This window comes from Abrus precatorius, unplaced genomic scaffold, assembly GCF_003935025.1.
Source record: "Abrus precatorius isolate BTA unplaced genomic scaffold, Abrus_2018 Scaffold5, whole genome shotgun sequence".
In the NCBI taxonomy this organism is placed as follows: domain Eukaryota; kingdom Viridiplantae; phylum Streptophyta; class Magnoliopsida; order Fabales; family Fabaceae; genus Abrus; species Abrus precatorius.
The window spans coordinates 6,472,235-6,544,323 of record NW_020874395.1 but is presented as its reverse complement, the minus strand read 5'-3'; the positions used below and the strand labels follow the sequence as shown (position 1 = coordinate 6,544,323).

Sequence of the window (72,089 nt, the reverse complement as noted above, 5' to 3'; positions counted from 1 at the left end):
TACTTGTATACTCACTATATGAAAAGAAAATACATAGAAAGTGATTTCATGTTGTCATGGACAGCAATTCAAATTTCTCTAACAAGCATGGCTTTACAAAGTTAAATGCATTTGGAGAAGTTCATAATTGCTCTCGAAATGTCACTTAGAGAGTAATTATCATAATTACTTTCTAATGCTTCAACACATGAATCACTGTTATGAAAAGTTAAATCACCATCATTCAACTTTGAAACCATAATGACAATTACAATGCAAACTTTTATCATCATTGTGTATCCTAGTAACTTAAAGCGCTACATATTAATAGTGTTGTCAAAAGGGACCAAAGCCTTGAGGCCAACCCTACCCAACCTTAGAATAATTAATTAAGCTCTATTATAATATTAGCTAAAACAATTTAATTTGGTCCTAATTTATTTAGCCCATAACATATGGGTCAGGGTAAGGATACCCATGGGTTGGCCCTAACCCAGGAAACACTCCTAAATTTTGTTCAGCAAACCCTAATCCTAATTTTCTCAATATTCTTAACTCTCGTAGCACAAACACCCTAACTCCCTTCATCAGAATTAGCCTAGTCATAGCCCTAACCTTATCCCTTCCCTAAGCTCCGATGTACTCCACAGTGACTGATTGAGCAAAAAACAAGAGAAATATCTAAAGCAATTGGAGCTGCTACTTCTTCCTCGCTAGTTGGTGACTTGGCCATACTAGTGGCTGCAATGGCTTCAGGGATTATTCGTGTGACTTGTTCCTATTGACTTTTCTGAAATCCTCTGCCATTTGCAGTAAAAACCTTCATTTGAGCTATCTGGAAAGCTTGTGGCTGAAACAAATTGAGTCAAAGGTGAGATTGATTATTTTTTATTTGTAGAACTATGAACTATCTATTTGATTTGTAAATGAGTTTATCTTTCATTTTTAATTGTATGTTGAATAGTATTTCATTTTTAGGTGTTACTTTGTTATTCAATGAACCACTAAAGGCTCAAAAACCTGATATTAAATGGAGGCTTTACATTTTCAAGGCTAGTGAAGTGCTAAATGGTTAGTCTTTAAAACATCTGCTCATAAAAAATCTGATTCACAATTATTTTTTTCACTTTTCATAATCAATCCCTCCCAAGACTAGGAATTTTTTCTTGTTTTGCATAAGCAAAAGTATAATTACTTAGAATAAGCTCTAATTACTTAGTCCTCACCATTTGGATTTATTCTTGTTCTATCATGAGTACCATAGATTTTTCTTTGCAAGATAGTTGAGTTTCTAATACCTTAGACATTGGGTTGACTTTTTGTAATATGCCTGGATTCCTTTTCTACTTCTTTGTTTAACTATATTCATGTCTAATGTTTTTCGTTTGTGTGTACATTTTCCTTCTTTTTCTCATAATTTTTGAACAGTTGATTTTGAGCAATATGTTAGATATGCTTTGTCTATTTTACGCTTTCAATCTTTTCCTTTTCAAGAAGATTGCACTATGTATTCAGTTCTACTTTTTCTGTGCCAATTGGTGGCGGATTTTTTTTATATTTTGCTTAGTTTTCAAGCTTCTCTCCACAACATCAAGTGTGAATCTCCATGTATATCTCATTGCATTTAATGCTTTCTATGACAATTTTGTGAATGGAGAAATTCTTAGGCATTTTTAACCTTTCTTCTCTATCGCTAACTTTACTGAATAGATAATAGTGAAGGCTTTTTTTATTTTTGGGAGATATATAGAGACTAGAGAAGGATAAAGAGATAGATCTTTCTCTGGGTTACTTCATTTTTCACCCTTTTGGATAAAGAGACATCACCACTTGCTACCAAGGTTAGTAGAAAGTGATTTACATTTTATGTTTTATACACCAAATCATTTTTTCTTAAAATTGTTAATATATAGTTTAGAGATTACAAAGATTATCGAATACGTAGAAAAAAAATGTGAATATATATTATTCTGACATTATTAATGTCATTCAATTAGTAAAGATGTAAAAGTTCTAAGTTAAGTAGTCTCAGCTCTATTCATAAGATTTTATAAAATATACACTTCTAGAAATAGCTATTTACTGTTTATTTGGTCTTAAGTTATACATTGCCATTTTAGTAATGTCCTGCATTGAAATTTTTGTTGATTGGATATTGACAAAGGCTTTTTCATTATATCAAAGTAATGTCCTGCATTGAATTGGGCAAGAATTGGGGAGTAAATGTAAGTTTTCTAATAACTCACTTTCGTCAACTTCAACGCATGTTTAGGTTTTGAAGGATCCAAATAGGCCATTTTGGTCAACATAAAACATGCTTCAATAATTCAATTCAATTCAAAGTGGACTTCTCGCCTAGTTTTTATTTGGAGAGATATAGATTTAGCAAAATTTAGTAATTTCATAAAATAATAATCTACTGATATAGTTTTTATAGTAGATTTTGTTTTAATACATTTATCAAATAATACTTAAATGTGTTTGATCTAATTTTTATCTTATGTTTGTTTTAATGCGTAAGAACTATAAATTATATTATGGATTCTATGAATAAGACTGTGAATATAGATGATGAAGTTGTTTCTGAAACTCTTCCTCTATTATCTAGAAGTGTTAAGACACCTAAGAAACACCTTTCAAATGTTTGAAAATATTTTACTAAAACTGATGTAGATAAGGGTGGAGTTGAAAGAGTTGTGTGCAAATATTATGGCCATGATTATGTTATTGGAAAAAATCACAAGACAAAAAATCATTATGGAACTTCATATTTAAGTCGACATATTTCAATTTGTAAAAACATTCAAAGTTCAAGTGTAGATGCAATTCCTACTCAAGAAGTAAATTTTGGTGTGAGAAAGATTAACCAAAAGACTCAACGTAACATTCTTGCACAAACCATAATCAAACACGATCTTCCTTTCAACTTTGCAAAGTATGACATGATCAGAGAGTGGATCAATTATGTGAATATTAATGTTGTAATGATGTTCAAAAAATTTACATGAGAGAGAAGGAAAAACTCAAAGAAGTCGCGTGTAATATTCCTAATAGAGTATGTCTTACCTCTGATGTTTGGACAACAGCTACAAGTGAGAGTTATATTTGCTTCACTGTTCATTTTGTTGATAAAAATTGGAGATTAATAGGTAAGATTCTTAATTTTTTTCGAATGAAACCACCTTACACTGGAGTTGAATTAGAAGCCACTTTATTTGATTGTATTACCTTAAATAATGCTTCTGTCAATGACAATATGCAAGATATTTTAAAAAATCATCTTCGTGTGCAAAATAATTTGTTGTATGATGGAGAATTTATTCATGTGTATTGTTCTGCTCATATACTCAATTTGATTGTACAAGAAGGTCTAAAAGTAACTAATGAAACACTCTTTAAAATTAGAGAGCGTTAAGTATGTGAGAGGATCTGATAGAAGAATGGTTAAATTTCAAGATTGTGTGCAAGATGCTGGAATAGACACAATAATTGGGTTAAGATTATATGTTTCTACTAGGTGAAATTTGACATACTTAATGCTTGAGAGTGTAATCAAGTATGAAAAAGCTTTTGATATTCTTCAAGTGGTTGATAGAAATTATAAATATTGTCCATCATATGAGAAATGGAGGAAAGGAGAGAAATTATAAGAATTTTTAGAGTCATTTTATGAGACTACAAATATAATTTCTGGTTCTTGTTATCCAACTTCAAACTTATATTTTATGCAAGTTTGGAAGATTGAATGCTTGCTGAATGAATATTTATTGAACGAGGATGATGTTATAAAGGATATGGCTGCAAGAATGAAAGGAAAATTTGAAAAGTATTGGAAGAATTATTGTGTGTTGTTAGCTTTTGGAGCTATTCTTGACCCTCGTTCGAAACTTTATTTTTTAAGATTTTGCTACACCAAACTTGACCATTTAACCTCTCACAAGAAGATCAATAATGTGAAGGATAAGTTTGATAAAGTTTATGGAGAATATACAAACAATTTTAATGCTACAAGTGGCTCTCAACCTTCCAATGAATCCAATTTATTGTCAAAGTCACATGGAGATGGAAATAGGTCAAAGAAATCAAGATTGTTCAATGTATGTTCTTTTATGTCATTTTAATGCTCAGTGTTATCTTTTTTTATCTGTGCTGAAAAGACAAATGAGCTCTTAAAATTGGTTTTGTTTGCACTTAGACTGACTTTCTTTTGTTATAAATGATTTTATTTAAATTTAGATTGTTTATAGAAATTATGTTATTGCACTAATGTTGAATTACTTACAAAATATTTGGTTGTATCTTGCATGTTTAATTGTTAATAGAAATTCTCAAGGTTGCTTCTTAAGATAGTGTAGATATTGTTTTGGCGTGATTGATAGTTAGGAACAAAATTAAAATTACGATAGAAATTTGTAATTGGTGGAATTTTTTAGCCTTTGAAGCCCTAACTTTAACCCTAACTTTGTGGGCTTTTTGGCCCATAGAGATTTTGATTTATTGGACTTTTTAGGCCACAAGACTTTTTGGCCCTAACCCACTTGGGCTAAGGTTAGGGTTGGACTAGTTGGACTTTTTGACATCTCTACATATTGTGACTCAATCCTAAACACACACTTGTACTTCACTATCACATTACTTCTCACCACCACATACCTTTTCTTGTATCATTGCCAACAACACTACAACCATCATCATTACACTTCTCACAAACTCAACTTCGTCATCACTGCTATGCCCATATCCATTACTAGTTCTCTACCACTTTGTTTGAATCAAATAACTTTCATTAAGCCTTCATTATGCCAAATGTCAATTATTGTGCCACCATAAACTTCACGCTTCTAATTGTGAGTTAAGTGATGTTTCACCCTTATGTGTTTTTTAAGTTAGAAGCTACTTAGACAAATTTAATATTTTTATTTTATAAGAGCATTTCATACATAAACATAAACTGCTTTTTAAATTATTTTAAAAAATAATTATCAAGAAAACTATTATAAAAGTAAATTTTAAAGAACAGCTGTACAACTACTCTCTAAAATTATTTTAAAGAATGGTTATGTGTATTTAAAAATAAAAATTAAAGAGCAATTTTATTATTTTATTTTATAAATAACTGTTTTGATAAATATAAAATGATATAATGACTCTTGCTTTAAAATGTTATAAGATATTCAAATATTTATTTTAAACAATATAAATATATTAAAATTGTAAAAAAAAACAGTATTTTAATAGATCTATCAGCATAAATTAATTATTTTAAAGCTTTTTAAAAAAATTAATCAATCGAACAAAATATATTAATAAATTTGTATTATTAACATTTCTTTAGGTGATAAACATGGATCCGAGAGAGGCATCACTTTTATCATGATGATAATTTTCTTGTAGTTGCCAGCGCGAAAACCGGGGGCAAATTGGGTCCACAACCTTCTATCGTTTAGCGAACCAGCCTTCAAATCTTTAAGCTAAAGAATCGTAACTCATCACGTGGAAAGGGCCAAAGGCAATATAATGAAAATTTATTTATTTATTTTACATATTAAAGTGGTTTTTTATCCATTTTAATTTTTAAAAATATCTTTGAGATGTCTAAATATAATTAATAGAATTAAAAATTAAATACAATTATATGTAATATCACATATAATATAATTTTAAGATTTTTAACATCAATGAACTTTTGGTCGAAATATCAGAAGCGATACGCACCTTACTTTGATGTACGTATGAACAATGTGTATCAGAGAAAGATGCTTCACGCTTCTCTAGTGCTCTCTCTTGTGACACAGAAATCAACGGCGTTTGAAAGTGAGATTGGGAATATCAATTTGAAATCACCCAAGTCCTCAGGTCAACTTAGCCAGAGTTTTTCTTTCTTCGTTAAATAAAAAATGTTTACTGTAATTCACTCTAACTTTCATATCTACCTTTATTTAATCGATTCAATATTATAAATTCTATCTTTATGAGTGTGAAATGATTTTGCATTAAGCTATGATTTTGTAAATATATTTTATATAATGTACATTTTTTTCCTAAATTATAAGTATTTTTTTGAGATAATTTTACTTGAATTGAAAACATTTATATCATGGGGTGGTCAACTCTCGGTATAAAGATTTTTTTTATACATAAAAAATAAACATGACACCTTATTTAAATGAATTAAGCATGTATAACTTAAACAAATTACCATCGAGATATATGATATGATTATGTGATAAAAAATTATTAAAATAATGTAAAAGTGACGTTGACTTAGATCAGTACATGTAAAATAATTTCCATACATTATCTGCGAAATATAATAATTTGTTGTACTAATAAAATACATTAATTCTTGAGTTTTATATTTATTTCTTCAATTTAATTATTTCTTTGTTATATTATTATTTTTAAATCTTGCTTATGTTATAAATTTAAATCAATTATTGGGAACCTTAAATGTACCAAACTAAGATTTTAAAATATAATTAAGGAGAAATAGCTACTTCATGGAATATCATATGCAATGCACAATCATATATTAAATTTTTACTCAATTAAACATACATCAAATTCTGTTGGATATATTTATAATTTAAATTTTAAATATACATACCATTGAGCATATGTATCAATTAGTATAAATTATTTCATATCAATCTAACGTCTTAAGTTTCAGTTTCATTATTAAATACTTGAAAAATTTTAACGCGGATAATAATTTCACTCTGTTCAAAATAATTGTGCCATACATGTATTTTATATATTTTTTTTTCCTTTTACGTATATACTCAAGTAATAGATCTTTACGGAGGAATCATCAAATTTAATACATTATTAAATTAGTTATTCAAATTATAAATAAAAAATATTAGAAAATAAAAATTGTTCTTAGTGTTTATAAAAATTTATTATATTAGCCTTTTATATATTTTATTATTTTTTGTAAAAAATTATTTTTTACTAAATTAATTTTAAAAAAATTTAAAATTATTATATTAATATTTAAAAATGATTAAAATATTAAAAAATTAACTTGATAATAAACTTAATTATGTTAATAAGTTGTCCACCTAATATGCCGTTGTTTTATATAAAAAGAAAGTAAAGAAACCTCATATTTATTAGATAAAATATTAATGCACCGTTAATTAAATCTTCAGTTATAATAATATAGCCTGTTCTAATCATCCGCCTCCGTGATGTTAGGCTGATGTCACGTGTTCTTGCAGTCATGAATGAAAGTTTCATTAGTTTAGTTTTTCATAAACAATTTATTTTATTTTAAAATAACCACTTTGAAATTATTAATTTACTTATTTTATTTACATAAAATATTTTTTAATGAGAGTAAATTGATATATATTTTATATAAAAATAAATTTGGTTTCAGTTTATTGTGACACAATTCTCCTTTCGACTATTTAAATTTTGAAAGTTATTAATTTGTATGTTTAATTTTAAAAATTAAATTTCAAAATTTAGATTTTTAATCATTTTAAAATCTACTAATAATTTATATTAAAATTGTAATCGTAACTATCTTCTGAAAAACATTTCGTATTTATTAACAAACAAACACACTTTTTTCTCTATATAAATTTTATAAAAATAAACCAAACTTCATACGCTTTCTAATATTACTTTTTCTCTAAAACCTTGAATAAACATATTCTGAATTAGGAATTAGGAAAATTAAATGTTATTAGTCTAGCCTTTTGAATGTCCTTTTCTTTAAATGTTTATTCAATTATGCATTATATAATGAAACTTGTATATGACATCACGTGGTTGAATGATGATGCAAAGTGAAATAGAAAATAGTCAACATTTTTGGGTACAAATATGCCAAATATTTACATTATTAATTATCTTTGGGTGTCACAAAGGGGAAGCTCGGGCCCTCCATCTACTAATGGGAATTGTGCTCATGTGCTGTGTCATAGGCTACATTCATGGACGCATTTATCTATTTTTAGGTGAACATAACTTATTTTTTTCAATTTTGAAAAAGTTGCATTGCTTCTAAATTTAGATTTTTAAATCACTCAAAACGAGCAACTATTCTAGCTTAATAATATTTAAATAATCAAATTTTCTTTTTACCTCTTATAATAGCTTTAGATCGAACAAAACATGTTATCTAAAAGAAATTAACTTTTTAAGATGCAGCAGCTAAGTAAGCATGATATGATTATCACTAGGTAATAAGAAACACCTCATCTTAAATCGTACAAAGCAACGTTACATAGATCCATTTTCTCTTTAATTTAATTACTAACAACTCATTTGATTTAGCACCACGAGCCATCCATGATTAAGTTAAGCATGGTGGTTAATTAAGAAGAACTTAATAGATAAGTTCGATGAAGGACAACTTTCGGTGTTACCGACATATCCTGCTTTGAGATAAGGTTGGAATTTTCTGTGCAACGTTCATTTTCTTGTATTTTTTTCACGTTTTTTTCTCTAACGTTCATTTTATATTTATATATTACTTAATTTTTTATTTATTTTATTTTCTTCATGCATTTCAATCTTTTACCAAATTTGAAAAATAAAATAAAAAATCCTGTGAATGCTCGTGTCAAGCGACCTTGACACCCACCCACCAACCCCGTCACTGTTGGGGAGCATTAGGAAAAGGTTTGCAGGTTTTAAGCCTTTATGAAGCAAAAGCTTGATGCATGATTGCATTGATGTCTTTTAATATTTCATTACCATATGGTATATAATTGGCACGAAGTAACCTGGAAGCCTTGATGGGAGCCAATTCTTTTGGTATAATTTGATTTCTCTCATTTCTTTTCATGATACCTCAGTACCAAGTCGTACAGATTATCTTGTGTGTATGACCCCACTATGAGGAGGATTAAATGTCCATAAAATATTCATTTGGGACTTGCTTCCTTCTAGAAGTTTACCAATTAAAAATGAGATTCAACACATTTTACACGGTACACTATTTTGGATCCTTTGGAGCAAAATAAAGATAAAAAAAACATGCATGAACTTAGATCCATTCAAATAATAACTCAATATATGGTATTTAAAATTTTAATAAAAAATGCAAAAGACCAATTCCCACGGGGAGAAATAAAAGATACAAGTTATTAAGATTAACTAATGGAATTTTTTTCTTAATTTTAATACTATTGATGATATTATCTCTTTCATAAATAAAAATTAACATATAAATTACATCTAATGTTATTTCATTAAGTTGAAGGAGGATAAGTTTAATTAAGTTTAAATGTGACGTGAATTTAATAAATAATTATACATTTATATGACTGAATTTGAGCTTTTAAAGTCAAGATTTATTTTAAATATTATACTAAAAGGAAGGATATTAGAAAACAATTTTGCATTACTCTACACTAAAAATAAAATTTGAGAGTAGTTTTATGTTAAAGAGCAGTTTGAATTATTCCAATAAAAAGTGTTATGCAAGTATGTTTCTATTAAGAAAGAGATTTTATAACTACTCGCATAAGTTACTTTGAAGAGCAGTTTCACATGATAACTACTCTCCCAAAATATACTATAGAAACTTGTTGATAAGATACTTAATATTAAAAGTAAGTTCACAAATTAAAGAGTGTAATATAAACTCTCCTTTAATGACATTCATCTCTATTAAAAATAAATTATAAGCAAATAGTATTTCTGAAAGACTAAAGAATGAAGACAATGGTAGAGAGTGGTGAGATCAATGACAATGACACAAGACAAAGTAAGAACAATAACCAAAATCCTCAAAGGCGAGCGAGAGGAATAAAAGGTTTTAGAGTTTAACTGTTGAAATTAATTAACTAAGAACTGCTCTCTAAAGATCAACAAGAAAAATGACTACACGTGAAACTGTTCTATAAAATAAAGACTTTATAAATCAATTATATCTTAATCACTATCCAAGTTAAGTTTAAATATTGATTCTCTATTAACCACTCTTCAAATATTTTTTAGAGAGTAATTATGTATAACTACTTTGAAAGTTAGTGTACCATAAGATGTAATATTTTTCTGGAGAATGGTCCGAAGAACTCTAATAAGTATCATTATGTAAAGTTGAATACACTTTGGAGAGCAATTTATAACTACTCTCGAAGTGCTCCTTACTAATTATAAATTTTAAATGCAAATTAATTTGTAAATTTTTTCTTTCAAATGAAAATTGATTCTTTATAGTGTTTAAACTTAAGTTTGTATGATGCGTTAAACAAACAATCCTCGTTTAAATGAATGAAAAATATTGTTACTTAATAAATTGAAAAGGAAATTGAAGTAAAGAAAGGTTTCACTATGAAGAGAGAGAAGTAAGAAAGGTACCTAGAGTGTTGAAGGGGCACTAACCTAGTTGGCATGAAAGTGACAAGATTTTCATCTTTATAATGGTGATTTGAAGAGTTAGATCTAGTAATGGAGAGAGATGAAGGTAATGAGAGATATGATAATAAAGATAAAGAGATTTATAATGTTATAAGTTGATTGATGCTTACTTGTGTGCGTTTATAAATTAAAAGTTATTAAAGTATTTTAAAATTTTATTTTTTTGAGAGATATTAACCTAACGCTATCTAAAAGTGATTTTAGAAAATGGTTGCTATATAAATATTCTCTAAAAATGACTTTAAAGAATGATTATATTGTAACAGCTCATTAAAGTGAATATTAGAGAGCAATTGTATTATAATTTTTCTCTTTAGATATCAATTATATACAAAATTACTCAACAAGTAAACATTAGAAACAATTATATTATTATGTACTATAAGTAAATGTTTCAAAAAGTTTAAAATGGTGTAGCGAAGAGAGTAAATTAAAAAATTTCAAAACCATTTTAATAAATAATTTTAGAAGACTTAGATTAAAGATAAAGCTAAATGAGATTTTAGCTAGTTGTATTAAAAATAATAAGTTCAATTTTTGTACTTAAGATTTGTAATTGTATATATTATATTTTTTATTTATTTAAAATTATTATTAAAATTTGTTTCCTTTGTCAGATGAAAATTCTATTGTGATATTAGGATTGTTTTATATTAGAATTTTCTATTTACTAATATTATTTTTTATTATTAAAATTTATTTTCTATTACTTTTTTATAATTTTTTTCTATAAATTGAAAGTTACATAATTCAAAAAGAAAAAGTTAAGTTGAATGAAATTAAAATTGTCTCTAAATGATTGAAAACGTCCTTTTTGCTCTTCAACAAAGAACTCATTCAATTTTACTAAGGCACTTTGTGATGATCAATTTATGTTTTATAACTTGCATTCTAATATCTTCTCTTGATTATGGCACCAATATCCTTTCTTTTAACCTACATATTTAGTTATTATGAAAACTAAAATAAAAACTTCATTAATTTAAATAATAAGATTTTATATATAGAGAATATATATATATATAAAGAAATTAAATTATACTGATATAAACTATATTTACTCTTACATTATTTAATAACATTTTATTAGATAATTTATTTTTAAAAAAATAATATTTTAATTAAAAGTTCTAATTACATAAATTATATATATATAATTTAATATTAATTTAAAATTATTTAGTACATTATTCATGTGCACTAAATTTTGAAGTATATATGTTTAAAAAATATGAAAATAAAGATCTTTTAATTACATTCTTATAATTATTCAATTTTGACAGAATTTGACATAAATAATCTAAGTAATATATAATTATAATTCAATAATTAAATCAATAAAAAATATATTATGTATAAAATTATTTACAGTATAAATATGAGTCCTTATGTAAAACAATCAAAAGATATATATTTTCATGTATCTCAATAATATATATATATATATATATATATATATATATATATATATAATTGATAGAAGTCAATCAATTTTAAAATTTTGTTTGTATAAAATTTTCACAAATAAATAAATCATCATGTGTTCATAACTTGAATTTACAGTTAGATTGAAAGATAAAATTTCAAATTATATATATTTTGAATTATTGTTTTAAACAAATTATTTTTTAGTAAAATAAATTTTTAACTAACACTAGATATAAATTAAAAATTAAATAATTAACTGTTAAATAATACACATAAACTTTGAATCATCATTTACAATAGTTTTATCCAAATATTTCAAGTTTTAATTGGAAACTCAATCAATATAATTACACTCAAACTAATTGATCCTAACAGAGCAGTTCCTTTTCTTACCCGTGTGAGTATAATCTTAGATCAAATTCGTCTTCGTTAAATTCTTCTTTTACCTAAAAATGTTTGAAAGAGTGAATTTCCTTTGCCTATTAAATTTTCATTTTAATAAAATAATCTCAGTACACAAAAAATATTTTCTAGTACATTACGCGTCAAATTAAAATTTATTTATAAAATAATTCTAAATCAAACAAAGAACATTCACATAAGTCATTCATCATTCAATCAAATAACATCCATTTCTCCTTTATTCAACATAATCAATTTCTCATTTTATCAACACGATCATTCAGTTTTTCAACTCATCTCACTTTAATCATTTTAATTTTAAAATATTTATCAAATAAAAGTAATCTAGGTACTCACAACCTCCCAAATTGCTGCCAACATAATCTTCCTAATTATGATGGACTTACGTCAGCATAGATAATTATTGTCTGCCACAACACACAAATACAACGTATGATTTATTAGGCATTCCTAGCAAAGATGTAGTCAGGAGATCAGTTAGGAAATAAGTATGAGGCCTTCTGAATGCTTTCACTACCATTTGTGTAGACATAAGATATTAGTATTCATCACCCTTATTTCTTACAAATTTTTCAAATCGTCTCCAAACTTTATACCTCCAGTGTATCTCTAAACTATCATACGGTAACTCAACTGTGGCATATCACAATCATATTATTCCAATACATATGTTACAATCACATTAATCAATATATTATAACATATATGTTATAATCTCACCCATCGATGTATTACAACACAAATACTACAATCGCATCAATTTGTGTCTTTGTGACACATTAGTTACTTCATTTTCTCCTTTTCTTGCACTTTCTCAACATTTTTCACATATTACACCTTTCATTAGAATTTTGAGTTTTTCATCAATTTCTACTAATAACATATTTTTCTTCATATCTTTTACCTTATTCATTTCATTGACTCATGTCCAAAGTACATGCATTCATACTCCATCCAATTCATTCATATGTAATACAATATCTTTTATCATTCAAAAACAGCTAAACCAATTATATCAATTTCATTCAACAATAAACTTCTCAATCAAATATACAATTATAAAACAGGAAAACAGATTATCACAAGAACAATACAATGCGTCAAAGGTCGAACACCTCCGAACTCAGATCAGTCATGTAGTTCATAAATAATTTTTTGAAGATCACACTCTCTCGGTATTAATAAAAATTGTTTATCCTAAGTTTAATCTTTTCCTAACTTACTTGTTATTTTCAATAATAATTCACACTCTGAAATTTTTATGCATAATTATCAATAATAAAGTTGTGAAAGTTTTCAAAAATGAGTTTTCTTCACAATTCTTACTATGAAATTTTACTCATGTAGTAATAAAGATACATATAGGCTTTACATATCCATAAACCCAATTTTTATATTATATTTTCAAGTAAAGTGTTTCAGATTTACCTTTCAAAATAGGTATTTCAAATTTTTCAAGTTGAATATTCAAATGAAACTTAGGGTTTAAGGTTAGCTTCCCTACCTGGAAATAGATTCCTAAAGCTAAGTTCTTCATGAACTCTAGAGAAAAGCTCCATGTTTTGACCGAAAATACTACTCAAAGACTATAGTTCTTCCTAAAATGGCAGGGTAAAGTACTATTATAAAGAGAGGAAACAGAGAAATAGAAACAAGATTCAAGAACTGAGCTCCAAAAACTTACTTAGATTCGAGTGAAATAGATGTTGAAGCTTATACTCGAGATAACTTTTGAGTTATAAGAGGCTTTCTCTGGGAAGGGAGAGGGAGAGGATGAAGAGAATCGAGAATGAGAAGTGGTTTTAGAGAAAAATAAATTTTCTCAATGTAAACTCTCTTAAATACCCTTTAAATTTGGACATTCTCGCTTGAGCTAGCAAGCTCTTACTTGAACAAAATTATTCTCGCGTGAGTGAGCTCATTCTCGCTTAAGCGAAAAAATCAGATAATAGTTTTTTTTTTAACCTCTTTCTGATATTCTTACTTGGGAAAAGGTATCCTCATTGAGCGATAATGGTTCCAGAAAGTTTCCAGATTTTCCTGCAAAGCCACATAGACGAGACTTTTTCTCGCCTACGCAAGGAGACAGTTGGGACGACCTGATTCTCTCTAGCTTAAGCAAGAATGCTTCTGAAAGCTCAATTTTAAAAATATATGTATTGCTTGAGTGAGAAATTCTACACAAAAATTTCTGTTTCTTAAAACAAGAAAAATAAAAATAAAGGTGCTATAAATAAAATAGCAAATATTCTTTTACTAACTCAAAATTTTGTAAACATGATTTATAAGATTTATTAAGCAATGTAAGAGTGAGTGAAACTTTATATATTTATATATATATAAATAAGTAATTTCATAACTATTAACTAATTTTTTATGTGATCATATAATTATTTATTACTTTTTAATTTAACTATTTATATATAATTTAAATTTATAGTCCTTTACAATTTTTCTTATTATACATGTTTCCTACTTTACATATTTATATACTAAAATAATTTATGAACTCGAGCAACTTGGGGCCTGGCCTGGCTGGCCATGACAATACCTTGCAGTAATAAACTAATAGAAGAAAATTAATTGGGGATTCAGCTGGTGGAAAGCCCGAAGATAGGCCCATTACCACGTAAATATTTCAAATACAGAGCCACAGCATAATTAGATTCTCAAATTAAAGGTGAGGGCCCATAAAGACTGGATTTATTTTCATGTATAGGGTTATAAAATATATTCTGACCCAAAAAAAATACTGACAAGAAAAGTTATAAAGCACATACACCCTCCTAAATGAGCCAGTGACACCTACATGAGCAACAAACACACGTTTATATATATATATATTTATATATAACACCCCACAAGGGTGCTAAACTCCTACCTACCAACGTACCCATTACTCTGGAATGGGGAACACCTAACACCTGGTATAATGTTCAGTTCTTATTTTGGCTAGCCTCCTTATTCCTTAAGGATAGTTTGTTTAATCCACTGTCACCTTATAACAAGCATCAATTATTGGAGCCTAGTACTATAACACAACCCCACACGGAGAGCCAAATTCAGCATTGTACTTGTATCTCACTACACTTTGTTTATATATATAATGAATGAATCTAACAAACAGGTGTCCTGGATTTTTGAATCATGTTGTGAAAGCTTGGAAAAATTGCAAATCTTTTAATTAGATCAATGTTATAACTAATATGGGGAGGACACGATTGAGCATTCGACCTTTTCTTTTTGTATATTAGAATTGAAAGATTTGGCATCTTGGCCAAATTTTGTTGGTAATTAATCAATGGTTGGGGCTCTACATCATTAGTTGAATTGGACTGCAATGGACTACTAAACATTATGTGTCTCCCATAAGTATCACATGTTCGAATAAAAGTGGAAACAAGTTTGTGTGTCAATATTTCATATGTTTATTCAAAAGTGATATGATCTATAATAGTATGATTTGAATAGGTGTTATTGCTAATGTGATCGTATATTTACCATTTGCCTCGTTTTTCAAAAATTAAAAGCATTATTATACGTCTGGTAATTTCCTGCTAGAAAAACGAAGAATAAAAGTGGGAATAATATAGTAACGAATCAACAAGTTCAAATTTGCATATCATTACACAAAAAGTAAGCATGTCATTTCAGAAGCCTGCGAATATATATGATACCGAAAACACGTATTTCAAGCTTAGTTGATATTTTCCAATCTCTAACCTAATTTTGCTCCATCACTCTGCGCTTTTTGACAAGTATAAGTTGGTACAATCTAGCTTGTTAAAACAGAAAAGGATTACTATCTGTCGATTGGAAAGTCTAATAATTTTACAGGAGTGTAGTGCATCAAAGCTTGTCTTCACAAACTAATGTCAGTCATACATGATACATGCATTGATTGGAAAATTCGTTATCTATGACGAGTTTAGTTGATGTGATCTGTTATAGATGATATATGCATTGATTCCAATTAATGCATGAAAATGATCACAAAAGTTGGATTAGCAATATTTTTCCTGTTTAGTCACCAAGTTAAATACTCAGATTTCAAAATTTTAAGTTTTGTTTTTAAATTAGCAAAGAAAAATAACATAAAAAGAGGGTAGGAGTATACCCATCTACATATAAAGTTTGCCTTACAAACTATTCAAACAAATCTTTGGTTCTTATATTCTCCAGGAAAAAAAAATCAACAACTATTAAAGTTGGCTTTAATAATTCAATTCCGTAGTCTAATCTTAATTAAACCCACAACTTTTTTCAAACTAAAAATTTTCATTTTAAACATGATTTCATTTCTGTTTATAAATGTAATGTATACAGTCACAAAAGAAACACAAAACTAAGCCTTTTTAAAAAAGTTGCCATCTACTGTAATACTTGCATCTTAAAAAAATAAAAATTACTTGTGCTAATTTTTGTTACAAAATTATTTTATTTTATTTTACTAAAATTTCTTTATTAAAAAAGTTGCATTGTAATCGTCAATAAAACGTTTGAGATATTAATAACATTAAGGTATCATTAGAAAACAAAATATTCTCTTATTTTTTAAACTATTAAATATTTAAAATTAAATAAACTAAAAAATTTGAGTAACAAATAATTTTAAATGGATTTAATACTTGTGTAATTAATTAGTTGGTCTATGATACAACTTTACAGATTTACACCTCAAAGAAGTTACCATATTGTACAAATTACCATTTAAAAAAAAAAAGACTTAATCTTGTAATTGAGTTTCCAGCATATATCGAAGTGCTGGTGTCCTTTTGCCAATATTTAATTTCATTATTCTAGCCTTGCTCTTCTATATAAGGACCTATACCCTAAATCCATTGCATCTCACCAAGTTTTGCTCATCTATAGTCACTTACTATTGTCTTCCAATCCCTTATCATATCCCTCTCCATATAAACTCACTTTGATAGGATGGAGAAGAAAGCCCTTCTCAAATTTCTGATTGTTCTTCTGTGTCTTTCCTATGCTATATATGCTGCTGCTGTTCCTGCAACTAGTAAGTTTCTCGGTTTTGACCCTTTAGGGTTTTGATGCAACCTTTTTGGTTTGTTTATGCTTTATATAAAGAATTTAAGGATGTTATCCTGTGTTTATATAGGAAGCCTCATGACCACGAAAGTGGATCCATTAGCGTTAGACGATCAAGCTAAGGTGATCTTTCTCTCTGTCTTTATGCCCTTCCCTTCTTTTGTTTTTTAGTTTCTTTTTTAAGGTACAGATATATGTATTATTCTTAATTTCTCTTCACTTATATGCTATAAATCTTTAATAAGAAAATAAAGGAAAAATAACCTCGAAAGGACACGTTTATATGACGCCCTTCAAACCTGGCAGAATAAATTTTCTCTTCGTTGATAAATTTTTAAAATTGCACGGAACTAAACGTATCTTCAAAGATGTCTATTCTTTTTTATAAATCAATAAATTATTGAAAAGGAGTACAAGGGTTTCTCCAACCCTATATTACTGTTTGTATGAAGCTCGCTTCAAATATAATTAAAAAATGTTTACACCTAAGAACTTGTTATCATTCATCAAGATTAATTCAAGGTTTTATGTTCCCCTAAAATAACCAAAAGATCAAAATAGTTATGATCTCCATGAATTTGCAGGAAAATTTGGTTATGAACATAAGGAACACTGAGGAGATGAGAAGCATGAAGGAAGGACTTGAAGACAGAAGAATGATTATGGATATTACAGATTACCCCCCAACAGGACCAAATCATTCCCACAACCCAAAATCCCCAGGAAAACCATAACTCCTATTGTACCAAGTTGAGAATCAAGGGCTTCAATGTGTGAAGACTAAAGTGTTACTTATAATATAGTAGTTTGGATTGTCCTGGCTTGCCATATCGAATGTGTTAGTGTGTCAGCGTGGTTTGTAATCTATCCTTGTTAAGTTACTCTATCATTAGGTGCCTTGGCTTAGCACACTTGTATTGTAAGGGTTTAGTGCTTTAACATAAAATATTGTACGTTTATTGTATCTGGGGTACTGTTTGTAACCTTGATTTTCATTCTGATATGTGAATTAATTTTGTTACTTTAGATCAACCTATTACTCTAACGTGATACTAATATATTTCATAGTTAAATAAGAGGGAGTGTTTGCGTTAAATGAATGCAAAACAAACGGATAGTTAGGGCTAGAGGAAGACTTTCATCTCAACTCTGTTGCATTTTACTATGTTTCATTTAGTTAGGCTGAGATGTCAATACTAGGATTCAATCGTTATTTTCCAGTTCACACACAAAATGCCCGGGCGCATGAGACAAGATTAAGTGATATATATATATATATATATATATATATATATATATATATATATATATATATATATATATATATATATGAGTCTAAATACTTCATTTTATTTATATTTAATGAGATAATTTATTAATTTATTTACCATTAGATGTAAATTAAATAAAAAAATTTATATTGAATGTATGGATTTTTAAACTTACACTTATGAGCGAAATTAAGTTATTTCAGCAATAATTTTGATAAGAATTACTTTATTAATAATTTTTTGATAAATATTAAATTTAAGTTACTGATATTTTAAACTTTTTATTAAAAATTAATATAGTTAATTTAATTATTAATTCATCTTATATTATGATGATAATAATAATATATATAATTTTATATAATTCAAATATTTAAAGATATATATATATATATATATATATATTCAAACAATATTTATTTATAAATTTGATTTAATTTATGAGATACTTAAATTTGATAATTTGATTGATAAAATTTGTTTAATAAAAAGTTATCAAAATTATTCTTTTATTAATAATACAAACAAAGAAAAGAGTTTTCTTTCTCTTAATTTCCATTTTGGTTCTACTATTATTTTACTGTTGGACCAATGCCAACGGACGTTCACCTAAGGAAGGAAATTTTTAACTTTCTCCAACGTTGTATTGAGAAGTCAAATATCACATTTGTATCTGTCTTTCAGTTTTCGTTGATTTGCAAGTAAACAAACACATAATCTAATGTGGATGATATATAATTGAATTCGATATGCCCTTTAATTCTAGGCTGTCATATAACTCAAGCTCAAAGTCCAATGTGTCCACGTTTAATATTGTATTTTTTTCATATTAGTAGCCTGATTTTAATTTTCCATGGTACTGAGTATACTCAAAATTTTAATGCAATAATATAACATGTTCACGGGAAAAAAAAAACTAAAGAAAGTGACATGTCATATTACGTGCAGCACTTATTTATTATCTTCCTTAAGATGTGGATTCTAAATTTCATTTCTCTTTGAATATGATAAGTACACTAGATTATTATTATTATTATTAATGTAATGCTTTTATATTCTATAATTGTACTATTTAAGACTTTAAATTCTTTGATACACATATAAATTTAAGTTTATTAACCTATTTAGGAGTTTATTTTTTATCCATTTAAAATGTCTTATTACAAAATGGACTTTTAATTAAGCTTACAGGTTAAGTCAAACTTCTAAAAGATTATGTCAAACCTTTAAAAATGACTTAAATCGTTATAATAAATCAAACTTAGGCCTTAAATTTAAAAATTAGGACAAGCTTTGAGCTTATAAAGCCAAACTCAGGTTAGCTTATTTTCAGCCCCTACCCTAAAGTAACCCCAAGGAGCAGATAAAGAAAATGGTGACATATCATTTTCTTATCCCCAAATAACGCAGGGAACATCAATGGTGAGTCTTAATTACAGTACAAACAATTTTAGTCTTGTTACAACCCCTAAAGTGATTAATGTTAGAAATATTAATCTATATTTCAACTCTTGAAGGCTCAACTTAACAAAACAGTCGGTTCGAATATAAACAATTAAATTTAGAAAGACAAAATTACAAAAACATAACTAATTTCTTTAAAATACTAGTAAAAAAATTAGAAATATAAGTTTTTTATTAAAAATAGAATAATGTATTTATTTCATAATGTTTAATAAAAAATAACTTATTAAATTATTTGTAAATTTGAAAACTATAGCACTAAGCAAAACAATATATTTGCCTTTCAAATTTTTTGAATTTGGTAATAAATTATAAAATTTTCTGTAAAACAAGTAATCTCTAATTATATCATCTAATAATTACAAGTAAATTAAATTAAAATACTTACATAATATTAAATATTAATTGTCTTGTGCAGTTCAACAAAATACATAAAAATTAAAGAGTAATTATCCAAGTCAGTGTACGTGAAAGTCATGAATCCCACCTTTTGTTTCCCAGCCTACATTTGATCCAATAATAATTATGATCTTGTACCATTTGGTGTGTTACTCCTATTTATGGACAAGTGTTGAGACAATAGATAGGGAAAAACACAACAGGAGGTAACATAATTGAGATCCGATTTGATAGAAAGAAAGCATAATAAACAATAAGTAAGACTGCATCATAAAAATTAAAACAGTGAATACATGATCTCAAGAGATCTACCACTCTCATGGTAATTTTACTTTTATATTTTGTGTTTGTTCATTTTTAGTTAACATGTTTTCGTTAATAATTATAAAAATATCATATTACTTTGTGATATATATAAAATTTTGCGCAAAAGAAAATTGTATAGGGAATAAGAAAACAAAAATTTATAAGTATTTACTCTACGATAATTTCAGTAAAAGTTAATTTGTTAAATAAAGTAGTATAGCGTTCAAAATTTAAAAGATGTCATAGGTCATATAATTGTCGATATGGTACTTTTTGAAGAAAAATAATTAGTATGACTTGTAACAATATAATAAAATAATATGGATTAGAAAATTCCATAAGAATAGTATTAAGTACGTATAATTAAAAAATTAAGGAATAAAATCAACAACCTGAAAAGTAAGAATAAAAATTGACAGAGTTCAAAATAGTTAAACGTGCGATACAACTAAGAGAAACCCGAATGGAAAGATTGATCAATATTTGTATGCTATTGTTTGGAAAGGTCCATATTTATTCATTTAACTACGAGAAACACGAATGGAGAGGAATGAAATGTTATTTGTTATTACACTCGTGTTTTAAGTATTTATTTGTATCCATTTTTATATTTGCTGGATAATTTATCATCATTCTTTTCGTTCATTGAATATTAAAACTTTCAAACTTATTGTTGGCAATTCATTAACTAAAATATAAATATTAAAATATTTTATGAATAAATAAAATATAAATATCATTATAAGATAATTTTTTTAAAATAATTTAAATAAATTACAAAATTATTAATAAAATTATCCATTTAAAGTAAAATAAAATACAATAAATACTGAATTACATATAATATATGTACAAAATTATAGCAATTTTTTAAAATTTTAATTTTAATTATATATATTAGTCTGAGTAAATGAATGTGAGTATTATAATATTTATATTTACTTATTAAATTTTGCAAGTATTTATATCTAGATTTAAATTTATTAAATAAATACTTACTTTATCTGCTGTGAATATATTATTTTATGAATATTCAATGAACTTAAGATACTTTATAATGTTAGACCCATCACCCCAAATAGCAAATTAAAGTAAAGCATAATAAACAATGACTTTAAATAAGTTATTAATTTTTAAAAATATCATGTTTTTTAATTTTAGTTCTTATAAAATATTTATTCATTTTCAGGCTTTATATTTTTAAGAAAACAAGGGATTTTAATTCATAAAAATCCCCAAAAAAAGTAGTTTTAATGATTAAAGAAAGATTAAAATCACATGCTTTTTGGTTAAATATAAAACTAAAATTGAATACAATTTTTATAAAAATTAAAATTAAAATTAAAAGACAGAATATTTTTAGAGTCTAATAACTTATTTAAGCCTAAAATATAGAATACTCAGAAAAAAAAGGTTACATGCTCCCAAGACATTGAAGAAAGGATCTGAAAAAGTAAATTTTATGATCCAGCTTCCATATAGACATAGTCTCTTTCGAAACTATAATGATAGATTTTGCTTTCGCACAATTTTTTGCGTTCATCACAATGTCGATGTTAAGTTAAAGCTGAAGCGTGTTATATTTTTATAGGGCAGAGAGCCAAAGTTAAGCACTTAGGCTTTCGCTTGAACTCATAAGCTTATCGTCATAAGAGACAACAGGTCCACAATTTTAAAAGCTATTCTTGCAACATGACTTGAAATGGTTTATTTATCAGTTAATATAATTTAACAATTAAGCTAATCAATTAGTCATCATAAACTTTGGTTTTTTTTATTAATTACATCAAAGACTTTGATAATTGATTTTGTTTATTACGATAAGGATGGTCGTTTACCTTTTGTTTAATTCTTATGCTCACACCCATTTAATTAAATTAACATATCTGATATATATCTAAGTCCAATTATGTATGATAAACACAGCACTATATCATAATTAATAGTGCTTATGGGACCATAACTAAAACTACTTGGACATGATTTGGAACATGGTTAATGAGAAGGGTAAGCCCATTCACACACTGTGGGGTCATGTGAGACTAACTAGACATGATTATGTCTTAGCTTAAGGGAACAAACCTTTAGTTAATGTCAATGTAACATGTCAGTTCAGAGTCCAGTGAGTAGCGAATATGAATCCAAGGGGAACTTTGATATACTTACACATATTCATTTGTTAAGATGACCCATAAGTAGGCGATTGCTTTATCAAGAGAGAAGACTGAGTGAAAGTAGGTGCATATCCTTGATTAGTGATTATATATTAGGAATTTGCATACCCTATAGTACAACCAAGGAATTAATAATTAAGTACCTGGGCAATGGTGTTTTACCTTTTTCTTTTGAATTCTTCATTTGCTTTATTGCCTTTATAGAGATCCAAGTGACATTGCGAAAATTATGTGGATTACCAATAGAAATATTTCATAGACATAGGATTCATTTTTTTAAAATTTTGATAAAGATAATTTCAAAAGAACTGAAGTTAAAAAGATATTTCATTTCTTTATGGGAAATGAAAAAACACACTATATACTATAAGTATAAAAGGTACTCGAATCCTTCTAATTATGTCTTATATAAGTTAATGTGAGGCTATTAAAACTATAACATGAAGATGAATTCTAGAGATTCGAGCTCAGATTATTGGCCAATGCTAACATCCATTTTTCTATTAGTATTTGTTTTGTAATTATAAAGATAATTATATTTTAACAACAACAAACAATGAAGGATGTATTTTCATGACGTTTTGGACGAATCACGAAGTGTGTGGTTTTGGGGAGATTAATTATATATAGATTCTAATAAAATTATATCTTTTATATTTTTTTAATGAATAAAAAAGAAAGAAAAAAATGAGATAATGACCTTGAAATTTAACATATTCAAGACATAAAAAGGATGGAATAGTTATTCTTACACTTTGTTTTGGTAGAATTAAAATGGTAAAGATAGAAATAAAAGAGGGTTAAAATGATATATTTCTAGATTACTAAATAAGAATAGAAATAGATTAGGTTAAACTAAGTTTTGTATAAGTAAATTTGACGTATTTAATAATTTTAAAGTTAAATTTGACCTATCGATTTTTTATTAAATCTAACTTCATCTTTTTAAAAATTTTAATTTAATCTATTAATCTTTTTAATAACTTACTTTTTATTAAGATATTTAATAAGTTATTAAGTCTCTTTGTAAATAAGCTATTAAACTATATATAAATATGTCTCAATAAAAGTAATAAAACTTGTATGTAAATAACTCATAAAAAAATGGTTTAACATCTTTTATATTTATAGTAAAATTATATCTTTCTATTTATTACTTTTGAACCATATTTTTTATTTAAATAAGTAAACCACTAAATATATAACAAATACAAATGCATATTAATGTTATAAATCAAATAACGCAAAAAACTTCAGCAAATAAGTCTCTCTCTCAGAAGGTATATTGTAAGGATATTCTTCAACTCTAATGAAAAGGATTAGAGTTTTAATAAAATATATTATTTATTTTAAAATTTAATTTATTTAATATAATATTATATTATAATTTTAATATAAAATTATTTAATATGTTATTATAAATTTTATGAATCTTAAATAGGTTATTCTACTAAGCCTAATAGGCTTTTTCCTAAATTCAAGTATAGCCTATTCAATTAATTAGGCCTTTTAAAAAATTTAAATGAAGTCTATTTTGATTCTTAGTTGTGAATATGTAAATGTGATTACTTTGACATCTATGCCTTAATATGTAAAAAAGAGTGGGTTAGGGTTAGAGTTAAAAGTGAATTAGTCCATATTTTTTAAAGAATAATTAATAAATGCTATGCTATTTTTTTAGTAAAAAACAATATGTTTGTTTACTATTATTAAATTATTTCATTTAAAATTAATTAAAATCAATATTTTAAATATAAAAGACATAAAAAATAAAAAGTTCTATCATTTCTATCAAATTAAGTTATTTTACTTTAAGTTATAACTTCTTCTATAATTTTAGAACAATATTAACAAAGAAGTAAGTAAAAAGTAAAACTATTACCATAACAGAGTATAATTCATATATTATTTTTAGTCAATTTTAATCCTAACATATACACATGACAAATTACAAAATAAAGTAATTCTATTGAATGCTTCACTTTCATATATAGGAGATTCTCATTTATAATATAAAAATTAATTAATCAACAAAGTAAACTTCTTTATACAAATAGAATTAAAATTACACACTTTATTAAATAATATGTGAATATATTTGATTTGACTACTTAATGATATTAGTTAATAGTTAGTCATTTTTTTATTGATATTTAAAGGGGCTAAAAGCCCAACAACAAGCACATACTAGAGAACTCCTCTAGAAATCCAACTACCAATGGCATCAAGGCCAAAGAAAGAAAGTAAAGATAAAGGAGCTTCTTCAAAGACAAATAAAAGACAAGCTCTTATGGACCTAACTTAGCTAAATTGTCAACACATCTATTAGCTTCTCTACAAGCATGAGTTAATCTAACAAAATGAATAGGTTTCAACAAATCCCTAATCTCATTAATCAAGGCATACAGAGGGTGGGAGCTCATCTGGACATTAACAATAAAGGAAATTGCTTCTTTTGAATCACTTTCAATCCACACACAATCAAAGCCTTTCTTTAGAACCAATTGGACTCCCAATAAAATAGCCCTAATAACAATAAGGAAGAAGCAGTAGTCAATAACAAAGTAGAATTCAACTAAAAGCTGACCACAACAGTCCCTTGCAAGACCTCCACAAGCAACAGTTCTAGTAGACTTAAAAACAATCCCATCAACATTTATCTTGACTTGACTAGAGCTTGGGGGAATTCACTTTATATGATACTGATCGGAAACCAGCCCAGAGATGGATTTAGAACTATTCCTGCAACAGAAATTATAAAAACCAAAATTAGAATATATTTTCTACACTAGATTGCTTGGCTGAATAGAGTAACTTTAAAATATGAAAGCATTTCTATCCTTCTAAATGTGCCAAACAATTATATCAAAAAGTCCATCTTACTTAAAGTAAGACTTGACAGATTCAGAATCAAACAATTAGATAAACCAAAGCTGAAAAAGGAACAAATTCGCTAGGCAAAATAAACATATTCCAAACATTTGTAGCATAAAAGCAATCCCTAATGATATGCATAATGGTTTCCAGAGCTTCACCACACTTAGGAAAGTAGGGTTATCAGTCATTCCTCTTATAAATCTTTTTTCATTAATGAATAAATTTCCATTAGCTAATTTTCACAAAAAGAAGTTTATTTTAAGAGGACTTTCCCATTTCTACACTAGGCTAAAGATGCATTGGAGAGATTAGGTAACTAAGACTTATTAGTAATCATCTGGTAAGTTTTTTTAATAGAGAACATCCCATTATTATTAAGATACCAATAGAATAAATCTTGACTCTTATCATTATCAGGAGGACAGATCTGAGCAATGCACTGCCAAATACTATCAGGGAGCAAAGTCTTGATTCTATCCTAATCCTAATTACCCCTATAAGTGAATAAGATAATCAAAAGATCAAGGTCTTCATTTAAGATATGGGAGATAGCCATCCCTTATCACCGACTAAGGCCTTGAGAGAATAAAGGCCAAACAACAATAAGGATTTTCCGTAAATAAGAGCATTGTTAGACATTACTCAAACTAGGTTGCTTACCTAAAGTGAATCTATATTTTTGCTTAATCACCTGGCCCCATAATTCAAAGGAAGAATCTATTAATCTCTAGTAGAGTTTCATTAAATATATCTTATTCAACATACGCAGATCTTTGAAACCAAGACCCATCCTTTTAGGTTTACAATTTTTTTCTGAACTTTTTAAATGACATTTTCTACCCCAAGGGATCCCCAAATAAACTTTTTACATATGGTATTAATTTCATTACAAACACAGGGATAAGTTAGATTTGCATAAAATAATCAGGAATGCTCATAATACATGATTGAGGAAGAGTAACTCTACCAGCAAGGGACATGTTTTTCATTTTTCAGAGAGATAGCTTCTTCCTAACCTTATCAATGAGAAAATTAAATTAGTTCTTAGCAGGTTTCAAATAAGAGGCGAGGATACCTAGGTACATCTTTAGTTGAGAGGAAAGGTTAATTCTTAAAAGGTTACTAGTGGCATGAATTAAAGAGACATCAGTATTTTTGGAAAAGAAAATGAAAGATTTAGTATTATTTACAGTAAGAATAGAGGCAGAGCTAAATTTCTCTAGAACATATTTAATAATATTTGCATGTTTCATATCAGATTTAGCAATTAAAATAATGTCATTAGTAAGGAATAAATGCGACAGCTTAGGGCCATGATTCCTAAAGGTAAAAGGATCCCAGCTACCTTCCAAGATACGATCTTGAATTAAATGTGCAAGTCATTCAATACACCAAACAAAAATATAAACAATGATTATCTATGTGACTCATAAAGAGATATGAAACACAATGGTTGTATCTTGGATTACAAGATCCTTGTCCCAACAAATTACTCAAAGTACAGTATATATTTACAATGCTCAAGGTGAAAGGAATGTCTCATGTTATTTTACTGATATGAAAGTCTTGTGGGAAAAGTTAGAATCACTACGACCAATCCATCTTCTATTTGTCTTGTCAAGTTTTGTTAATGAAACTCTTACTTTCTATAAATAAATTATTTTCCCCTATCTTATAGCAAGAAAGACAATTAAAGAACAATCTTTGCTAATATCTTGATCTTGTTTAACACAACTAATACTTGCAGAATCTCTAATGGAAGAATAAACAATATTAATTGTAAAGGTAGGGACATATTTAGAAGCTAAGGAACACATGGAAATTCAAGTAAGAAATGTACATTTTGTAGAAAAGAAAGACATAGTGAAAACTTACTATTTCAAGCATGGATTTCCACCAAACTTCAAGTTAGGTCAAAGAACAATTTGACTATCATCAACCATGCAAATGTTATTGATTCTGAAATTCTAAATGAACAAGTTAGGTCATTATATAGAAGTTTCAAAGGAACCTATTATTATATACGCTCAACTTGTAAAATTGCTTCAAAAGTCACATTTTTAGAACACAATTTCAATCAAGTAAGTAAATGTTGTAACACCCTCATTTTTATTCCCTTACTTTTTAGAAATATAAGAAGTTGAGTGTAGATTTTCTAACTCAAGCGAGACAAATATTTCTAGAATTAGGCTTTCCGGAGAATTATTGCTCAAGCGAGAGAAGATCAAGTTGCCTCAACTATTTTCTTGCCCAAGCGAGAAGCAACTCGCCTAGGCGAGATGGAGCTTGCCCAAGCAAAGAGTTGCAGGAAACATAGAGCTCTTTGGACCCATTCTCACTTAGGCGAGAATACCTTTCACTCAGGTGAGAATATAAAAAAAAATCATTATCTAGTTTTCTCGCTTAAGCGAGAGAGAGCTCGCTCAACCGAGAGTCCACTCGCTCAAGTAAGAATGCACGAGTTTGAAGTGTATTTAAGGGATTTAGTGTTGAGAAATTTCATTTCTCACCAAAACCACTTTTCCCTCTTTGTTCTCTCCCTCTCCCTTCCTAGAAAAAGCCTCCTATCACTCAAGATCTCTCTCAAATCTGAGCTCTAACGTCTATTTCACTTGAATCTAAGTAAGTCTCTAGAGCTCAATTCTTAAATCTTGTTTCTATTTCTCTATTCCTCTCTTTATAATAGTACCTTGCCCTGCGATAATAGGAGAAAAAACTCAAGTCTTAGGGTAGTATTCTCAGTCAAGATGTGAAGTTTCACTTTAGAGGTCACGAAAAATGTAGTCTCAAGGATCTATTTCTAGGTAAGTGGAGGTAACCTAAAACCCTAAGTTTTAGTTGTATGATTAGCCTGAGAAATTTAAAATACTCTATTTTGATTAATAAATCTGAAGCATTTTCTTAGAAGTATAATGTTAGAAATGGATTGTTGGTGTGAAAAATTTATGATTGATTTTAGAACTATTTAAGTACGAGTTTACACTAAAAGTTCTAGATTGAATTATTTGAAGAAGTATTATAACCTGTTATTAAAAATTATTTGTATATAACAAAGATTCTATCTGACATTTTGGGTAATAGATATATTATGAATATTATATGATGTCCCACTTTAGGGTAGAAGACCTATTGAAGATCAAGAGAGTATGATCTTCGGTAAGATATTTTCTAAACTGTGTAATTGGTCTAAGTCCGGAGGTGTCCGACCTTTGATCCATTGTATTGGGCTGGTGTGATATATTTCTGGTTTATAATTATATGTTGGGTTGAGAAGCTTGATTGTATATGAGATTGATATGAATGATTTGAGTGTTTTTGAATGATAGAAGATATTTTATTTAATATGTGTAAAATTGAATTAAGCCTAAATGTATATACTTGGGACCTGAGTCAATAAAATGAATAAGGTAAAAGAGATGAAGGAAATTTGATTAATTGTGAAAGTGATTAATGAGATTAATGTGAATATCTGTGAATTACTGAGGAAGTGTAAAGTAAAAGAAATTGAGGAAAAGTGTGTTACTAGTGGAAATTGATGAAAAGTGTGATGTGTGAAAATGTTGGAAAAGTATAAGAAAAGAGAAAAAGGAAGTAATTGATATATGTGTCATAAGAATACTGATTGATGCAATTATAGTATATGTGTTGTAATATATCGATAGGTGAGATTACAACATATATGTTGTAATACATTAATTAGTGTAATTGCAACACGTGTATTGGAATAGCATGATTGTGATGTGCCACGTTTGAGTTACTGCATGATAGTTCAAAGATATATTGGGGATATAGAGTCCAGATGCGATTTGGAATATTTTGGAGAAATAAGGGTGATAAATGCAAATAGCTTGAGTGTACACGACTGATAACAAAAGCATTCATAGCCCTTATGCTCATTTTGTAACACCTTAAATTTAATTTCCAATAAATGAACTTCGAAGGAAAAATGGAAATAATAAAAATTTTCATTAAAGTGGTTCTTAGTGTATAAATTCAAACAAATATTTCAAAATAAGGATGATTTACAAGTTTGTATCAATGATTGCTACAGGAGTTAATTAATACATCAAATTTTCAAAAAAAAAAAAATCATAAGTCCTATAGCAGTTTTATCCATCCTTTACTGAGTCTGATGCCGATCATCTTGATCACTTGAAAAACAAAGGTAAGAGTGAGTACTCTACACTATCCAACACACACATAACCTAGAGACTCATCTTACACACCTACATGTATTCTAACATTATGTACTCAATACAGGCAATCACAGATAACACTTTCAAGCATTTCATTTTAATTCATAATCAATGCACTCACGACATTAAAACAATTTTCATACACGTGCGCTCACTGCACGTAGCCACGCTTACTGTGGCACTGTAATCATAGTTTCACACCATGGATGGTCGCCAGTTAATCCCGCATCACGGATACCACGTGTGCGATCACGAGTCGCTCGACAAAGGTATTGGTCAAAGTTCTAGTCAGGAGGAAAGTGTGTGGCCTGTGGTGCACCCACGCTCACTGTTGGTGTCACCACTATTCTCTCTTCCTCAAGGTATTTCTATCGTTCCCATCTTTCACACCTTCAGTGTATTGCTGAACCATTTATAGTATATTCACAACCGTATTTAACATGCCTCATTCACATACATTTCAGCCATATATAGTATTCATAGTCACACACGGCACGTAGGCCCACATTCATTCACAGCACACAGCACGAGGCCCATATTTACACATTACATGGCACAGATGCCCACATTCACCACACAAGGTTCAATCATACAGTTTTTATCACAATTTCTCTTCAATCATTTTGTTCATTATACACAACATTTCTCAATGTCAATAATACTTGGTTCCGAACAAAATTTCCACTATACCCTATTACAATCAAGTCATCTTCATCCAAATGCACATCTTTCTATGTGTTATTTCAATCCCAATTCTACAAGTAATAATATAAACAAATTTTCAAGTAAAATGAGATAGGGTAGAGTCCCTCCTTACCTCATATCGAAGACCCAACACAAAGTAACAGTAGAAAACGTTCCTCATATGAATTTCATCCCTAAAACACATGGAAAACTCCATGAGATCAAAGAGAACCCAGAAAACAGAGAAGAAGGATGGAAACCAAAACCCTAACCATGGAAATTCACCTCCAAAAGCTCCAAACGTATTTCTAATCTTTAATCTTGCACCCAAACGGCTTTGGAAGCAATTTAATCGGTAAGAATGACTTAGAAACAGAGAGTATCGAAAGGGAGATGAAGTGAGAAGAGTTGGAATGTATTTCCCAAACCCTAGATCCTTCAAATGCCCTTCTGGTTGTGACACTCTCGCTTTAGTGAGACACTCTCGTACAGTGACGCCTCTTGTCGCTACACCAAAAATATCAGATTAAATTGCACTCTGGTTTCTGTAGATTCTCGCTACAGCGAGACCCTTTCACTACAGTGAAACAGCACCAAGAATTGCACCCCAAACTGTCGCTCTCTCACTACAACGAGAAGGTGACAGCTTCACGCCTTCCTCTTAGAGCCTTCTCGCTACAGCGAGAATTCCCTGCACCAGACACTTAGCCAAATTTTCATTAATCAAACCAGCCACAGTCCAACATTCTCAGCACACACACACACATATTATTTAATCACAATTCACGTGTACATATTACAATCAAAGTTTACATTGACAGGAGGAAAATAATCTCATATTTACATTTTTTGTCTAATGCCTTGAAAGAAAATTGTCTAAGTATTGTAAAAAAAATACTATAAATCTATTATGCTTAATGTCTCCTTTAAATATCTATGGTACAGATATGCATACTACTCTTTTTGCACTTGATGAATTCTGTTGTTAGGAAAAGTTGGCATCTGCACCTCTGGAAAGTACTGAATACAAAACAGTAAAACACAAAGCTTAATTAATTAAGTTAAATAATAAGCATATGGCAAATAGTTAGTATATGTGCACGCCTTACATTAACTGGGATTACAGTTTGTACATGGAGCAAAGCATCTCCAATGAATAAATACATATAATATCCATAATTATCATTATTTGTTTGTTTTGGACACTGTGTGGAAGATAAAAACAAATAAACCTGTAACACACCAAATTTTGTAGTAATATTTATTGATATATATATATATATATATATATATATGTGTGTGTGTGTGTGTGTGTGTGCGCGCGCGCGTGTAAATGTGATTGGATGTTGGAATTTGCACTTGAGTGCGTGATGATGATGTTGTGTGTACGAATATATATATATATATATATATATATATATATATATGTATGTATGATTGATTGGATGATTGGGGTTGGACTGAATTTTTGGCTAAGTGTTCTGGTGCAGGGTATTCTCGTTGCAGTGAGAGATGTCTCGCTGTAGCGAGAGGGCCTTGAGAGGAAGGCGTGAAACTGTCGCCTTGTCGTTGTAGCGAGAGTGTCTCGCAGTAGCGACAAAGCCACAGTTTGGGCTACATTTCTGGGTGCAATCTCGCTGTAGCGAGAAGGTCTCGCTATAGCGAAATTCTATAGAAACGAGAATGCAGTTTTGTCTAAGTTTTTCGCTGTAACATGGAAGGGTGTTGTAGCGAGAATATCTCGCTGCAGCGAGAGTGTCGCGACCACATAGGATTTAAAGGGGGGTTAGGATTCGTGTTGGGAACGCTTGGAGGTGAGTTTTAATGGTTAGGGTTTTCATTTTTTATCCCCTTTTTCTGTTTCTCGGTTTCCTTGGATTCTCATGGAATTCTTCCATGAATTTAAGCCAAAATCCATGTGGAGAGCACTTTTGTGGTTGAATTCAAGTGTAGGTCTTCAATCCAAGGTAAGAAGGGATTCTACCCTATCTCTTTGGGTTTGATTGTCGTGTATTGTGATGAATATTGTAATGTGATTGAGATAGAGTGTAGGAAATATGTATTTGATTGAATTTGTTGTGTGCTGTGAGGTGCAATAGCATGTGGAAACCTGTGATGGGGGATTGTGTGGTGTGAATATGCTAATACTTCATGAATAAGGAATGTAAATATGTACTATGTTAAAAATATTGTGTGAGTAAATAAGGGCAATATGTGTGTCGTGTAATGTGAATAAGTGTAGGCCGAGAGCCTTGTACAATGGTGAATATTATGTGTGGTTGAAATAAATTATGTTGCGAATACATGTGGGCACTTGTGCCGTATATTGAGAATGAATATCGTGAACAAATGTGGGCCCAAGGGCCGTGTAATATATATGAATATGAGTTTCGTGTCTGCACTATAAAATGAATGTGGGCCTAGTGTCGTGTATTATGCATGACTGTGGGCTTTGTGTCGTATACTGAGAATGAATATTGTAATGTGTGTGAATGAGGCATGATTAACGCTCGTGTAATGTGCTGTAAATAGTTCATCGATACACTAGAAGTGTGGAAGATGAGGACAGTAGAAATACCTTGGAGAAGAGGGAGTGGTGGTGACATCAATAGTGGAGCGAGTGCACCATGGGCCACACACTCTCTTCTTGACTAGACCTCTGACTACTATCTTTCTTGAGTGACCCGTGATTGCCCACGTAGTATCTGTGAGGAAGGGGTAATCGGCAACCATTCATGGTGAAAATCTGTGATCACAGTGCCACGGTGAGCGTGGCTGCCTGCAGTGAGTGTGCGCATGTATAAATGTTTTGGTGCCATTAGTGCATCGATTATGAATGAAAATGGTATGCGTGATAATGCTGTTTGTGATTATATTGTGTGAAGTTTATTAGAAATAATGTGAATTATGTGCAAGGTTAGACTCCATGCTTGCTTGTATGTTTAGTAGTGTAGAGTATTCACCGTTACATTTATTTTTCAGGTAATTAAGACAATCAGCACCGGACTTAGTGAAGGGTTGGATGGGACTACTATAGGGCTTAGAATGTTATTTTGAGATTGTTGTATTAGAAATGGTCTTGTAGCAGTTATTTGATATAAACTTGTAAACCTTTCCCTATTTTGAAATATTTTATGAAACTTTTATTATTATGAATTTGCAAAATTAGTATTTATTTGATATTAAATTTAAGGTGTTACAAAACCAGCATTAACTAAGAGAAGTATACAATATAATTAATATTTACCTGAAAATTAAAAACATATTGTATGATATAGTGTTACCTGTACAGTGACCCATCTTGTTTGATGCATCTTTGTCTTAGAGGGCTGCACTTCCCTCTCTACTCGATATGTGACAAGAGTACTAACAATGGTGCATGAAAGAACTTAGATACATTTGAACCATTTAACATTAATCATAGTTGTTTGACATAAATGAATGCTTACTTATTAAATAGGTTATGCATATATTTTCTGATCTTCAGCTGCTTGTGCAGAGGATCCATATAATACATAGTCTTGTTAGAGTTATTGATTGCAACCAAGACCCAATGTTGCCTACCAAGAGTATAAATATATGTTTAAGATTACAAGAGTCTCAATTAGACTGACTTACCCAACATTATAAGGTGCAAAAATCAAGTGATCTTCACTCATATGAATCTTTAACATTTCAGCTATATGTTGATATGGGTTTGGATTAAGCTTTTCATCCATTTCATACGGAGATATAAATGAGAATCTACTTGCCATTGTTGTCCCAAGCAAAGCTTCACAAAAATATCTTGTATTGCAAAAGTAGAATTGAAATGCATTATACAATGATTTAGTACAAAAGTTATAAACGCTAAAGAATTACATAATTTGTAAAGTAATTTACCGTATGTAAAGGTTAATGCTAGAGGCATTCAACCAATGTCGACGTATGACCTCTAAAATGATTTCCTTCCCCACAATGTCATAAAACTCTTTACCCCAATGCTTAATTGTCAGATGAATTGTAGTTGTATCAATGATTTGATCACTTCTCACAAAAAGCTTCATCATATCAAAGCATGCAGCACCTTGGGCTTCTGCCAACTGAAGAATCTCTGATGATACACAAGCACTGCTACCTTTTTTGGATAGACCAGCAATGGACTCTTTTGAGTAGCCTATCTCTTTCCCTAACCCTTTACTTGATAAGCAACATAAGTACCAATGACATCTCTTAAGCAAATTAGGTTTGCTTGTTCATTTGGGATAGGCAATGCAGAGTCCTCTTTATGTCGTTGCACTACCTCTAGTGAAACCTTACCATGCTCTAGAGGAAGAGCCATATTATGTAAGAAGTTTCCAACCATTGTATGATCTTCCTCTTGCAACTAGGCGAAAAGGGGTTTCAAGTATAGCAAACAGTCATGATCATCCTACAAAAACAAGTTTGTTATATTCTTTTCTAATTAAATCACAAGCAGTAAACATTAGGTTGTAAATCATGATTTAGTGGAGCTTAAATACCTCTGGAATCTTAACAGATACAATTGGTGTACAACTGCCTCTATTGCTGGTAAAAGGTGCATCTCCAGGATTTTAGGACCAATGTCCGCCATTGGTTGCATTTGAGGAGCAATATTATAAGGGGGTGACATACATGGTGGTGGGGAGGCACTGGGTTGAACGGCATTTGACCTGACATGAATGGAGGTCCCTGACCCCTTGTCAATTGTGTCCCTACATTGATCAAATGCGCTACGTAATACTTCATGTTTTGCCACTTGGTAGATGATGGATGTGGATATGATGGTGGTAGCCCAAATACAAATTTTTGAGTAACTCCAAAACCTACAGCCCTCAGAAGACCTAGATGCTCTCTTACACCAAGTGCTTGAGAGAGTATGTCATTTCGGGCTATTGATTCAGACTCAGCATCTGGAGTGACCTGTGAAAGGGTTTCCTACAATAAACATAACATAAAGTCAAAGGTCATTAAAGGAGACTTCATGTATAGTGAATATACTAACATATTAGGCCTAACCACTTACAAATTCATGAACTTTTTGAACTCCTTCGTCAACAATGCAACCTTGTTTGTTTACCATAGCAACTTATCATACGACATGTCGAGGTATTGAGGTCAAATTAGCCCTAGATGTAGCAATCTAGACAAAAATCAAATATTCTTATGCCCTCGTTAAAGAAAACATAAGATAAAAAAAATTGTTACAAGGTTACATATGACACAAAATTACATACCAAATCTTACTCTAACTGAGCATATCTCTTAGCTGACCACCTGTATCTATATGACATTCCTTTCGCCCTTACTATATTAGCCTCACTTTCTTTCTAAAATTAGGCATTCAAAAACGTACTAAATCAATAACCAACTGTAAATGAAATGATAATTGAAGTAATCATATGAGACAAATTACCTTAAAATCTTCGGTGCAGCTTCGGTTAGCAAAGTCCATACAGTGATTAGTGACTGTGATGAATTTTTGATACTTCTATGGAGGATGGGGGACACGATTTCTATCTTCGTCGAAGATATGTTTCCTCATCTGTGTGCGGAATACACAAAGATCCTGTCCTGCTAATGAAAGAACAATATCTTTGTGAATAAATTCCACCTCAAAAGTTTGCTACAATGGAAAAAAAAACATATTAGATACCATATAAACCCTAAACCAATATAAAATTACTGAAAGTAATGATGTTTACCTCTACCCTTTGTGATGTGATTTTGGAATACCACATGATTCAATATTAGACAGGTATTCATTGCAAAATTTAACTGCTTCTTCTACTAAATATCGTTCAGCAGTACAACCCTCTGGTCTGCTTCTATTCTTAACATACCCTTTTAAAATCTCCATATATCTTTCAACAGGATACATCCATCACATATATGCAGGGCCACACAATTTTGTCTCTTCCACCAAGTGAATGGTCAAATGAACCATGATATCAAAGAATGATGGTAAAAAAATACATTTCAAGCTCATATAAAGTTTTAGCTATTTGGTTTTGCAAAGATGGTAATCTCCCAGGATCAATCACTTTGCTACATATTGCCTTGAAAAAGAAACACAACTTCGTGATTGCCACACGAACCTTTTTGGGTAGAATAAACCGTATAACAATAGGAATTAAATTCTTCATTAAGATATGACAATTATGAGACTTCAATCCTTTTAACTTTAGCTCCTTAATAATACTAGACTTTTAATGTTTAATGAATACCCCTCTGAAACCTTAACTGAATAAAAAGTCTCACATAAAGTACGTTTCTCATTTCTAGACGGGATACATATTGTTGGCGGTAAAAACGTCTGCTTTCCCTGCTTCACTAAAGCCAAATCAGATTGTATTCCCAACTTTACCAAGTCAAGTCTTGCATTGATGCCATCTTTCTTTTTTTCCCACGATGTTCAATAATGTACCAATCACACTTTCACAAATTTTTTTTCAAACATGCATAACATCAACAAAGTGTCTTATGTATAATGATTTCCCGTAGGGTAACTAAAAGAAAATTGACATCTTCTTTCAACCTGCAGTTGGAATTTGGTTGGCAAAAGGTTTTCTGAATATTGTTCTTATATGCTTAATCTCATCAAAGATCTCTTCTCCACTTTTCAAATAAAGACATCGTCGTTCTTCACAACTTCCATTAAAAGCTTTTTTTTATTTTTCTGAAAGGATGATTTCGTGCCAACCACTTACGATGACCTATGAAAACATTTTTGTGACAGTGCTCTAGTCTTAGAAGTATAATCTATTTTTTCTTCACATATTGGACATGCACATTGACCTTTTATGCTATAACCAGAAAGATTTCTATATGCAAGAAAATCATTAATTGTTCCATACAACATTGTCTTTGTAACATCCCGACAACTTATTCGGGACTGATGACTGTCTCCACAAACCAACACGAGACTTTTCAGTGTGTTTTGTCCTCACTTGCATACTTCCCGGGAACTTCTCAGAAGGTCACCCATCCCATAATTGCTCCAAGTTAAGCACACTTAACTTTGGAGTTCTTAAGTGATAGGCCACCGAAAAGGAAATGCATTTTGTTTGTATAGGTAGTCCTAATCAATTCCTTTAAACTATCCTCAACTGTATATACAGTCTCTAGATCCCCCTCTCATTCCGATGTAAGTTCGATGCATTCATGTGCCCTTTACCACTAGAAGCCTGCCAGGTAGTCACTCCTTGTCCGTGCCACATTGCACCGGCGATCACTCCCCGCCCTCGCCTAGTGCCTAGGTGTCACAGCCTTGACCGTGAAATATTCATCTCTAAATCCGTCATATACTTCTATGCCATTATCCTACAACAACTTCAAATCTTCAATTAAAGAAGACAAGTTCACATCAATGTCATTTCTAGGTTGTTTAGAACCAGAGATTAACAAAAAGAAAACATATATTTCTGCTTCATGCAAAGCCATAGAGGTAAGTTATACATTATTAAAATCACGGGCCATGTACTATGGATGCTACTTTGTATGCCATGGGGATTCATTCCATCAGTTGCTAATGCAAAACGTATATTCCTTGTTTCAGTTGTAAACTCTTCATATTCGTCATCAAATTTTTCCCACTGCAAAGAATCAGCTGGATGCATAAGCTTTCCATCTCTAATTCTGCCTTCAGCATGCTAAGTCATCTACTTTGCATTTTCTGCATTGCAAAATAGACGTCTTAATCTAGGTATTACTAGAAAATACCACACAACCTTTGTAGATGTTGATTCTTTCTTTAGGTATCGTGATACATTACACTTTGGACATTGACTTAGTGATGCAAACTCATTTCGGATAGGACAAGCATGTATCTTTTCATGGGTCAATCCAATGGAAACAAGTACTTGTTTAGCATCATTTGTTCTCTTTGGTAGCACATTATCCTCTAGTAGCATCTCATGTAATAAACTTAGCAAGTTTGTGAATCTCTTATCAGTCTATCCATTCGAGGCTTTTAAATTAAAAAGCTTTAAAATAGAACTTAATCTTGTGAACTTTGTGCATCCATTATACAATAGTGTTTCTGCATCATCTTTCAGTCTCTCAAACATCTTTGGACAATCTCTAAGATCTTCTTCGACAACTTTTAGAATTTGTTCAGCATGATCACTCTCATTTGTTCTAAATGTCTCTGAGTAATTAACACTCGATTTCATGTTAGTTGTTGTACTTCTAACTTGTATTTCACCGTGCTTTACCAACAAGTATATTTCTCATCTTCTCATTGCACATTAGATGTTCTTCCAATTCTTCCACATTTACTTGTAACATATTTAAACAACACCAATAAGGACAGGGAATAAGGTTGTCATCATTTGTATGCTTAATCACAAATCTAATAAACTCTTTCACTCCGTCTTCGTATTCTTCACTTAAACGATCAGCTACCATCCAACTTCGATCCATATTTGCTTCAACTATGGTTACGATAATTACAAATGTAAATGTGTTATTAACTCTCACATGGTAGGGCCCTATCCCATTTGAGAACAAATTTTTTCATACCTTAATTAACAATTGTTACTTAAATGTTGTATTTTTTTCTTGACAAAATTTGGGCATCATTTCGCATTAGTCTCCTAGTACACAACTTGAATATGAGATGATTTACCTCAATCAAATATGCACCAAGAGACAATGAGAAATGCTCCAAACTTAAATTTTGTTAAGTATAAAATACAACATTATGAGAAGCAAATGCTAACCAATGAATAAATAAATTTGTTCACAAACTGTCCAACTTGGACAATTTGAGATATAAAATAATGATTTATTAATCATTATTTTCAATTTCAAATGAGAAATTAAGGTTTCACTCAATTTTAGATTTCAAATCAAACCGTTATAAAGTTTAATCACTAACAATAATCATGCATTCATAACATTCTATAAGACAGAACATCAATTTCATTCATACACAGAGCAAATATATATAACGGAGGCAAAACAAACAACAATATCTTGTTTGATACTTGTAACATATTCAATTCCCAGAACAACCATATAACAACATGTTCCTTGCTTTCTTTTTATATTAGAACAACAATAAAAAAAAAAACACAACAGAACATGAGACTTCAATTCAGAAAATCAATTTTGACAACAATCAAATACATTTTCACATTAATCTCTTGCATTACAGTTAACCAGTGTCTTAATATCATGTTCAACAAATCCTAAAAAACCATTCCAACAATATTTCAGAGGTTAACTAACCTAAGGTTCAACCTTTTTAAAATCAACTTTTACAAAATAAAAATTAATTTCATACTCTCTGTCACGCAGCAATGGTCAACATTTGAATATAACTAATTCATACAAACACAACAACACTAACTTGGAATGAAAGAAGTTCCACTAATTTGTCGTTGTTCACCTAAAGCCAAGTATGAAGGAGGGACGTTTTAAACCCTAAACGTCATGTGTTTCAGTGAACAGAGAGAATAAAAGAGTGTGAATGTCCAAACATAGCCAGAAAACAAATAAACGATTATGAATGTACCTTAAAATTGCGAATGCGATGTCAATTATGCTTGTTCTTTACAAAAATTTCTCAAAAAACACTGAACACAGACAAATTTGAAGTACAGACTTGGCATAGGAACTGGAATAACTAGATTAGAGCTTTTAAAAATACAACATCTGAGAGCGGTTAAGAATTAACCGTTCTCTAGTCTACACCTTTCAGAGCGGTTCTCTGTGTCAACCACTCTGTAAAGTTGTAAGAGCAGTTCTACGTATGAACTACTTTCTAAAGTATAGCACTACTGAGAGCGGTTATTTAACAACTGCTCTCCAAAATACAACTACAAGAGCGGTTTCAGATAAACTCCTCTCAGAAGTACATATTAGAGAGCGATTGCTATTGAATTACTCTAAGAAGTTAAATTTGGAAAATAGTTAGGGCAGAACTGCTCTCTTAGTGTTTTATAGATAGCAATTTTTACTAACCGCTATCTAAGTTGACACTCCAAAAGCCAACTTCTGGTGTAGTGATGCCAATACATAATTTAATAAACAATACTTAATTAAATAATTATATTTACTATTCTCTTGCGATATCATAAGCATCTGTTGATCAAATTCATACAATTTGTATGTATTAAAATAGCCTTAAAGAAGTATATATTTAAAAATTATTTATGAATTTCATTGATTTTGATTTGTTTGTTAATTTTCATAGTTCTTTAGAATGTTTCGTCTAATTTCCGAACCTATTTACGGTTACATAAACTCTTTATTTTAAAACTAGCATAGGGACATATTCAACATTGTTTGAATTTAACTTGAACCGTCTCTTTTGGGACATATTCAATTTCTTTAAGCAGTTATATATGAAATTGGATATAGATTTATGACTACTATATTTTAAATCAATGTGAATAGTGTTGAATTTAATTTAATTTTTTACATTTTTAAATTATATTTATAACGAAATTTAAATTTTATTATTATTTTTAAGTTGTGTATTATATGCATCTAAATATAGTGTGAATAATCATCATGAAGTGATATGTGATATGATATCTTCTGGAATGGATTAAAAAAATGACAAATTACAAATAATAAGTAAAGAGATTAGTTCTTAAGCTAGTGAGGTAAATTTGAAAATGAAAGGGATGTTTCATTTTGCTCTAAAATATACCTACGACCTTATAGTTTTACTGAAATTTTCAGAGTAAAATAAATGAGTTAAAAATATTACTTACCGCTGTAGATAAAACAAAACAGAGAAAAAATTTTGGCACTTTGTAATTGCTTAAGCTGCATTCATAGATTAAGATGACATGTTACTTGATAAGGGACAAATTGTTTTAACTATATTAGGTGAAGTCAAAATGGTATTTCAACAAAAGTAGCTTCCACCTAAGTGTAAAGTAGTGAAAAGTTTTCTTTTTTTTTTTTGGTACCTCTCTTTTCTTTTTGGGCTTAGGCCACAACGGGTAAATCTAAAATGTGGATCGGTGGGGTTTTCTTATCGCAAGTAATTAAAGGAAAAAACATAGGTAGACCTCAAAAAAAAAAAAAATAGTGGGCATAACCTGATTCAGACTATTCTTCGTAAGCGTCGCATGAAAATTCGAAATTAATTAAGATACAAGAAAGGTTAGGGGTAATATATTACAAACACTTGTCAACATTCAAAATATTAGGGAATGGATAAACTTTGAGATGTATATTTTTCCCCAACAGCAATTATATACAGGAATTATCTTTATACACGATACGTCTTTCTTGAATTTTATGAATGTTACGTCAAAGGAGAGTCTCATATCTAACTGCACATTTTATTATATTAATATTACCATCATGTTAAAGATTCTTAATGAGATAAGATTGTTGATTATTTTAATGTTATAAAAAGTAATTGTTAAAAAGCAAGAAGAATTCCACATGAAATGAGACTAATTTGTTGTTTAACTAATCATGATGCGAATAATAACTATACATGGTAAGTTTTGAGTGAAAAATTAACTTTTAATGATGTGTGTTTGGATTGGAAAATTAAATATATTATTTTAATAATTAATTATAGATACAAGTAATATTTTAAAATAATTAATAATATAAAATAAACTTTATATATAGATATATTAAATGAAAAGTGGTTTTAAAATAATTTATTATGTTTAAAGGTAATATTTGGTCTGTAAGAAAGCTTATATATATCGTTGAACAATTTATTATAAAAGGAATTGACTACAAAATGATGATCAATTTAAGCTTGAAGATAATATTGAAAGCAACTTTTTAAATTAATATGATTTTGTAGACGTAAAGTATACTCACAAGCTCTGTGAAATAAAGTTCAAGGGTGTACTACTGTACTAGTAATAAGAAAATAGAAGGATAAAGATAAAAGAAAAAGTGAATGGCGATAGCAATTGAAGGTTCATAAATAAATTCTTTAATTTATAGTGAGAATCCGTGAGCTGTCAAATTTTCTTTTTTCATGAGAATAGCATTATTAATATATTTATAGTGATCCCATTTAAATGTTCAAATGAGATTCTATTCTCCCAAAAGCTCAACAGTAACACATTCTATTATTGTACGAGGAATAAACTGCACAAGAATAGATAATGACTCACAAGTGAACAACTCTTTTATGAACTGAAATGTAATAGCATATATTAAAATATTAATAAAAATTTATCAACATATTTTAAATTTAAACAGATAAATTTGTTATTTTTTAAGGATAAATTGAAATTTAAGAAAATAAACTTAACTTTATTTTAAAATCAGTACACGTTAAAACCTAATAGCCTACAATAGTAACAGGTGATTGGTTCAAGTAATTCATGCTTATTTTGTTAAAAAAATATCAAATTTAATTTTAGGGTTTCTTGTTGAAAAAACTAACCTCCCCATACAACAAAGATACTTAATTTAAACAAGCTAGTGTTTCTTGTTCGGTCTTGTGTGAATATAAATAAAAATGCATTGAAAGAGATTTACCCTTTAAAATATATACGTTCACCTAACTTAATTTGGATTAGGTTGGAACTAATGACTCATTAGACACTAAAAATCTCAAGCCAAAAAAAGAGTTAAAAATGGTTTAACCATCACATTTATGTTCTCGTATTGAAATTTTTTTCTACCCTGCCTTAGCATTCAAGGAAGCCTCTATGGAAAGGAGGATAAATCTTCATACTTTTCAACGCACGGTGGCAGCGAGAATTAAAAAACCTAAATAATTATGCAGCAAATTTTGGATGAATATTTATGGGATATCCAATATAAGACAAATGCATCAAAAACATTAACAACACATTATAATATAATGTTTACAATTTGGAAAATAAACTTGAATAGAGTCTTCATAAACTTTAATTAATAATAAAGTACGTGCTGTTGGCTTTTTTGAATACTTAATTAAAGCTCATATCTACATGTTAACTTTTCATATAACAAAATCATTTTCATTTGAAGATTTTTTAAAAATAAGTTAGTGAATTTATTGCTTGCAAAAATAAACATTAAAAATATTTTAAAAATTTATTATACTAGCAACTATTTTTTAACGTGTCTAAAAATACATTATACAAAATTAATAAAAAAATTATAATATATATTGTTATCAATAATATAATATTATATGACTTTTAATGAAAACTTAGTATGTATAAAGTCTTGTAGAAAATTTGTATTCACAATACAACAATCATTTGATACTTATTTTTTAAGTAACATATTGATATTTCTTGACCCATGCATTAAAGTAATAACTAGCGAGAGTCAAGACTTTTATAACAAATTATAAAAACTAAGTAGAAAAGTAATATAAATTAAGAGATGACTTACTCAATGGGGAAACATCTCCATCGTACTATGAACATTTTTCTGCAAAGTTTAACCAGTTATCCATTCGTACATACAGATGATGTATGGAGTCTTTCCCTGAATCAAGGTTTGTGTTGAATATGAAAGCACAACCAACCTCTACGCTTCCAACATTGAGCGAGACCGTTACCTAGCATTTACAAGATCATCGCTATTGTTGCGATTGTTACAAAGGATTGTGTTTTTGGTTCTTGTTGGCAGAAAAGTCCATTGATTCGACTGGGAATTGGTATCTTTTTTAGAATGCTGATAATACAGATTAAAAACTAAAAATTATGTTAAAATTTTTAGTATTACTATTTAATAAAAAATTAATTTTGATTTTTTTATATATAATATCCTGACGCAAAGAAACTTCTACTGACCTCAACCAGAATGTTTGGAAAAAAGAAGTTAATATTTTTTTAAAGATTTAGAATTCAAATCATTAAGTGAGTTTGTTTCCTATAAATTATATTCATGCAAACAGTAAAAAGAGAAACTTCATTAGCATATTTAAGAAGTATCTACTCTGATGATCAACTGAGCATGGGGAGTTGATTTTTGCCACAGAAAGGTTTGTTGTCCAGGAGTTGGGCACATTTTCTTGGAAGGCAACACATATAATGCTATAGAAGCATTAATTTCGTACACTATCTCTATTTTGAGGCACTTTTTTTAACTTGACCGTTTTAATTATGCCTTTATTTCTAACAAACAATTGTACTGGTATTCGGATTTTTGGCTAATTATTCAAAATGGTGCACTTCTGTTATTTTGGTTAAAGGATAAAATTTTGATATAATATAATAAATATTTTTAATTATAATGTTATTTTTAATTAAAATTAAAATTTTATTTTAATAATATATGTCACTTTTAATATTAATATGCTAACCTATATTAATATTTATTATTAAAATTATCACTAATATACATGGTACTGTACTTAAATTCTGTTTTTTTTTTCTAAAGAATTATCAGCATTTTACTTACAATAATATTTATTTCAACTTCACAAAAGAAAAATAAAATCAAAGAGTATATATATATATATATATATATATATATATAATTGAGAATATCTCTTAATTATTATTATCATCTCTATCTATGATTATTAGAAGATAATTTAAAATATTATTTTATGTAAGTATTAGGAGTAGACTCTTATATACACATATAAATTATAATATATATTGACACAGTATAATTTAAATTTTCAAGTTAGTATTAGGGAGTTCAATTTTGGGGTCTATACTTCTACACACTTTCATGCATTCAAATTCTTTTTGCACATTCAAACCTTAGCCACCTTTATTGAAGTACTTAAACCCTAGCAATCATCTACACTATGACATACATTTGCACTTTCATTATGTTTAGACATTTTCTTTCTATTATCTAAGCCACATGTTGCTTTCCTAACTCATATTTGCCTCACCCTAAATATTGTTCCGTTTGTTAGGACCTCTTCTATTAGTTTTGATCCTTCATTGCTCAAACCATAGTTGTTAGGATAATCGTTTCTTCAACATTTATACATTCTTGATTGAAAGGTAAGTGTTTCTTACTATGAATGACCCATGAGTCTCTCTTGCGATGACTAGTAAGAATTTTGATTTATCTTCTTTTAATAACTCATGTTTTGTACTTGAAGATATTTGGATAATTGCCTTTGGTACTTTTAATCACATGACTCCCAATTACTTCATATTTCATTTTATTTGGTACACATCACTCTATAATTGTTAATGTCTCACAAACTCCCATTTTTTATTGTAGTAATATTCATTCACGACATCTTTTTTTATTAAAAAGATGGTCTTTACATTCCTCAACTCTCCACTAATCTTATCTTCATTCATAAACCCATTCATGATCTAAAAATTGTGTAATAACATCTTTTCATTTCATTATATTTTACAAGATCTTGCCTCAGGAATGATGATTAAAGTTGTTGATGAACAAGATGATTATATTACTTTTTGTTCATGAAAAAAAAGTCCAAGACAATTTTGGAAGAGGGAGAGTCAATTTTTGTAACTAGTCTTCTTATGAGTATGACTCTTCTCAAATTTGGTTTCAACATTAGTGTCTAGGTCATCAATCTTTTAGTTTGCTTAAAAATACGTTTTCTTCTTTATTTTTAAAAGAATTAGTTGAGTCTTTTCAGTATAATCTTTGTCGGTTTGCTAAACATCATTATGTTACTTTTTCAAATGATTTTTAAAATGGCAATGCACCCTTTAATCTTATCCATTTTGATGTATGAAGACTTGCTTCTATTGCTAATATTTGTATTGTTAAATGGATTATTTGTATCATTTGTTGATGATTTCACACATGTAACTTGAATTATTTTTGTAAAAGATAAAAAAACATAAGTAACTCATTATTAAAAAATTATTATCACCTATTTCAAAATCAATTTAGAAGAATAATTAAATGTTTACAGATAGATAATGGACGAGAATATATGAATCAAAATTTTTCTCAATTTCTATAAGAAAATGAGTTTTTCATGACTTGACATATGTAAAAACTCCTCAACAAAATTGAGTTGAAAAAGGAAAAAAATTCACATCTCTTGAACGTTATCAGAGCTTTATTATTTCAAATGAGTATCAAAATCAAAATAGGGAGAAGCAGTTGTAATAGCTACTTACTATTTAATCAATAGATTAACAAGTCATATTTTGAATGGCTCTAGTCCTATCTAGTCCATGTCTACCTTTCATCATTCTATTCTTATCTTAAATAGCCTTTAGGTTTGTGTCTTTGTTTATATTGCCTTTGTTCATATTCATAGACAATATTGTGGCAAGTTGGATCATTGTGCTATTAAGTATATTTTCATAAGGTATACTTCAAACAAAAAGGGCTATAAATGTTATCATCCTTTGAGTCATTAGGTCAATATTTCTATGGATGTGACCTTTAATGAAATAGAGTATTTTACTTTTAACCTCAACTTTAGGGAGTGATTCATCATGAAATTAAGTCTATTAATCCTCACTAATCTTTGTTTTTTCTTCCCTTTGTCATTTGCAAGAATTAACTTTTCCTTCCTCAGATTCAAGCAAACAAGAAACTCATACTAACAAAAGCAAGTACACCTATTTTGAGAAGAAGAAAACTTGACTTAATTAAACATCAACTCCAGCCGGTAGAACTAGAGAAAAGTTTTAGTATCATAAATCCAGAGTCATTAAATATTTCATTAAACAAATTATGAGCTTAATCTACATGATTTACCCATTGCTTTGTGAAACGAAAAATGTTACTATGTCAAGTATCATATTTCTCAGTTTATATCCACTATACATCTATTTGTGCAACATCAGAGTTTTTATCTTGATTCTTCAAATATTCTTAGGTCAGTATAGGAAGCCTTAAAGGATGAGAATTGAATTCAAACCATGAATGAAGATATAAGTACATTGGAAAAGAATACCACTTGGTACCTTTGATTGATACAAGGCCAAGATTAGTTGAAAAAAGAATAAATTTAGAGTTATGAAATTGACTATGAGGAGACGTTTGCATCAGTAAAAAAATATGAATATTGTGAGAACTATATTTTTATTAGCAGTATACTTGGTTGGAGCATACATTAGTTTGATATTAAAAAAATTTATTTTTTGCATTGAGACTTAGAAAAGGAAGTATACATAGATATTCTCTCAGGATTCGATACCATTCATTGGAGAAAAAAAGTGTATGGATTAAAGAAAACTCTATATGGACTTAAGCAATCTCCTCTTGCTTGATTTGGGAGATTTACTCAGCTTATAATGTCCTTAGAATATAAGTAAAATAAAAAGAACATACTCTTTTCAAAAAATACTCATAAGATGATAAACTAACACTTTTACTAGTTTATGTGGATAATATAATCATTGCTTGAGATTGAAAAATAGAACTTGAAGGAGAAACTAGCTGCATAGTTTGAGATGAATGATCTAAGAAAACTAAAGTACTTCCTAAGAATTAAAATGGCCTACTCAAAATAGGAAATTTTTATCTTTTAGAGAAAATATGTTCTAAATCTTCTCAAGGAGACTAAGAAAATGGCATGCAAAGTTATTGGAGGACCCAAATAGAAAAACCGTTGAATAGGAGGAGACTAAGAAAGTCTTACTATAGATAAAGCACAGTACCAAAGACTAGCTGAAAAATCATTGTATCTATCTCATATTAGACCTAACATTGCATATGTTGTTAGTATTATCAACTAATCATACATGATTTTTGTGAAAGATAATTATAGGAAGTAAACAAGATTCTCTAGTATCTGAAAGGAAGTTCTGAACGAGACATTCTCTTTAAAATGGGAGAGTTTCTCTTATTGGAGACATATACAAACGTTGACTGTGCAGGTTCTATTATATATAGAAGATCTACTTCAGGATATTATATGTTTCTAGGAGAAAATCTAGTAGTATGGAGGAGTAAGAAACAAAGTGTTATGGCCAAATCAAGTGTTGAAGCTTAACTTCGGGCTATGACTTAAGGAGAGTGTGAATTTGTATGGATGAAGATAATTTTTAATGACCTTGAACTAAAATTCATAAGTTTTGTGAAACTACCATCAACATAACTCATAATCTTGTCCATCATGATAAGACAAAATATATAGAGATTGAACGACATTTCATTAAAGAGAAACTAGCTAGACAAGGTCTTATAACTACCACTTATGTCTCGTCGCAAGTGAGTAATTTCAAGATATTTTATGTAATACAAGAAAGATACATATTCATTCAATAGATTGAGAGAAAATGTTGATAATATTTTTTAATTATTAAGTTTTAATTATTATCGATATCTTTGTAATTAATTATCATTATTTTTATAATCTAGAATACTATATTATGTAAATATTAGAATTAGACTCATATATACTTGAAATTATACTGGTTTGAGTTACATTCACTCTTGCATTATAAATAACTTAATATAAAAAATAATTTTCATTAATATAATCATTGAATTATAATTATATATTACTTAAATTATTTGTGTCAAATTTAATCACAATTGAACATATATAAAAGTATTATTAAATAATTCTTATTTTCATATATTTTAAAAGTATATATTACATTAATTTTAATATATATGAAAATAATATCAAATAATTTTGAATCAATGTCAAATCTTCCACATAAATAGATAGAAAGGTGATAGAAAAAGAAAAAGAATAAAAGAAAAAATAAAAATAGGAGAAAAATATATTATGTAAAAAAAATAATCTTTTTAAATACTATTCATTTTTCGGATGCTTATACTTTTCCTTTATGAAGTTATAGAAAGGAAATAATATTTAAAAGATCTTCTTTTAATGAACTGTTGACAAATAGTCTTCTTTACAATAAATTAAACTTGACATTCACTTGTTCTTAATTTATGAAAAAAAAAATAATTTCAAAGTATCTTTATCGAAATGAAGAAAAACATACTTTCATTAAATAAATTTATAATTTGGTCTTTAAAAATAAAATTTATATTGAATTGCTATTTAAAAGATTATGTGCATACAATTTAGTTGCCTAAATATGCAAAGTTTATTATAAATTAGTCTTTCTGGTTATATATAACTGTTGAAATGGATAAGTTGGCACATTAATTGTATGCGTAAAATGTCAAACGTCATATAAAAAATGTTTAAGTGAATGTGGAATGCATGTATATACAATTTAATTCTCGAACATGTATGGTTTCATTACAAATTAGTGTTTTCAGTTATCATCGTTAAGATTGTTCAATGAAATAATTACGTTGGCATAATCCCACACACTAGACCATTAAATGTCTCATGAAACATGCCTAGGTGGATGTAGACATAGAAATAAAAGGAAAGTGAATAAAAAATGAAAAAAAAAGAATGAAGAAATTAAGGTTCAAATTAGAAGTGATTAATCGGTTAATGATAATCATGGTTAGTTAACTACTGTGTTGTTGTAATGTGTATGTTGCAAATAGAATTTTTGTCCAAAGTATAAATATCATTTTCAGAAAAAACAAAAAGTGGCATGCGAGCACATTCATTTTCAAAATATATTGCTTACAAAAGTAATCCAAAGCATTTTGCAAATAATAAAAAATATTCAAGTAGCATTTTGCAATAGCATCTTAAACTAATTACTTTGAACTAGTGTCGTCCCTTGCATCCTTGGGTCTACCTAATGATGTAGCTAAACATGCTGCAAATAGTGTTTTCCTAGTATCAATAAGCATTCAACTCCACGTATATATTTTAGCGTTGATCATTAGTTGAGAGATGGTTGACTTGATTTAAGAGGAACTAATATGTTAAGGATTATTATGTCAAATCATATTGATATTTGGAAAATTTTGGGTCTAATTGGATTCGAATAATGTAATGTCTTTGTAGGTATACTCGTGCTCACCTAATTATATATATTTTAAGTGTTTTTGTAGGTATTACTTGCCATCAACTTCTATTAATTGAAGACATTTAGCAGTAGGATTGTAAGATAAGAGCATAGGAAAAGGTAAAATTTTCTCGGTACATTATCTGGTTAGCATTAAGAGAACAGCCACTAATCAAGTGCAACAGGTCAACAAAAGGAAGTTAGTTTTACATAGGCTTGCATTATGATAAGATTGTGTTGCTATCACAAGTTGTTGAATATTTCTTTTAGCTGGTAAATGATGCATACCTCGTTATTGGAAGACTTTGTATTTTGATTTGCAACCCTACCACAATGACCCGTAACCTGCTCACAAATCATGCTTAATATGAAGATTAATTTCTCATAATCTCCTAATTATTATTATTTTTAACTATTTGCTCATTTTCTTTTACTTTTCTATGTACACAGGCATGTTCCATATGTGATTTTCATGTTTCATAGAAAGCGCTTATTTAATCATCTTGCTAAACAATTTTTACAACATTGATAAAAGGATTAATTTTAATGAACACTACATGCTTAGGCATATTTTACACTACAATTAGCATTCCGCATGTATACAGTAATTTGGCAACTAAATTATGCAGTTAAACAATTTTAACAGCTGTTTATGAATTTTACAAATTTATGGGAAAAGCTTAGAACTTATTTCATAAAGGTGCAGTTTTATTTTGATGGATGATAAAGCTCATACACAGCTCGCTTATTACGTTACTACTGTTATTTTATTGTTACTGACCCAGTTGTTTTATCACAAAACTTTCGCACTTATATTTTAGAAAGACATTATGATCATTTTATGAAAATTCTTTTAAGAAGAAATTGAAGGAAATCTTAACCATTAAAAATGTTTTATTGTATAAATGACATAAATATGATTCAATAACACAATTTGTTTTTGAAAACTGTAGAAGATTCTAATCTCTTAAAGGTGATAATGAAAACAAGCTAATCCTATGTTATTGGTTGGGAGATAATAACACATTGATCTTATCTCTCTAGCCATTGGTTGGATTGGGCCCAACAAAAGGTTCCAAAGGGTACTTTTTGTCCGTCGGCATTAAAGGATATTTCTGTACAGTGTTTACCATTAAAAACTTATTAGCTAAAAGGTGAAAGGTTCTTATATGCTGCTTATGGAATCTTCCTCTAAGAATAAATACATCAACCTTTGGACATAATTATACATGGAACTAACACTATTACAAAAGAAGCAAATGCATTGAATGGTGGATAAGCTCTTTGGAAGCAAAAAAACAAAATAAAAAAGAGAGACCTTTTGCTTTCAAAGAGAAGACACCACCCAGTTTTAACTAATCCATAATGAATTCAATACCGACGAATAGAAATTTTTATCCGAATATAAGCTTTCTACTGGTGAATATTTTATGATAAAATTTTGTTGAGGGTACATAAGTGATATCTAAAAATAATTTTTTTTAATTTGTGCAACTTTGTACAGGATAAATTTTAATAAATATACCATTTAATTAATAAGAGAAGGGGAAAAATAATTTTTTTTAAAAATTATAATAAAATAATTAATACATATTAATTAAGTGGTGTATTTATTAGTGTTTATTCTGTGCAAAGTTATACAGATTAAAAAATTTGTATAAAACAATATTTTAATTTGATTTCTAAAATTATAAGTATTTATTATATTTTAGTTATGAACTTTGTAAAACTGATTATTTTTCATTATTTATTATTATTTTATATTAAAAATTGAGGTAAATGCTTATATATATTATAAACTGAGAGACTAAAATAGAAGTTTATTCTAAAAAGGAGAAGAAGCTAAATATAATTATACATTCCCCCTTCCCCAAAATGTAGAGAAGAATCGACAAGTTACACATAAAGTCTTTGTTCGTGAAGAATAACGTGACAGAATCATGGAACCTTAATGTGCAAGTTGCGACAGAAATAGGGACCTTAAGGCACGTAGCAAAGACACTTGCCTAGTGAGAACGAAGCAGCACCAAGAAACAATAAACAGCAACAGCATGATCAGCACCCAACACTAACAAACACCACTTGCCGAATGACCGACCCACCCACAATGAAATTTTCTGCCATTAGGGAAAATGTTCGTGAAAAGTTCGGAACAATGACCCATTTGGCTACCCTTCTGAATTCAGAAGGCATGCTTCGTTTGCAATTTTAGGAGTGTTAGTAGGACCCAATGGGTTGAGAGCAATGAGCATCAATTTGGCAAAGGCATTGAAGGCGGCGTAAAAAGCGAGTACCCTCAACGCTCGTCGAAGTCGGCATCACTTTTTGCCCTTTTTTTTCAGTGTGGGTCCCTTTTCTCTCTCTCACGTCATCCCCATCCTTAGCCACTACATCTCTTGGCTCTCATTCACTACTTTGCTGACTCATCTGCCACCTGTCACCACCCTAGCTTTTTCCACTATTTCTTTTATTATCAGTCATATCATAAGTATAATCATCAGAAATTAACATTAAGCCTTTTCCTTCATTTATATTCTTTTAAATATACTTTTATCTTAACATTTTAAGAATTATCGATTTTAAAAATGTGTCAATAATATATTTTTATTATTATTTCTTTTTAATTTAATAATTAATTTAAATAATATTTATTAAAACTAGTGGTTATTGACTTTTCTATGTTAGTGTGAAGAGAACGGAAGATGAGACATTTAAATGTTTAATGATATTAAGAAAATCTAAAAGAGGAAAGTGATAAGGAAGGAGAATTTTATAATCTATTATGTACGGTCCAATGTTTTAATTTCGTCTGGACGTTTTGCCAAAACATTAGAAAAAGAAAAAAGGACAGCACTTTTTCCTATGAATAAAGGCCATTTATTTGTTTTTCTTAAAGACGTACAAAATTGAAATGCTTAAAAAAGAAAAGTAAAATAAGAGATTTTTTTAACTCCTTTTAAAACAAATAATTTTATTTTATTTTATTAATTCTCCTATTTTATCAAATTAATTATATCATTTTTATAGTATAAAATTTTAACAAAATTAATGAAAAGTATTATAAAAAGATATAGTATTATTTAATATCTTTTAATAATTAAATATTGATTATAATTAAATAAAAATTTAGAATTATAGATTGAACTTATTAAATTGAATATCAGACTTACATCAATTTATAAATTTTAAAAGAATCAACTAATATTATAATTTATTTAATTATATTGTTAACTAACAAAAAAATATTGTTAATATTTTTAAGGATGTTGTTAACTAACAAAAAAATATTGTTAATATTTTTAAGGAAGATTGATAATTTTGTTCACTAATATTTTAAAATTTTAATTTAATTTAAAACCTTTTTATTTTTATTTTTGATCAAATGTTTTTTTATAAACTACACAACATAATTTTGTTATGAGTCGAGATGGATCAATCAGACAGCACAACCTTAGATTAAAATTAAAAGATACAGAACGAATATAAGTAAAAGAAAATGATCAATTTTAAATTAAAATTAAAATAAAAGACAAAATCGATAATTTTACATATTTAGAAAAACCTATAAGGAAAAAATAAAGAATAAAAAAGAAAGCTTAAAAGGATGGTATTGTGTCTCTGATGCCTCATGTTCTTTGTGCTTTTTGCAGGGTGACTTTTTCATTCAGAGGGTTTTGTGGGTTTTTAAGTGCAAAGTTTCACCTTTCAAAAGTTCTGTGGAAACAAAAGCCTCTCCTTTTTACTCTCTTTCTTTTTCTCTCTCTTTCTATATCTCATTCTTTCTCTATTCTATCTATATCTATGTGTCTTGGAGCTGCTGAGAAGCCTCATAGTATTCTGCAACAACAACACTAACATAAATGAGTAGTGAAGGGGACATGTCTGATAAGGATCCGGGTATTAGGCTCTTTGGCAGGAAGATTTCGTTACCGGAATCTCAGATTCCGGCGAGTTCTCAGATGGGGTGTCAGATTCAGGCCAACTTTGCAACCATGGTACATGCTCCTTAACTCATACCCACTAACCGTTATTATTGGACTAACATAGTCTTTGTTCCATGGATTTTTGTTGTTACCAAAAAATCATTCCTTTTACTATGCTATATATAGCTGGTTACTACAATTATTTGTTCCGGCTTCAGAACATTTTGAAGCATAAGGAGTATTTATTCCTGGGAATTTATTTTTTAGCAAAATTTTAAGAATATGTATTTGATACACGCTCAGATTCATCTTGTTTTAAATTTGTATTTGACTATATATATATATATATATATATATATATATGAATTTGGTAAATTAAGACTAAGGTTGGTGAAGTTGTCATCTATGAGTAGTTAGCTTTTTAAAGCAAAATTATCAGTGTATTGTTTTGTTTCTGATATCAAATAGGTTCTGTTAATTTTCTGTGGTACTTTTCTGCTTTTGTGAAAGCTGGCTATATTGCTGAAAGAAATATAACATTAATTTGTTTCATCTTTAATTGATTATAAACCAATCAATTGCTTTCCATTTTAAGACCAAAAATGTTGATAAACTTTCATAGTACTAGAATCTTTCATTTTTTTTTTCATTTTTTTTTTTTTTTTTTTTTGGTTTCCCTTATCAGCACTTCAGCAAGTTTGCATCAAAAGAATTTGGTTTCTCTTTTTCGATTATATATTTTTCCTCTCCTTTCTCTTGCAGTTTCTAAGTAGCCCTCCTCCTGATCCTCCTGTTTTGCACAGTTCTTTGTCTTCACAATTCTTTGAGACAAGAAAAACAAGTAAATATCCATTTTATACCTTCAATTTACAAGCATCGAATCATTTTAATTTCTGATTTCACAAAATTCTCACTTTAATCCTTGATTTCACTAAACGACGTTCATTTTAGTCTTTTTTGATGTAAAATGACAACAAAAAAGTAATTTTAAGGACTAAATTGATTGACGGTTATAATTTACTGCAAAAAAACCACTTCACTATCACTCAAATCCAAAAAATTCTAGGTGCTATTTCTGGTGGTTTTTCAGGGCATTTATACAATTCATGCCTTCAAAATGTCATACTGTTTATCAATTCAAAATTTCTAATATACACTCAGTTCACTGCTTGATCAATTACAGATACATTCATTTATCTTGAATTGGATATGGTTTGATAGGGGTAATCAACTGGAATTGAGACCGATTAGTAATATAAATGACAAGACATGGTTATATAAAGAACTAATAGTCATGTCATGACCTAAGAAAATTCGCATTCTTAATGGAGATTAATATTGTAGTGCTTACATACTGTGTGGACTGGCATTTTATAGTTTTTGATGGAAAATGAATATATCATGATGATTGTGTTCCTTCATTTTGTTTCTTTTCTATTCTCAAGTTTGTTACAAGTTCTGCTTGACTTAATAGTGATTTATGGTTTTAATTTTAGAATGCTTGCAGTGGCTTAAAGAAAACAGAAGTTGAAATGCCGTGTACTGAAAACTCTCAGCAACCAGAGCATTCTTCTGATTTAAGGGATAGCAGACAAGAGTCCCTACATAATGGAAAGGAAAATGAGTCAAAAGTAAATACCAAGCCTGTGGAAGATAACATGGACAATAGCAGTACAGATCAAGATAAAATCTTTAAGAAACCAGACAAGATTCTTCACTGTCCACGATGCAACAGTCTGGACACTAAATTCTGTTATTTCAATAACTACAATGTTAATCAACCTCGGCATTTCTGCAAGAACTGCCAAAGGTATTGGACCGCGGGTGGAACAATGAGAAATGTTCCCGTGGGTGCCGGGAGACGGAAGAACAAGCACCTAGCTTCTCAATACCGGCACATTATTGTAGCTTCTGATGGAATTCCGTCTACAAGGTTAGAAACCAAAGACTCATCTAGTCACCAACTTGTCTCAACTCTTGAATCTGCTGCTGTTTTCAGGTCTTCAACAGATAATGGTACTGTATTGAAATTTGGTCCAGATACACCTCTCTGCGAATCTATGGAGTCAATGCTTAATCTTAAAGACCAGAAAAGAAGTGTTGACGCAAACTCTAACAACATTGCAGAAAATGGGGAGGACGAAGTATCCTTATGTGGATCATCTGTGACAAATGCTTGTAATCCAAGAAATGAACTTCCAGAACATAATGCATCAAAACCTTTGCAGTGTTACCCTGTTCCTCCTTGGATATTCCCTTGGAATCCAGGTTGGAACAATGTTGCTTCTGCAGCAGCAGTTCAGCCATCCTCACTTCACATGTGTAACCCTTATAGCGCTGACCACGCTTCAATGCAGTGGTGTCCCACGCCGATGGTGGCCGTCCCAACCATTTGCCCACCGAGCTTTCCTTTGCCATTTGTTCCTGGATCATGCTGGAGTGGACCACCTATGTGGGGTGCTTCTGGAACAGGAACAGTTTCAATAGGTTTCAATGGTTGCCTTTCACCTTCTTCCTCTACTAGTAACAGCTTCTGCTCAGGAAATGGCTCCCCAACGCTTGGCAAACACACACGAGACAAGTTTTTCACAGATGAAGAGAAATCAGACATGTATGTTTTGGTTCCAAAGACCCTTAGAATTGATGATCCAATTGAGGCCTCAAAAAGTCCTATATGGGCTACCTTAGGAATCAAACCTGATAACCATCAATCTCTATCAGAAGATGCTATTTCCAAAAAGGAAAAGCCTAAAGAAGGCAAAGACCGTGTGATGGGTGTGTCTCAAATCTTGCAGGCTAACCCTGCAGCTATTTCTCGTGCTCATGCATTCCAAGAGAGCATATAATGATTAATGCGTTTCTAGCTTCAAGTTTACCGTTGATAATCTTGTGCATATATTTCTTGGTTCACATGCAGAAAATTTGTTTTGCAGGTAGCATTGTTACTTTTGTCTAGTCCATTGTGTAATTTCATTTTGATGGTGTACTTAAATCTATTTTTGAGTTTTGCTCTCTGAAATTGATCATTCATGGAAATGCAAGAGCAACAATAATACAGTGATCACTACATCACTAATTGCAAGTTTAGAAATTGTTTTTGTACGTAGCTCCATATCTTGAAGAAATTCTTAAGTTCTCTGTAATGGTAATCAATTCAATTAAATATCATTACAAGTGGTACTGAAATTAATTTTAAACCATAAGAAATGAAGTAAAGATTTTTTATAATGTATTATATGATTGAAGTTATCGACTTTTACGACAATTACATTAAAATTCAAATTTAACGTGATTTTTAATTATTTAAATATATAAAGTCTTTATATTTAATCACTCAATTATCTTGTATAGACTAGTAAGTTTTAGAAGGCGAGCATGGGTTTAGACGACACTGAAGATTTGCTTACTGTTTTGATTCAATTTTCCAATTTGAGAAAATGCGATCGCAAGAAAAAAAATTGGCTGGACATAAAAAGGTTGAAAATACTTGTATATTTCTTTTGATAAAATTATCAAGAGGGGTAAAAAAATATAAGTTAAAAGGGTAGTAATTCTTGCACGAATTTACATCACATTTTTCACATGTTGCATACAAGTTATTGAATAATATTTTAATTTTGTTGTAAACTTTTAGGGTGGAGTACATTATATGTATCACATAATTTGAACTAGTGATTTCATTTATTGCAACACATGTCTGCAGATTTTAGCAGTTAGGAATTCTCTTTTACATTGGTCTAGTCATTTACGCTTTTTCTTTTTCTGTCAATTTGCTGAGGACTTATTGGTAATGCTTTGAAGTGCAGTTCTCACAACGCTTTTTTTTTAATTTTTTTTTATCGTGTGTGCTTTTTGCTTTACCTCTTTTTTCTTCATCTTTCTTTCACACAATTAATCTTTTTGACTTGGCCAAAGTTCGTATATATATATGTTAAAGCCTAGTTTCGGGGCTTGCTTTTTACACTGGAAAGATCCCTTTACTAAATAAGTGGAGATATTTACTTGTGGGAATATCAGCTTTTATGACTCATCTTATGCCTAAAGAGTGGTTCAAATAATGCACTTGATTTGACCAATTAATAATAATGCATTTAAGGCATTCTTTTCACTCATTGAAAGACCCACAACAATTCTTTTTTAAAAGCCATATTATATATATAATTTTGATTTTATAGTATTGACTATTGTCATCTTGCATTTAGTTTGATGATGGCCCCCTTAGGGGTTAATAAATTTCTGTTCATTGGTTCAAATTTTAATTTCAAATTAAAATTACTTACAAGTTAGGCTGAGTCTGGTTTATAAAAACGAAATCGATCTTATCAGTTAAAATAGAGAAAAATAGAGCTCTAGGTTGAATCATTAAAAGAATATGAAGAATAAGAAAAAAAATATTTAAAAAAAAATCAGGTTTGATCAAGTTCAACAACATATGCAAATTCGAAAGTCATTGCAATTAGATCGAATTTAACATAATTAAATTCAATGTGATTCATTGATCTAACATAATTATCCTTTACCAAATGCATAACGTTAAATGTTACCAAATGAGTTTTTTTTAATAATAATAATTATTTTATAAAACAAGTATTAAATAAATTAGTGTTTTAAACAATTATTTAATAACACAGTAAATACTAATACACAGTAAGCTTATTTTAATTAAAAATCACATAAAATTACTAAATTCAATATCTTGATAATATTAAATGTTACAACTTTTAATAAAAAATTATATTTATTGATTTCTTATATTTAATATTTTTGTTTAACAAATAACAAAATTTATAAAAAAAATAAAGAGAACCATTCCAATAACTGATGAGAATAAGGTAAATTTAGCATGGATGAAGATATCATTCATTATCAAATTGGCAACAGCAGCACATTATGAGTCGGTGACCATGCAGTTATGATAACCTTTCTTTTTCCACAACCTTTTAGATTTTGGATACACCAAGATCACGTGGAGAAATTATTGTGGTGATGGTGGCCAATAAGCAAATGGCGCGTGTGAAGGGGGTTGTTATGGTGGAATTGATGCATTAAGTAGTGAACCTCTCCCACAAAACATTACACGGCCACAAAGTTGATGAAGCAAAAGAAATAGGAGCCACCAGAACATAAGCATCTCAGTGCCACAAATTGCCACTTCCACTAGTTATTTCACTTGTCAGCCCTTTATGAGGCTCTGCTATTGCTCCCAGACTCCCATGCCTCTCCATATTTATGGGGTGGGTAGCCAGCTAGCGTGAGTTTTAATATTTGAAAATATAAATATATATATTATTTTTATGTGTTTATTGTCGCTTTTATTTCAAAATAATTAGGTAAAATAATTTTATTATTAACATTTATAAAAAATAAAAAAATAATTTCAGTCCTAAAATTAAAAATAAATAATTAATAACAATAAAATTTTATTAAAAAAATATTTATTGTATTTTTATAACTTTAATATAATAACTGTATATTTTTATAAATTTTTTTTATTTATAAATACTTAAACTTAGAGTTGAGATTAATAAAAAAATTTAAATAATAATTATTTGAATATAATAATAATAAATATTTAAGAGTACCAATAAACATATCATTTAAAAAACATATATTTCAGTAGCAGTTTTTAAATATTGTCAAATATTTCAGTTCATAATATGGTAAGGTTAATTCTCGGTGATTTCTTTTCTTCATTCTTAGAAGTTTGAACTTAAACTTTATTTAAGGAGAATATATACTAAGATTTAAGAAGAATATATTATATTTTTAGCTTTGTCTTTTTATCATGGTTTATGGTAAGAGAAATTTAAATGATATTATAGCTGAAGCTAATTTTGCTTACTAATTGATATATGCTTGTTATTTCTATTATTTTTACATGCGATTATTTTTACTTATTAATTTTGATCTATGTTTTATTTTATTAGAATATTTAGATACATGTTACTTGTTTAAAAATAATATAGTTTGTATATATTTTTATTATTATTATGACTTATGGGGTGAGATAAATTGGAATAATATTGGAGCCAATTTTGCAAAACGCTCAACGTTAATTTTTTTTCCTTGTTCTATTCTTTTATTCAAATCACATATGATTTACTAATTCTCATAGAGAACCTTTATTTTTCAAGGCATTTAATTATTTTTTTAAATGTATAATCAAAACTTAGAAGTTAGAATAGTATTATATTTTTCGATGTATTTATGAACTAACAATGAACTTCTTGATTTTTTTCGCACTGCTGTTGTGTTTAGACGTATATTGTTTATGGAAGGAATTTATTAAACAATCACATGTATAGTCTAATTTGACAGAGTGACTTTTTATTTTATTTGATCTTGTTAATAAAGTTTAATTTTAGAATATTTTAAAAGTATTAATTTGATTCTTTAAAATCGGTTGCGTCATATCCGATTTTAAAAATTCAGTTTCAAAATTGATTGTTAACTAATTTTAAAAAATTTACTATTTAAAATTGGTTGTTTCAAAATCGATTAAACAACCGATTTTAAAAATAAAAAATAACCGATTTTAAAAATATTTTTTCCATTAGTGATGCATGTATATAATAAGCAAAACAAATAATATGACATTTTAGAAAAATATAACGGATTTATTTGTTCTATCACTGTATAATTAATTTTCTTGAAAAAAATTAAATGTATTTTATAAGTATGAATTGTACCTTACAAAATTTAAGTTTTTAAAGATGCTGCAAATGATAATGTTTTTTTTAATTATAAAAAAGAAGTTAATATGTTATGACATATTTTTATTACCATTTTGAAAATGTTTAGAACAAACATATTCTTGCAAAATTTTTAAAATATTGTAAAATAGTTCAATTGATGATATTTATAAAATATTATAAATAATATGCTAAAATATTATAAAATATCTCCATTACGACTATAAAATGTTACAAATGAGAGATTATAGTATTGCTAAAAATAGTAAACATCAATTTTATATTACATTTTGTCAAGATGTTACTAATTATAATTTATAACATTTTCATAATTTAGTAACATTTTAATTTTAAATATCGTTAAAACTTAATCATGTTGCAGTCATCTTCATAAAGGGGTAATAGTTGTGTGATTTGGGTTGGGTTTATAGGAAACAATTTTACATATAGGTTACTATTGCATGTGTATAAGGTGGATGGTGAAATCTTAGATTACCATGGTGCAATAGCCCAAAGTAGTGGTTTCATGGAGTTTAGGTTACCGCTGTTTCTTATATTGCCTAATTCATTGCACATTCAGTTTGAAGCTTTTGTGGTATCCTAATAGAACTCCTGATGTTGGGTTTGTGGTATCCTAATAGAACTCCTCATGTTGGGCCATTAGGACAGGGCCAAACTCACTTGTTTGGGATTTTACTTTCACTAGTGGATTCTTATCAAAATATGGTCAAATCCATAATATTCGGTTTGGAATTTTTTAATATCATGTCTGAAGTATAAGAATGATTTGGAAAACTTTAAAGAAGGTGCCCTCATCATAGTTTTCATGTGTGGAGGCAGATGCAAACTTTTTATAGTAGGTTATCAGTCTTTAGTAGAATCACTATTGATGCAGTAGCTGAAGGATCTCTCATGAGAAAAGACTAATGAAATATATAAATTGGTGGATAAGATGACATCTATCAGTGGCACACAATCGATCCTTACATGAGTAAAAGAAGAAGGTCGCTTCAATGTATCTAGTAGAGAGTAATAATAATCTAAAAACTAAATTAAAAGTTTTGACTAAGTAGGTGAAATATTTAATGAGAGTATAAAGACAATTAACAAAGCTACCTTCAACTTCTATATGTGAGCATTGCGACTCCTTGGGTCATGCTAATAGTAACTGTCCAATTACTAAAATTGAAGAGAAAGCTAATTTCACGATTAGTAATTACAACTCAAGGTGGCGAAGTAACCCTTCTAATTCTTAAGAGAATAATTTTGAAAGACAAAAATCAAATGTTTATATCCCTCTCCATGCACAAAATTAAGAAGTAAGACCAGAAAAAAATGAGACCGTTAGATCTCAATCTAAATTTAAAGAGTAAATGATACAATATATGTATTATTATGATAAGAGGATGTTAGAGCTCGAATCTAAGTTAGAGCAACGCGTTGAAAGGGAGGATAAAAAATTCACCAAGATTAAATCAAAGATTAGATTATAATCTTCAGCGATCAAGTCACAACTTGAACCTACTAATATTTTAAGTTATAAGATATTGGGAACATTGTCAACCCAACACGAACTTAATGCAAAAGGATCAATCCAATTTTATCACTTTAAGAAGTGGGAAGAAGGTACAAGAATCGCAGAAAAAAGGCATAAGCACTCCTATACTTCATGATATGCACGCCTATGTTCCCCTACAAGCATGACCATGCTACGACATGCACGCCTAGCCGATTTAGGATCATGGCCATGCATCCCCATAAGCAATGTTGTGCTTTAAGTGCAGAGACTGAGAAAGAGAAGAAAGAATAATCCCCTACACAAATAAGATCCTATGATCCTAGAATACCTTTCCCACAATGACTGCAAGGCCAACCACCCTATGACACAAGGTTTGACAAGTTCTTGGATATTTTGGGCAAAATACACATTAACCTTGCTTTTGTTGATGCGATATCTAAAATGCCAAAGTATGCATGCCAAATTCTTGAGTAACAAAAAGAGACTGAACAAACATGAGATTGTAAATTTAACTGAAAAATGTTCAACCATAGTTCTTAAAAAATTTCCACTTAAGCTTAAGGATGCAATGAGTTTTACTATCCCTTGTGTTAGGCTTGTATTATATGTATACATATTTTATTTAAAGATAATGATGTAATCATTTAACTACAATACCTTTGTATTTTGAATGTGATGTCGTATGTTAATTACGGTATGAAATGATTTGGATTATGTATATGTGAGTTGTATAGTTACTGAATAAAAGTTTTGCATTTACAGTGTTGAGAGGTTGCTGTATTTGATATAACTAGCTGTGAGGGTTTAAAATCTAATATTAGGTGTGATATGTGAAATAGCCAGGACTTGTATTGCCTCATGTTAAGAAAAATTAATAGTCTTGTATGTAAGGTATCTCACTCAAACGAGGTATGTCTCGCTCAAGCGAGACTGAATCATGCTAAATTGGTGAAATATTTAAGTGTGAGAACTCTAATTTGATAAGCGATTTGGTGACTTTGGATGATAAATGCTCCAAGGCTTCTCTCTTAAGCCTTGACAGAAAACATCATGGTTTATAGAATGAAGAATAAATCATGAGACAAAGGACACTTAATGCTAAAGTTTTCTCTTATCGTAGAGTACCCTAAGTAAAGATCTCCTTTAGTTAGAAAATGCTTTGAGAGCTTTAAAAGCAAAATAACAATATAACTATATGTCACACTTCTTTATTTTAGAAAGGGAAGCTGCACCTTCGTCTAATACTGATGTGACTCATCAAACACGGTTAAAAAACTACATGTCTACTTTGCAAACATGAGCATCTACCTGTAACACCCTTTTCATGACTTGAACAGAAACAACTCTTACTTCTTAGTGCTTCCAATTGTTGACTTTCCTAAAGAAGGAATGAAATAAAACTGTCGTAATAGCTTTATAACTAATTACCCACAACAACAAGTAACTCATTCGATTCACGCCAATATAAATGAACATGAGAACCACGAAGGGACACCAAGCAATTCTCATTCTCTTTTGCTTAAATTTCCTTCTTCGCATTTCCCTAAGAATGAATTTTAAAATAGGACCAACACTCCTTCAATATTTGTTTTCCGAGCCCCTCCCCCAAACCCCATTCTGAAATACATTTACATCAAGCTTCTATTAAATTAGCATGCAGTAGCTTTAGGCCCCGTGGAACTGCAGTGTCCTTCAAATCCTTCTTGCCACTCTACTTCTGGCGTGAAATATTTCAAGTTCGTAAAGAAAAAGCACGCACCCTCGGTTAAAATTTAAAAGGTTTCTTTAAATACAATTTTTTAAGTTGATTTTAAGCTATTAAAAATAACAAAATTTTATTTAAAAAATAATAGTAATTATATTTTTAATATATTTTTTCTTAATAAAAATATATCACTTTAATTACTTAAAAATTAATTTTAAAGATCAAAGTTAAGATCCAATATAAAATTTTAACTGTTATTTGAGAATAAAATTGTCACTTTTAATCATTTAAAATAAACTTTAAAATTTGAAATTAATATTTTTAAAAATTTAAAAGCAAAAATAATTATAACCGTGCCCTATTCCACTACCATGCATATAGGAAAATGGACAAATCTATTGAACAAGCTACTCATAAAACCAGCCAAAGAGAAAACATAAGATACAGACACAGAACATCCACACAAAAAGCGTATGCTCAATCAAAGGTCATCGACCAAGAGATTGTGAAACACTCTTTGGCGATTGATCATATGCTTGAAGTGCTAACAATAGCTTATTGGGACTCAAACTAAGGATAGAAGTCGAGAAATCACACTGCATACTCGATGTAACAAGAGGCATATCCGATTCTCCGTTATCATAAGATACTTTCTTATTTGGCACACTAACTGAGAGATAAGACCCCAATTCAAATAGAGTTACCTAACCCTGAATTTGAACAGGTTCAAGGCCATTGCCAATTGAAGCCTTCACTGCATCAATGACCACTTGAGTTTTCCTGCTAATGGTTGGCCACTTGTCCTCAGGCTTTGAGTTGTTGAACTTAATTTCCCCAACCAATTGAGCAAATTCCTTCACCATGAGTGCCTCCTGAGGGAGATCTGTGTGTATAGCATGCACAATTGGGTTTGGAGCCCAACCTAAACCTAGTTCAACATAGTGAGAATTCGAACATGTGGAAAATGTGGCTTCCTTCTCTTGATTAGGAATAACATAATCGTGAACTCGCAAGGACCCTTTTGTCCCCATTGCACTTATATCCATTGCCATGTCTGATAAAAAGGAACAATAAAATGTTGCTACTTTTTCATCTTCCCACGTTAGAGAAGCCCCACAAGCTAGAATGACTCCAGCTTCGTTATACACAGGTTTGCTCAAGGCACGTGCTGTTTTGGGTAACTCATAGTTTGCAGCCCACAAGATTGCCCTCACACAATACCACCCAGTGTCACCAAGAGTTCCTAGTGCATCAAGATCTGGCTTTACACGAATGTCGTTCTCTAGAAAATAAGGAGTAACACCATAACTAAAGGTAGCATGTACCTGTGTACGTATGATCAAAATGACTAAACTATCAGTAATAATTAAGCAAAATTCAAACAATACAAAATAGAACATGCCATTGATATAATATTTACCAATACTAGTTCACATGGCTAATGAACTCAATTATATACGCGGGCGTTCCTTTTTACGGTATTCACAGAACTTGCACAAGTATATGGCATTTCCTAAAAATTTAAGATACGGGCAGTGACGGAATTGAAATTTTGAGTGATGAGAATGTGGACAAGGGCATTGTTTAACAACAATTTTTTTCATTAAATTATATTCAACAAAAATAACTGATAAATTAGTTAAAAGCTAAAATATTAGCTTTTAACTTAGGATGTGTTTGGCAAAATTAGTTGAAAAGATAGCTCAAAGGTGAAAGATGAAAGTTTAAAACTAGCCGACTGAATGGAAAATATTACACTGGTTAATATATATAAATGAATCAAACTATGTAGACCAAAAAAGTTAAAATTTAGTAATAATTTAAATTCTTTTATAATTTAATTTACTTAAAATTACTTATCATCTTGAAATTAGAATAATAAGTTTTCAATTTCACTCTCATTTGTAAATATTTTATTATAAAAGATAATATTTCATGAGTTGTTACTTTTTTCGCAAGAAATTAACAATTTATTATTTTCTAACATAATGAATGTTGTGACATTTATTATTTTTTAATATTATGTTTGACATATTTTTTTTCAGTAAAAAAGTAAATTAAATTTTATTTAATCATTTTTTAACTTCTGTATAAATAAAATTTATATGAAAAAAATATTTTTTCTTCGTAATTTTTTATTGATATGGAGATAAAGAAGTTCTACTAAAGATTAAATAATTTAATATTAAAACAAAAATAAAGTACTATAATCGAATGGTTGATATAACACACAAGTAAACACAGTAGGTAACTGAAATATGTTGTTAAAGATGCTCTTTAATCGTTAATTAAAAATTTATTAAGTTTGCCCATATTAGATAACATAAATTTAAAGGAACAATCGCCTATTTTTAAAAACCGTCTTAAAGTGCTTATAGTAGTTTTATATTTTATGTGATTTTGAACTCCTATTAATTTATTTTAAAAAAATAATGTAATGTTTTAAATACATAATACAATGAAATTTTATATAAATATTAAAGGTGAACATAAAAATAATAATAAAATGTCATATGTTTAAACTCTATTAAAATAGTTTCTGCAAAAGAATATATTATAAGTTAATGAAATTAATAAACTTGAAGAACTTATTCATTTGGACAAATATACTTAGTCAAATGATAAATTAATTAAAACTACAAATAAATTATTCATTATTTATGGAATCAAATCAGAAGAATATGTAGTTGCATGATTCCATTTTTTTTAATATTATAATGTCATACTAATATAATCCGAAAGAAAAATCCTACGTTACGCCATTGTTCACCAGTATTAAAAGCTTAAACCCATAAATTCATAAACAAAATGAAAAATGAGACTGTGAGAGATTGATAGAAAAGTGTTATTATTTACTGTGGGAAATATATATTCAAAATTAGCACGAGGTAATACGATACTATTTTATTAATGATGTGTTTGAATGATAGAAGAAATAAAGGGAAAGAAATAAAAAAAAGAGAGATGTCATGTGGTTTGCATAGAATTTCGTGCAAAGATTTTCAAACTAAAAGACAGTTTAGTTTGTAGAAAATTTGTACCACATATTTCGACGCCAAGTTTAGTTGATTGGTTGTTTATATATATATATACATGATTATGTAATTAAAAATTATATTTTTATATATTTTTAATGAAGATAAATAAAAACAAGAAGTTATTATTAACTAGTCTCCCAAGTAAAAAAAAAAAAACATCATGCTTAAATAACATATTCGTCTCCATTAGTTGACGAAAAGTTGGACTCATGACAAGACGCATTCATATAGTTTACTATAAAGAGCGAAGGCATAACTTTTATTTAAAAATAATCAAAATCAAACAACACATAATTTATAAATCAAATAAATTTATTTACAATGTGTATATTATATGCAACAAATTTTAAATATAACTAATAAAATATAAAAAAAATTACTTGGATTAAATTTTTAGTAATATTTATGTAGAATAAAAACTGAATCAAACAATTTTAAACTTTACACTAATATATAGACTTTGATTTTTTAAAAAAGATAAATAAAAAAAATTGAAGAGTAGCAAAAATGATTTTTACATAATAATATTAAAAAGGTGAGTGGAGAGTGTCTACATACCGATTGAAGGCGACCAAAGTGGTGGGGATCGGAGAGAAATTGAAGCATTTGGGGTGTTCTGGGATGGTGCATCCACATGGTAGCGTCCATGTACTGCACACCACTGGATTCACAGGCCTCCAATATCTTATCAAGTTCACCCACGTTCAGAGCCACTGGTTTCTCAAGCAGCAAGTGCTTCTTCTTCTGCGCCGCAAGCACAGCCCAACGAAGGTGCAAGCTCGTCGGAAGCGGCACGTAAACGGCGTCAACGTCAGGGTCTTCCAGAACTGCTTCGTAAGAGCCATAGACCTTCGCATCGGAAGGGAATCCATTGGAAGCTGCAAACTTCGAAGCCTTTTCCAGGGATCGGCTTCCAACGGCGTAGAGTGTGGCGTTTGGAGCAAGGTTGATGGCCCTTGAAACCTTCCTTGCTATCTCAGCGCACCCTAAGATTCCAAATCTTATTGCTCCTTTTTCCATCGTTGCAAGACTGCTCAAATGTTACTGTTGGCCTTTTTTCCACTTGCCTCTTACCACTTACCACTTGCTACATGGTAGTTTTATATAGCACGACTTGTGAGCTCTTATCTTTTTAATAAGTCATCTTTATTTAAATTATATAAATTAACAAAAAAATATTATATTAAAATATGATATTTTTGTTCTTATTTAGTATTATTATATTTGATTTTACCGTCAATATTTATAAAAAATAAACAAATAATACTTTAGAGAAAAATATAAAATATCTTATAATAAGGATTGTCAATTTTTTTAAAAGTACTTTATAAATAAGACTTGAAAAATAATATTATTTACACTATATTAATTTTGTTTACTTGGTCTTATTAATGATAAAAATAAAGACAGAATGGATGTTTAAAACATTAATTATATATTAAATAATTTTTATGACTAATTTTATTTAACAATTATTATATTGTTCATAGATTATAAATTTTCATTTATGAAAAATTATACACACTTTTTATTATTTTTTTAAAAAATATTTAAGATATTATAGTGATAAAGCAAGTTAGGAATGAGAGCTGAGAAAAGTTATGAAGTTGGTTAAATTTATAATTATCACTATACAACAACAAAATAGCATTTATATAATTATTTAAATATATCAATATTTATTTGACTTTGCAACTCAATCCCTTATCCTACAATTTCAACCCTAAATTGCGTAGACACAGTTCAAATGCACTTCAAGAAGTGGCAGCACTGGCATTGTTTAACATTGGAATGGATATCACTGACATCCTCAAGCTTAAATAAGGAGGTTGTTGTCATCACCAACAAAGACGTTTGACACTGGATCTTACGTCAAGGAGTTTGCTGTTATCTTGTCATTTTTTACAGGAAATTATGTTTTTTCATTTATCATCATTGTAAACAGCTCTTGAAGTTTTTACCCTTATGTCAGAGCAAGCGAATTACAACAATTCATCTATATTAGACACAATTCATAAAGAACCAGAGAAAGAATTGAAGTTTCCGCCGTATTACTCACTATAGAAAATTTTCATGTTATTCATTTGAGCTACAAAAGGTTGTATATATAAAAAATCATCATAAAATATGGGGTACAAAGTGTATTTAGAAAAACTTTAAAAAAAATTATAAATATGAATCTAATGTAAAATATACATCCTGTAACATTGAAACAAAGGTGACTTCACATGCATCTTAATATGAGAACAAACATGCTAATATTATCATCGTGATATGGTTTGGAAAATATATAATACATATATAAGGGATTGTTGATCTAAAGAAAATGGGTGAAGTGTTTTTTATTTTTTATTTTTTATTTTTTTTATCTAAGAGAAGGGGTATAGATTATAAGAGGGGGATAATGTTGTGGTTTTTGTGTATAACAAGATTTGCAAATACTCATAATTAGATTGTAATTGATACAGACAGTACTTAGTACTTATAAGAGGACATTTGAAAAATTTACACAATAATAAATGAGAGTCGTCAATTATTGTCATAGAATGTGTCACCTAATATGTCCTTTGTTCAAGATAATTAAGTGGTTTGCCTTTTTTTTTTTTTTTTCATTCTTCAATTCAATCTAAAATCAAAGCAAATTAGTAATTGACATCTAATTTTACTCACTCTTTTGAAAACATAAGTTGTGAGTCATATATAGAGTATAGGCAAAGGACATATGTACCATCTTTCTTTCATATATAAATAATTGACATTAATAACTTATATTATTAAAAACATGATTAGAAAAATTGGTAAGAATATGTATATTTTGAAGAAATAGTACACTATGAGAATACAAATTAATATAATTGACAAATTTACAAAATCTATCAAATTAATATTTCATTGTCAATAAAATAAAAATATATAAATAAATTTATAAATTGAATATATTAATTATATATGAGCAGTTCTTTTTTTCACAATCCTTGACTAGTATGATCCTACAACGGATCAACTATCTCCATCTCTTTTACTTTATTACCTGAAAATATCAGTAAGGATGAGTATTTCTCGCCCACTAAATCTCTTTTATTATGAATTATTATAAAAACAACTAAAGTTATTATCTAATACCCTATTCTAATTCATTATCAATATTTTACTCAATTCATATTGACACTCATCACATCCAAGTACATATAATAATACAACCATCAATCAGAACACACACACACACACACACACACACACACATATATATATATATATATATATATATATATATATATAAAACTTCATTCATTATACAAACATTTCTATGTTGACTTGTATATCATGATACATGTATCATATCATCTGTCCCAGTCACACTCGTCGATGTACTACAATACATATATCATAATAACATAAATCTATCTGTTACGATACATATATTATAATCATACAAATTCTATACTATTTCACATCTATAACACTTTCATAATAGTTGCTCCTAGGATCCCTTGAGGACTTCATATCATAGATAGCTGCTGGTTGGCCGCAACATCACGAATACACGTGTGTTGCCCTGGTCCCTTTTAGCAAAGGTATAATCAGGAGCTTCGTCAGGAAATGAGGGTGTGGCCTGTGAATGTTTATTTTTCAATAAATTATTGTGCACCCATTTTATAATTAGCATTCACTATTCTCATTTCTCCAAGATTTCCTAAATCTTCTCCGGACTCTATACCCCTAGTGTATCGCTGTACTATTTATACTTATTCTCTTTCTCTTTATCAATATTTCTCATTTCCATATTCTTTTTATCGATTAGCATGTCATAACACGTGAGTTACAATTGATATAAATTCGTGGATCAAAATATATATTATAATACACCCTGCAATGTGCTATAATATATATCGTAATTACCCTTTTCAAGTTACTTTGACTCACACATCATAATCATGCATCTCATTCACTCTCACTTTCATATATCATATATTTTCAAAATCAATCAACACTTCAATTATTCATGTGAATTTACCCAATTTGGATACATTTCAACTATCAAATCATATTTATACTTATTGCATCATACCAGTTTAACATAGAAAGTTATCATTCAATATCACACCATGCAATCAATACCATATGCCAAAGGTCGGACACCTTTAGACTCAGTCCAACTCGTACAATATCAATATGGTCTTCTAACCTAAAGTTCATTATTTTATATCCTTTATTACTTAACTCATATACATTCTCAGAAACTTAGTTTTTTAAGACCTCTTAAAGCTATTCTAGCCCATATCTTTTTCTATAAATTTGATTTCGTTAGTTTCAAATAAACCCCCTTTATACCAAAATACATTTTTATTATATGATTCATAGAGATCATAGATTAATTACTAAAATAGGTTGTTCATATTCTCCTAAGATCACCACATATGTATATATGATTAAAACTCAGGAATACTCTCCTTACCTGGTAACGATTTCTCAAAAAATAGTTTTCTAAGAGATCTAGAAAGAGAGATTCCATGGTATCCACAGAGATATCGTTCGAAGGATGAAGTTTCCTAAGTATTTCAAGATAGATATCTTAATATAAGAAGAAAATTGAAGAAAAGAAATAAATAGATATCTGAGCTCCGAGAAACTTACTTAGATCCGAATGAAATCAGAAGAGATTTGAAGTCCGAGAGAGTTTTCTTTAGAGAGAGGAAGAAGAGAAAACAAAGAAAATGAAGAGCGAAGGTCATTTGGTGAGAAATGAACGTTTTTGAGGCTGAGGTTCCTTAAATATCCTTCTAAACTTGCATGATCTCGCTTAAGCGTTACGATTCTCGCTTGAGCG

General features: G+C 29.2%; 2 protein-coding genes across 2 annotated transcripts; one reads left to right on the top strand and one right to left on the bottom strand.

Moving 5' to 3' along the window:
* Positions 1-54,139: 54,139 nt before the first annotated feature.
* On the top strand, positions 54,140-57,153 carry LOC113867725 (cyclic dof factor 2-like). Its single transcript, XM_027503168.1, has 2 exons — positions 54,140-54,379; positions 55,804-57,153. Exons 1-2 carry the CDS (start codon positions 54,245-54,247, stop codon positions 57,151-57,153), a joined length of 1,485 nt encoding a protein of 494 aa, XP_027358969.1. The 5' UTR covers positions 54,140-54,244.
* Positions 57,154-64,604: 7,451 nt separating this feature from the next.
* LOC113867515 (uncharacterized oxidoreductase At4g09670-like) lies at positions 64,605-68,366 on the bottom strand. Its single transcript, XM_027502894.1, has 2 exons — positions 67,820-68,366; positions 64,605-65,548 (listed from the first exon to the last, which is right to left on the bottom strand). The coding sequence occupies exons 1-2, from the start codon at positions 68,279-68,281 to the stop codon at positions 64,928-64,930; spliced, it is 1,083 nt and encodes a 360-aa protein (XP_027358695.1). The 5' UTR covers positions 68,282-68,366; the 3' UTR covers positions 64,605-64,927.
* Positions 68,367-72,089: the final 3,723 nt, after the last annotated feature.

What these genes read in the sequence shown, in the direction of transcription:
- LOC113867515 (XM_027502894.1), bottom strand. Translation starts at nt 68,281, where the DNA reads ATGGAAAAAGGAGCAATAAGATTTGGAATCTTAGGGTGCGCTGAGATA. An exon ending in ACTTTGGTCGCCTTCAATCG is followed by an intron (nt 65,549 to 67,819) that starts GTATGTAGACAC and finishes ATACGTACACAG; the next exon opens with GTACATGCTACCTTTAGTTA.
- LOC113867725 (XM_027503168.1), top strand. Translation starts at nt 54,245, where the DNA reads ATGAGTAGTGAAGGGGACATGTCTGATAAGGATCCGGGTATTAGGCTC. An exon ending in AGGCCAACTTTGCAACCATG is followed by an intron (nt 54,380 to 55,803) that starts GTACATGCTCCT and finishes TTTTAATTTTAG; the next exon opens with AATGCTTGCAGTGGCTTAAA.